At 31.3% G+C, this 72,089-nt stretch overlaps 1 protein-coding gene across 1 annotated transcript; it reads left to right on the forward strand.

Annotated features, from left to right (window-relative positions):
• Nucleotides 1–123: 123 nt before the first annotated feature.
• On the forward strand, nucleotides 124–1,437 carry LOC129231564 (uncharacterized). The gene has a single exon (XM_054865920.1). The coding sequence runs from the start codon at nucleotides 124–126 to the stop codon at nucleotides 1,435–1,437; it is 1,314 nt and encodes a 437-aa protein (XP_054721895.1).
• The last annotated feature ends 70,652 nt before the right edge of the window (nucleotides 1,438–72,089 follow it).

A 72,089-nucleotide genomic window follows, 5' to 3' on the forward strand; every position in this document is an offset into this window, starting at 1 on the left:
CGGAACGAATGCTCGAAGTCGGAGGACCGAGATGGGATACTTCATCTCTAGAGGCTGAAAGTTGGATCGTCCAGGTACAACATTGACGATTTTCTAAGTCGCCCGATTTTTTATTAAACAAGCATGAATAGCGCGGCTGTTATAGGCAGGCAACTGCGCCAGCAAAACACAGGTAGGGGAGGTCCGCCCCCTAAAGGAGGCCGACAAAGAGCTTTATCTCATCAACCTTTGACCTCGAACCAACTCCAACAGCTCCAGAAGAAAGAAGATGAAAAGAAAAAAGTGGGGACAATACAAAGTATCAGAAACAAGGTTACCGTCCAGTGTTTATGGCTAACTTGCAAAGCTTTGAGTGGTGGTATGATTCTTTTAATCATCGGAACCACTATGTCTGTAGTCGGTTTCTATGCAGACAGTTTATCCACCGAAGTCATAGAGTCCGGAAACAGGACCATCGAAGTGACCGATACAGACAGACATTACCATCTTCATAATTTGACGTACGTCGGACCAGTCATTATGGGCCTCGGTGGTTTTGTGATCGTGGCAGCTTTCGTTATGACTTTCGAGGGGCACGATTCTGGATCCAAAGTCGTCCCTATGACAGATGACCACACAACCACAGACGGTTCTTTATTGACTAGTTTACTCATAGAAGAGAAAAGTAAAGACAAACAAAACGGCCCTTCTTCGAGTGGTCCTTACCTTTGCGTTCCGCAAACTTTTGATATACCTGATAAAATGAGAAGACCTTCTGTAACCCTTTCTAACAGTAAACCAGTCAAGACTCCAATCGCGAGGGAAGAAATTAAATCATCTCTGAAAACAAAAGCGAATGAAAGCACTTCAAGTCGAAAAAAAGAATCTCCGAAGGTGCAAATCAGTGTCCCTAACGATCCGAGCAAAAGCGCTAAACCACCCCCGAGTTTACCTCTGATGAATAAAGACAACTGCATAGGTCCGAATGGTCGCATGAGGAACCGCGAACTAATGATGATGCAACTGTGCCTCGATGAGTTTGTCCCATCGCCACAGGATATAGAAATCATAGACCCCGACGGCTGCGATACCCCGCGCCGGGACAATTCGTCAATGGATATGGAAGTTTATGTCTCGAACTGTCCCATTACCGTTCGTGTGCAGGTCGAACCTCGGCATTTGGCATCGATGGAAAGTGATGGTCTCTCGGACAGTGATATCTCGGATCCAGGAGAAATTGCTCGCATCTCGAGACGAGATATGGATTTCCCCGAGCAGCAAATGCCGTTACTAGGCCGTTGCAGTCCCGCTTTCTCATCTCCCGAGTTCCGAGGAGTCGCTTGCTCGATGCCGTTACTGAAGCGGGACTCGTCTCGGAGGTTCCCTCTCCTGAGGCAGGGGGCTTTAGACAGTGGCAGAGCAGCTCTCGACGTGCAAACTGAAACTTCTTTAGCGTAATGTCTGTGCTCAGCGTCTTTTTATTTTGGATGCTGTTGTTTGATGTTTCGTGCTACACTTCGTGGCTCAGACACTCATTTCTGCTCACGAAGCAGTGCTTGCAGCATGTGTGTGTCCGTCGTTGTCTTCAAGTCGTACGTTTGTCCCCCTCCGCATGTGTGCGAATACTTTCGTCTCTGCGTGGGTAAGTGGCCATTCACATTTTCTTACATACTCATACATGTAGACTCTTTTACTTACCCTGAAAGCGGAACAAATAGGGCAACTAATATAAGTAAACATTAAGTGTGTTTTTATATAAAAATGATACTTTAAAACGCTCCCAATTTATTTCCTCTCTGGTCAACCTCACCAAGTTCTTGTTAATGGTGTATGGTATCATCAAGAACATGTCATTAAGTATTCAGAATTTGAAAAAAAAAAGGAATAAGTTCTCTTTTTATTATAACATTATCATTTGATTATGTTTTAATAACTTAATTAATGACTTATTGTTGTCATTTAAGTATTTATAAGAATCAATATCAAATTCGTCATCTTTCTTTTTTTAAATCAGTTTTGACACATTAAGCCTCTCAAATATTCTGTATATGTATAGAATATGCTCTCATTAGTAAACATATTCCATGTTTATGAATATTTTATCAATCAACATTTAATACTCCAAGCAGTAATAGCATTTAGTACTTTTTATATTTAACGCTTTTGTCAAGTTTCCGTGAGCATTGAATGAAAAACGCAGTTATAATAAAAGTACTTCTTTTGATTTTCTGAATGCATTTAAATTTGAAATGTATTTTTTTTATTAATTTGTTGAATTAGTTATATTCAGCTTTCATAAAATAGATTTAAGAAACATGTTGATGTGCCTTTTGCTATAACTTTCATTTGTTAGATCTAAGAGGATTTTATTTCTAACTTATCAACGAAAGTGAACTTTTTTGTTTCTTTTTCATCATCAATAATCATACAGCGTTTGTGGATAAAATAAAATAAATAAAATACTTTTCCGTTTACTTATACAAGAAATTTACCTGTGAGACATTTATCGTAGGTATACTTAAATGTTCAGTTTGTAATATAAGTATTGAAGGTGTTGCAGTTAGACTCTTTCGGAATTTCATGATGCAACAACTTCTTATTAATTCATACATAAACGTATTACTTCATAAATAAATGATTTATATATACATCGTGGGGTTTTACTCATTTATGGGGATTACTTTATTTGCCTTAAGTTGGCAGAAACAACGTTAATAAAATACAAATAATGCAAATTATTGCACTGACGTATTTCGCGGCTATGAAGAACCTCTTTTTCAACGCAGACGATCTGAGCTTTTAGATGAATCAACATCAGACAAATGTTCTCTTTCGTCAATGAGTTCGCATCTTCTGCGTTGAAAGTACGTTCCTTGTAAACCCAAAACGCGTGTATGTAATATATTTTCAATGTCTTCCAGACATTTTTATTATCTTGTCCTAAGTAAAAAGATGATGTTTTATTTCCTAAAATCAATAAATATATTCAACGATGAATTACGACTCTTTTCTCAAGGTATTTTTTTTTTTATAGGCGGCGCGTGTGTAAGTAAGCAACTTAAATACTAACTCTGAAAAATTTCGCATGTGATTAAAAAAAAAATGTTTAAAGAAGTTTTCTCCAAAAGTGAAATAAACTCTAATTTATCATATGTGGGTCATTCTTCAAAAAGTAACTTTTCTGTTACACGCCTTTCACAGTGAAAACTTAGAGGAACAATTCATTTAACAATGGTTTTTAATTTCATCAAAAATATATCTATTTAAACCTGCCAACAATTTTTTAATAATAATTTTTATTTTAGTATATTTTTGGTTCACAACATGTGTGAGTTCTCACCTCCGTGGCATGTCACACACCTGGTGTGACTGCTTATGTTGCTTAATAACTTGTTTAATTAAAAGATTATACTTATTTATTGATTATTCCTTTCACAAGTGTCTCGAATACTAACTGTTAAGGTATATTTACTTTTTTAATGTTGTGTTTTAGTTCGTTTCATTAGTAGGACAAGAAGTCATGTCACACAAGAAATTCTCACCTCCGTTACTTCAACACAAAATGCCATTCCTCAGTAACACATGGCAGTATTACCATCAATTTTTATTTTCCATGATACAAAGGAGCCCCCTTGTTTATTTTCAGCCATAGCTGAAGTTGTGGGATTTTTGTCTAAAAACAAAATGATAGTATGGTTATTCTGACTTCTCATCACCGTGAACTTGAATTTCAGAGATGTAAATTAATGTAAAAAAAGAAGTGAACATGTTTTCGCATGCTTATTATGTGCAGATTGTAGCAACGAAGAAAAAACATCTTCCCCTAAAAAATGTATCTATTACGCCTATATTAATGGAAAATTCCTCACCACCTTGAAGCTCACATCTGTGACAGATCTTTTTAATGTCATTATTTCTGAGGTGAAAAAAAATGATGGAGGGGAAATACATCAACAATAGGCATTCTACCAAAATTATAAATTGCCAGTCCATCCTCAAATTTACTAAATACTATTTTTAACATACATTTGAAACTACTAACTAAGCCGTACTTTAATTAAGAGAGCTTAATTTTAGATTCCCACTAATCATTAAAATAGCTGATTGTTTGCACAATTAACAAAATTACTACTTTGATATTAAATTGGCCTCGGTATTTAAATACATTAAAAGTTTTTTCTTTTTTTTATTTCCGTAAACAAGGCATTTACACACACACACCCACACACACAATGACCAAACTTTTAAATTTTAAAGGCTTCCAAATTTAAATTTTGAGAGATAATGTTGCGGTTTATTGTTGCTAAAGTTGCTTTAATATATGAATGCATGACTGTATGAACACATGTATGTGATAGTAATACGGTTTTGACTTCATTTCTAGTGTTTGGATTTTGTTACGTTAGCTACTTGAAGATTAAATGATGTAAAAAAAAATATTAAGTTAATTTTAGATATGAAATACAATTTCAGTTTCATGAAGTAACATTACAACGCTCGAAATGCATTTTTATCTAATATATTTTCAATAATAAACCTACAGACATGTGTATTTTCAGGAAAATAACTTTACAGTCATATTAATTCCATTAATTTCATATTTCAACCTAATGGCAAGTTCTACTGGTGCATGCTTTAAGTTTTAATTACCAGACAAATAATGTTGAGAATACAATATCATACAATAAAAAAATGCTAAATAAAAATCAATTATTCAACTATCCGTATTTTGTTTATTACTTTGGTTATTGGGTGGAATAGTAAATAGTGAGATAACATTAATTTTATTATTCCTTAATCGCCGCGTGATACCCGAAGCATACGCAATTCTACGACGACAAATTGAAACTTCTTTGCAAATAACGAATAAAATATTATTAAATTTAATTTAAACTAGAAAACAGCTGTACTAATCTGATGAGAAAACATTCATTTATTTTTTTGCAAATGTGGTGCCTTTTATTTAGTTTTGTACGCCTGCTTCTTTTTATTCTATGGTAAATCAAGTTTTACTACCTTAACAGTCAGTAGTTTCGCAATACTTATTAACATTTTACGATACTTGAATGTCGATATTTCAAGCCCAATATTGCCAAAAATCGTTTTTAACCAGAAACAATATTTAAAGGAACAAAATTTTAAAATGTTTCGAAATCAGGCATCCAAGGATTTAAAATATTTAACGTACAGACATTTTTGCATAGTTTTCGTTATTACGTAGTTTGTTTAAAAGTCTTTGTACTTTACGAAGCTTTTTTAAAAAGGTTTTATTCATTTTTGAAATTAATATTACATTGAAATTTTAGTAATTTATTAGTTCCTTCAGTGACTTAATTTTGGCAACCAAAGAACAATTACAACATGCTGTAGAGTAAGGGAACAGGATCTTTGAAATTTGAGGAAATCATGGTTGATTGTTTTTTAAACTTTTAATGCCTAAGCACAATTATCTTAAAATTTCATTAAATAATACCTTCCAATGAAAACATAAACAATTATTGTAATACATAAAAGACAAATCATACTATAAATGTTGTAGATGATAAATACACTACACACTACTCTTTATATGATAGCTTTTAGTAGTAGAATTTTAAGAGAGATATGGGAATAAAATCAAAATGACGTATTAGTGCTAAATTTTGAAACAAGTGTAGGTATTCAGAAGCAAGCTCTATTCGCTCAAAAACATTTAAAACTTTTTTACTTATTTGTATTATGTACATTATTTTTTTCTTTAAAAACATTCTTAAGTTTATAAACCTTTTAATGATGCCTAATTTGTTATCGTTGCTAAATTAAATATGATAATCAATATGTAAACTGATAAAGTTTGATAAATTTTGATTTTGGGCATCACATTAGTTCTTTAATAAGTTTTAGATTTTAAACAAGTAACTGTAACTAATCAGTAAATGAATAAGCATATCCTTATAATTCAATATGTTTGATAATAAAAGATCATACATAAATAAGGAAATACTTGGTCAATATGCATGTAATATTTCAAGTCGAAACAATAAAAATCTGGCTTGCAACTTAAGTAATTAAATATGTTTGTTTTTGGTTTTACAGTAGTTGTGAAAATAAACAACCCGGACAAAGAGTTTGGGTTGGTTTGGGTATGTGGGACCTTTTTTGAGAATAGTACGTTTTTGAAACCTTATAAAAATGTTTTGAAACAAAAAATTTAAACTTATTGTTTTATTTTATCTTGGACATTATTAATAAACAAAAGTTTATCATTATTTTCTAAAATAATGCTCTAAATATTCTTAACGATTATATTTTTTAAAAAATTGTATGGGTGTCCCACTTATCCCATAGTTAGTGGTAAATGGGTCACCCCCCCCCTTATTTAAATTTAAATGAAGAATATCTAAAAAAGGGATACGAGGTCTTACATGATAAAGTACGCACATTTTTAGTATGAATTACTTTTTTGTAAATGCATCCATTTATGAGATATTTACTGCTTTTTAAATCTGTATCACCGAAAATTTTAAAACGAAAACCAAAATAATTTAATTTGTGACATTTATTGAAAGCCTATAAGTATATATTTTACTTTTACACATAAAGGTGCGCTTACTGAACGCAGTACAGTTGATTAAGATCAATTTGAATACATTTTCCAATACTATAAGTTGAAACAGAAATTGGAAACACTAAATTCCTGTGTCTATGTAAAGTTGGCTAAGGAGGAAACAATTATCGCTTCATCCTCAGTAACTATTCACACATCATCTGCACTATGCAAATAAAAAGTCACTATTTCTATTCGTTCTTGCAAAATCAACAGTATTTTTTAATTTGTATCATCAACTTCCGACATGAGACCTGCTTAAATCTTAATGATTTTCTTTCATGTATGTTTCACAAATAGTATTCACCAGCTTTAGCAGTTTTTGTAGCTGAACTATCAATTCCGACTATGCCATCATAGTTGTCTTGTATTTCACTAATAAAAATATTTAATCAGAGTTGCTTTTGACTTTGAAATCCCCATTATTATAAGGGGACCCATTTACCCCCAAGAGCAGAAATGTACGGGGTAAGTGGGATCCCTCCTCTTAAACACTAATTAATAATATTTTGTGCAAAAATTCTTGTTGCTGTATGAACTTTAGGCTAAGCTATACGTGAAAAATTAACTATCATAAAAAAATAATAAAAATTAACCTGGAAACATTTCTTTGAAAAATGTTGCTTGAACTAGCCGAAAAAAAATCAGATTTTTTTTTCTGTGCAAACAAGTTTGAAACCTATATCCGTATTTCAGTTTGAGGGGTGTGACCCACTTCCCCCAACCAACCCTATACCATCTAATCTATATTCGAAATTCGTTTCATAGCAATGATTTATCATTCTTTCTGGAATTCTGTCAAAACTAGGAAAGACATGTGAGGCAGTGAGAAGCAAAGGGATGTAAGTGGACATTTTCAAGTTTCGAGTAAAACGCGTTTAAAGATCAGATCCTAGGTAGGCATTCATTGAAATTTTTTTTCTACATCAAGCTGTATAGCAGCAACTGCCAGGGCTACTAGTACCATCTCTTGCCCCAAGACAGAGGAGAGGTTCCCCTACCATGTGTACTGGTTATCTCCAATTTTTTAATTTTGCCACTTACACCCCTTTGCTTCTCACTACCTCATGTATACCTAGCGCCATCCTGTTCCCAGGGTCACCTAACATTATTTCAAATGCATTAAGTTCTAAATCTTATTGTTCCGTTGGGTGAGCTAACAGACGAATGGCTATTTTTTTAGTCATTTTAAAACCAAGGAGGAGAAAGCAGTTATATGAAGAAAACGTTAGGAGCCGTCCATAAATGGCGTCACTTTTTTTTTCAACATATTTGATCCCATCACCCTTTTGACACAAAGTGTCACACATTTCCTTATCACCTTAACTCCCTTTTTCTCATGTTGCTATATTACATAAACGTATTGTTACAAAAATGTTTTATTTGAACCAAAATGTGTAAATCACGTTTATTGTTACCTCTCTTCTCTCTTGTTCCGAACTGTCACAACTTTACAAACCCTCTACCCTCTCAAGACGTGATATCATTTATGGGAAACCCATTATAATATTAAGTAAGATTTTTGTAGTTCATCTCTTTTATTTTTGTCTAAAGCCGAGTAAAACCTTTCTTTTAGTTTCAATAAACAGTTTTGTTCCACGCATAAGGTACTAAATAAGATGTTAAATAAGTTTTCTTTCCATGTAAAATTTTCAGTAGAAGACATTTTGCATAAAATCTCATCCAGTGTTGTATCCAGGGTCACATAGTAGACTTGTAACATGGTCCACACCTTTATATTACTATTTTAAAGAAAAAGGTTTGTTAAGTTAATATATAACGACATGTGCACAGATGATTTTTGGAATCCGTTTTAAGAGTTACCTCAAAAGAACATTAAAGAACAAGGAAAAAATCTAAGGAATGAGTATTTACCAATCCAACTGTGATCTGATAAGAAAAAAAAAACCATCAACATCAGGTTCTTAACAAAAAAATCCTTCAAAATCTTAAATGCAAAGAAATTCACTATCGGTGGCTGAGAAGCATTAACCTTATACATCACACTGATAGTGTTCCTGGAATATCGATTACAAACTTGATATTGACAATACAAGACAAATCTGCCCGTTACTGGTTAGGTGCCCGTAACTAGTCGTGTATTATATAAACGTATTTATATGATTTATGGCATTAGACGACGTAAACATATTTTCTCATTTTGATACTAGAATATATAAAGAAATATTTCCGATAAAAATAAAAATATTCGATAATAATTCGACAAAAATTAGCAATATTAACTGTTATTCGCCATTTCTCCTTAAGGTTTCGAGATTACCTAAATTACAATATAAAAGTGTAAAAACTTTTTAAACAAGTATTTTTTCTGAATCGGGAAATTCTCTAAAAATTTATGGGGGGGGGGGGGTCGACATACACACCGCTGAACAGTCTGGTATAAACTAATCCGCAGGGTACACCTTAATATCCTAATTTCGATTTTTTTTTCGACCTTCAATGCATATTTAATTATCAAATTTAATTTAGACTCTTTATTGGTTGAGATATTTTCACGATAATTGAACTTTCTTTCGTTTTCCTTTTACTTATGCTGGAAAGTAAGTAAAAAAAGAAACGGTGTAAGGAAAAGTATTTCATTAAATATTTAATGCCCACAAGAAGTATAATGCAAGAGTAACAGAATTAGGGAAAATGTCAAGAGCTCAAAGAAAATATCCTTCTATAAAAGCAAAACATGATTCTTACGAAAAACGTTTATTAATTCTGTTTTATGTCTTTTACGAAATGTAATTAGTTTTATATGAGGATAGCAAATTAAAATTGTACCTTTTCAATGTATGTAGCCTTTAGGCATTGAATCATTTTCTGTGGCTTTGAATGAAACGGCAACCAATACAATTAATTATTATTATTTTTTTTGTGAAACATCTATTTCCACTTTATTTATTTCCTTATAGAATAACTGACCGTTAAAAAAAGTGATTTTTTTAAACATTTAATTTAATTATGAATGGATTGCACTGACGACTTAATTAAATGGTCTAAACAAAACGCTTTGGTTTTTATCTTTTATCATTTACATATTGTGGTTCTATGGATAGTATGGCCCGAGACCGACAAAAACTATATCCTTAGGAGCCAGGTTAAATATTTTGTCTCCAAACAAATTACTCCTATGAGTTAATAGGAAAATTCAGTGTAACATGACATGTTAAAGATTGTTCTAAAAGAGTTAGCCGCCAAGTTGACTTTTTAGTCACCCGGTATTTGTCGAACACTGTTTATGGCTATGAGTTTTGATTTAAAAGTATACGAAAAATTGACATAAAAGAATATGCAATTCAATATATTAATTCTATTTACAGCAAAATTGTAACACGCTGTAATTTAATGTTGATATAGTCATTAAACAGCTTTTGTTAGGTAATTAATGTGAGCAAACTTTTGAGAAACATGTTTATTTAATGTGTAAGATAGGCATTTGTCAGTTAAAGCACTTTAAAAACATCAGTTGCGTGTTCCAAATTATTTTTATTGTTACAAATGTTTGTTGTTTAAGTTATAAAGGTTTCTGCAATTAAAAACCTTCAGAAATCTGATTTTTTCAAAACATTTTGGTCAAAAAAATACAAGAAAATAATGACGAAAGCTCTGGAAAAGGTACTCTACATTAGGATTCGATATACAATCAAACCTCGTTATTGCGACACCCACATTTTACGACATTTCGGATGTCACGTTACTTTTTCAAAGTTCGAAACTTCTGACACATAATCTCAATGTTAAAGGACTCCTGATTACTCGAAAGCGTTTTATTGTGAAACTCCGGTTATTACGGTACTTTGAGCAGTTTAGTCAGAAATTTTTTTTTCTTACTACTGAAATATTTTCAGCATAATGCTGAAAATACATCAGGAAAAGTTATTTTTTAGAATTTTTGACAAGTGATAAGAGACTTGTGATGAAATAGCTCATGCCACCGCAAAAACGATCTATGAAAGCTACAGGTTTTAGACATGAGGGACAGTAGAAAGAAATTTGAAGCAAATGGATCTGAAAACTACTCTAAGGAAAGAGAAATACCGTAGCTACCCTCAACTGTTGTTGTTTGTTGCAAAATTAAGGAATCCACATCCTAAAAGTATAGGAAAATATTAGAAAACGTTCACCCATGTTCAAAAGGAAGGGATTCGGTGTCAATATGTTATCAAATTGTGATCAAAAGTGGCGAGTTTCTTGATTGACTAAAAATAAAATTAAAGTTGGAATGTTTAAGCTGTTATTCTTTCTGTTTAAGAGGAAATGAAAATGTAAAGCAGTTTTTTTTGGCAAGATAAATATTAGCATGTAGTTTTCAATAGCCGTAAATAGGGTAAATTAGCACTATTTAAAAACTATTTCGACTTTGAGAAGTGTCTCCGGTCATAACGACACTCTGTAGACAGTCCCAAGGGTGACGTGATAACGAGGTGCAACTCTAACTGTTTATTGAACACGTAGTTCTTGAAAGTGCAAATTTTTCTAATTTTGACCAAACGTTTCTTTTGGAGTCAATTAAATCATTATCTGTATCGTAGGTTTCACCTGAAATATCTAGTAACAAAAGATGTTGAATGTCTGTGAAAAAAAAAATCAATCAAAAGTGCTAATGCTATAAATGTTCTCCTCATGATATTCTAAAAATTAAAAAACTTTAGATTATTAAAGTGATAATACTTTCCTCGTCTTTTATTTTGACAAAACTTTTTCTAAGTTTTGCAAAGAAAACATCCCAGATATAATATTGTAACAAAAAGTATCACAAGTTACAAATTGAAGTTTAACAAGTTTTTTTTACGAAAATTGACTGTAATAAAAAGGAAATTAAACTTCAAACTCAGATGCCTAGTAAAAAATCAGATTTTTTAAAAACAGGAAACTCTTTTCTCAGACTTGACTCACCTTCATAATTAGAGACAAAAAAAGAAAAAAAGCTTTATCATTCAAAAACAAAAACTTCTTCATTTTCACGACTAATATTCTCAAATATATTAAACATGGAATTAAGTGACATATACCATTTAGCAAACGCGTTCCATTACATATACTGGGGGAGCTTCGTTACACTGGAAGAACTGGAGATTTTTTTTCCGGGGGTGAGAGGTCAATATTTAAAACCCCTAATTAGCGTCTGCTCCGTTACATTAGCTGTTTATATCGTATTAAAGTATTAATACATTAGTTTATTTTATTATTTAAAGCATAAATACGTCAAGTTTATATCGTATCGCGGTGCGCATACACCAATGGTGTATACGCACCGCTTAGAACTGCTGAATATTAGCAGAAAAAAAATTGCTGAGTTCGAAAAGATATTCAACTATTAAAAATTATTTAGCACCAGCAGGGTCAGTTGGGTAAAATGTAGAAAGGCTATGACCATGATTGCGGTGATTTTTGAAGGAAAATTGTTGGCGAGAGAAAACTAGGTAACATATAGAAGACCGTCTGAGAGTTCCGCGTGCTTCTAAAATTTGTGTATAGGCGTCATCATTGTTTGAATATGATGCAGCGAAAAGGGTTGTTATGTGAGCTAACATTTTCCTCACAATTGGAAGTAACTGGTTTCAAGTCAATTAAATTGTCGTGTGGGAGGTTACTATAAACATTCCTGAATTTAGTCTTCTGAGCCAATTTGATGTCCAGTTTTATGCCTTTCCATTTATGCTATAAAGGATGCATGGTCACAACTAGAGATTTCTCATTCTCCCTCTTTACTTCCTTTTACAAAAAAGGAAGTACTGTATTCGCGAAAAAAATTTCACTCAAAAATCGGTCTTAATTTCCATTTTTCTCACCCCCGAATGAATGTTGATTTTTTTTCCACCCGATCACACGTGGATATATGCCTAGGAACGTACAGATACCCGAAATATCCATTTTGACGACCTCCGAGTTAATTACAACGAATTTTCTCGTGACGTCCGTATGTACGTATGTATGTGAGTATGTGTGTATGTATCTCGCATAACTCAGAAACGGTATGTCCTAGAAAGTTGAAATTTGGTATGTAGATTCTTAGTGGGGTCTAGCTGTGCACCTTCCCTTTTAGCTGCATTCTGATGTTCCTAAGGAGGTCTTTTGCCCCTTTTGGGGGGGGGGAATCATTGTTAATTTCGATGTAAACTCAAGTTTGGTTATAATTTGTCGGACACTTGGCGATATATCGCCAGTATTTTGGTCGCCAATTTTTGTCGCCAACTCGGCGACAAATTTGGCAATTTTTTAAAATTATTATTTTGGTTTCAATTTGGCCACTGTTGGTGATATTTAGGAAGTAAACAATTGAATCGCATTAAAATTGCCAATAATAGGGAAATGACATTAAATTGGAGTAAAAGGAAGTCATGTGATGCTCACATCAGCTTGTTTTAAGACGATTCATTTTATTTAAATGACACTTGTGTGTATTTCACGTAAGTTCAGCGCATAATTTGTATGATTTTTCTTTTTAAATGCTTTTAGAATATATTAGAACAATTCAGTGCAACACGGGCCACTAGATGGATCATAGTTGATGTTGAACGGATTAAACTTCTAAACTGATCCCGTGCATAGTTAAAAAAATCTACCTACATTAGCCTCATGAGGAAATCTATAGGGTGTTTTCCTTAACCTTCTAGTCTCTGGAGTAAAAGGAAACACGATCTCATTCGCTAACAAACAATTACAGAAAGTCTCATTTTTTATTTGACCCAGTTCTCTTTACTTCCACTGTTCCTCTAACAATAGCGTGTATTTTTCAATGGCAGTAAATAGGGTAAATTTTCACTATTTGAGTTCAACAACTTCCGATGCGTCATGATCATATCTAGTCTAAAAGCTATCAGTTAGTCTGATTGGACTATTTGTTTCCATCAACACTTTTTCACTTTTCTTACACTACGTTACTATATTGAACTCAAATCTCTTAAATTTTGTTTGGTAAAATTTTCAAATTTGTCTTTTAAGTTCAACCTTCAAGTTCTACACTCTTTCACTCTCCTTACACTATGCATTACTATATTGAACTCAAATCTCTTACATTTTGTTTGGTAAAATTTTCAATCTTTGTTTTCAAGTTTCAAAATCAATTCTTTGTAAGTGATTTTCCGAAATACCACTGTAGGGTACTTTGGGTTGCATAAAATTTCACTATTTTTTGTTTCTGAGTCTAACTTTTAATATCGTAATTTTGCTCCTCGTTTTTCTTTTTTTTTTTGTAATTGAAATCACAGGTGCAGAACTAACGGTTATAAAAATTAAGTGTGTGCAGGTTGAACGTGAACACGCTGCAGGCACATACACAACAGATTAAACAATATTGTAGCGAAAAGGAGACTCATGTGAACACGGGGCACATGTGAACATGGTATGCTTTACTATGACCGCTTTAAGCAAAAAATCTGGAAATGAAGAAAAAATTGTTCACATGTGTTCCCCCTTTTCCCCTACCTCTTACTTCTTCTAACAAACCTGGCTTCACTGCATAGACGGTATGATTTAAAAATGTTTTGACGCAATATAAATTATCCCAGATACAATCATTTATATTTTGATTCGACTCTTGGTCTGACAAGCAATGTAAATGTTTATTTACCATGTTTTCTTTTTCAGTTATTCTGTGAACTATACTTGCAATGTTTTCACGAATTAACGGTTTCGATCAATTTATTTATAAATCTCCTCAGTTCTGACTTTGTACGATGTAAGGAGTTGGTGTATGTCCGTGTTCAAAAAATGCTAAAAATTTTCATATAGAAATAAAACGAATCACAACTGTAACACCAATTACAACTGTTTGAATGTTCGAGTATGTTAATTCTGCAGATGTTGATGTACTTTCAATTATAAAAAACAAAACAATGACAAGGATATGATTTACACATTACCAACTTATCTCAATCAGTAAAATCAGTGACGATCAAAATGCTCTTTGAAACATATCATAACGGCTATCCCTTTCGACAATTATCAATATATTATTCAATCATCATTAAAAAAAATTTCATTCCTGTATGTAAGTGGATATTTTTTAAATAAGATTTCCAAAACATGGTCTCGTCATTTTTTAATTCCCCTCCCCCCCCCCGTCTACCGCTGTTGTCAGATCATGAAACTGTTCCGTTTCATTTTTGTCAAGCCTAAAAATAGTAGTATAAAAAAGATTTATATTGTCACTTCTTCCTATTCTGGGTACTTTTTTAACCCATTCCCCATTGTTGTTGATCTCCCCTTCATGTTTGGGGCTCATGGTTTAGCATCAAATTACTAATTCGACATTTAGTCTCACTAAACTTATGCAGAAAGGCAAAATGAGTATTTGCAATGCACAGTGGTTCTCTAAAGCTTTAGCTGGAATTTCCAGTTGGCTTTATTTAAGAGCTTCATTTTAACGAATGATGCCCTCCAAGAAATACTATTAGCTGATTTTTTTTAAAAGTATTTCTTTTCAACTCTGAAAGCATTTGTATTGATCAGATACTAACATTCAATTTATATTCAGCTTGCTACATCGTAAAATTGGAATTATTTTATACCAATTCAGCATCTGAATTCAATTCCAAAACCTCGGCCCCCGAGCGAGCCCATCCATATGCAAACACTTATTCTAGATTCGAGGTGTAAACATGGTAGAAAACCGGGAAGGACCGCATTTAACTTGCATTACAAGAAATGCTGCTTTTGAATTGAATCCATTTTAAAGCAAAAGATATAGACTGAGGAAATAAATCGTAAGTTGTTTATCAAAAATATTCACAATAAAAAGGAAAAAACAATATTGGACATGAATCTTACAAAGAAAAACGAAAAGAAGAAAGCTCTTCAACCTTAACAATAAATATCGACTATTTTGCTACAAGATTTCCGAAACAACAAAATTAATGATTTTCTTCCGCAAAATTTTAATTTTCTCAGTTGAATATTTATTTTATTATTTCTCACGATATTATTTAAAAGTCTATCCCAATAAAAAAAAAGGAAGCAAAAACTCGTTTAAAACTACGTGAAACTATAAACTACTCATTTTGGTAACATATCCAATTGAAATCGAGACTTATGGGACATTTCGAAATTACGGTGGTCTCAATAGTTAAATTTCGAAAGAAAAAGAACCGTTTAGAACTTTAATTTCGCTTATTTATAAAACTCAACTGAAGTTTCGTGAAAGAATATTCTAATTAATAAACATATCGATACTATTTCCATAAAGAATTGGTGCGGCATTTTCGCAAAAGGAAGCTACTATTTTTTGACTTTTTTTTGAATATACTCTCACTTTCGCCTTTAATTTGGATTCCAATATCTGGAATAAGATACGTTTCCAAAAACTGAGGAATATTTCATCTTATTACAGAATTTGTTCATTTAAGTACCATCATTATAGTATGCTACTAACGTATCTTGGTTAGGACAGGGTTTTCTTAAGAAAACCACTGGAAATATACTATTGGTGGTCTATGTATGCGCTACGCCACATCCTCAGGAGAGTTATCTTCTAAAAAAGCATGAAAAATAATCCTGAGATACATTAATATGAAGAACAGACTAAATGCGATTTTCCTAAGTCGCTTTTTGGGTCTCATGCTTTGCCAACCATTTTATATGAAGATGTTCTAATGATAATCCATATGTAACAGCAAATGCAGTGACCGACCAAAATCAACTTCCAACAATCAAATAACATCACAGCTACTTTGAACAGCGATCATTTCCTCTCATCCTGGTTACATGGCCACTTATTTTTGTTAATTGATGCTTAAACAGTTGTGTAATGTTCCTTTGGTACCACTGCACTATACTACTAGTTACGGCAAGATAACTTCTTAATTTCAATATTCATAAAAACTCATTTTATGATACAATGTTTTTTAACACTGTAAATACAACTCTAAAGTTTTGGCTTACGTAGAATTGAATCTCGCATCAGGTAAACGAAACCTCCCATTGTCTATGGACGGAATAAGTCGATATTTGACGTTTCTCACGAGCCCTCTAACATACGAGGGGCTTCAAAAAGTACGATAACAAGACCATGCGCAAGAAAATTTATGTAGGAATTTCAAAAATATATACATTGTAAATAGGTAAAGGTGCAGATCAGTTCTTTTCATAGTCAACATACTTATCGAGTCATTTGTTCCTTCGGTACACCAAACCATCAAAACCAGCATGGAAGAAATCGTCAAGTCTGAAGCCATGTTAAGATGGCTTACTGAACCACAGCATCGGTTCTGTAGCATTAACCTCCCACGTGATTCGTACCAGAAAACCTTAGTGTAGAGTCGCTCTCTGCTCTGACAGAATCAAATATCACCCATTTCAAATACATCTCGGGGGGGGGGGGGGAGCAACTCTTTTAATAGGGCAATGGGGCCGTCACCTTTCTGATGAGATTTTCTAAACCTTGTAAAACAAAACTTTCGACATGTACCTACATGGGTGCAAAAACATTCTGGTTCACAAAATTGGTTTTATGGAGTTTAGGAAAAAAGGAAGTTATCTTGTCGTACCCTGAATTTGGTGTCTGTAGTGATAGTTGGATGCACGATAAGTTTTCTTGATGTGCAAGTTTGAGTCCATTGAATAAACCATTGTCGGTTAAGCAATGTTTCGGATTATCGGTTTCAACCATGGTATATCATACCTCAATCGCATGTAAATCTTAAAATTTTATCAAAATAAAAACAATGCCCTATTAACACTTTAATTATAAAATGTATAATAGTGCTATAGTTGAAATAGTGGAAAGCTATGAATTTTTTACAAAGTCCCTAAAAATATATTGTAATGATATTTTGATTCTACTGAGTGTGCTTTCAACTTTACTCTTACTCTTTAACTTACAACTTACACTACAACTCAACTTACTTTAATCAAGAGCTGCAGACAAGAAGCAAAAATGGCCGAACTCGACAACTTTAAAACTTGGATTTCAAAGTCTTTTACTACACAATCGGTCTGACTCTGACTCAGCAATCCTTGTTTAATCCTACAATATTTTGATTAATCCAGCAATACAGAAATGAAACACTTAGCGCTGATCAAGACAATACTTTTTCTTTCGCAATCCGTCTTTAAAAAGCTCATTTAAAGAATTGGATAAAACTTTAGGTAAAGATCATACTGAGAGATTCCTTTCATATGAACGAGCTTTATTAGCACAAAGCTAATATAATTATAATTTTAGAAGAACTGTTAATTGTTAACACAGAGAGCTCATGGGAATTAAGAACATTTGCTGAAAACTGGAACTAATTAGATAAGGTTTATATCGTTTCTTTACCCAGCATGGAAATTCATTTCCAAAGGAATTCCTTGAAATAATTTTTCGACAAAATCCTGCTAAGGAGCAAAACTGAGTAATTGTCTTTAAGAATTTTGACACACATATCCTTTAATTTCATTACTCATTTATTTGCTTATTTTCTTATGATTTTAGATTAATAAATTTTAAAAATATTAAAATTATTCCATCAATGTTCTTAAATATATAGTTCATTCAAGTCAAACAATGATATAGTTCGTGGTTTGTTCAAAACAACATTGCGTTATAGTAAAATAGTTCAGATTTTTAGTTGAAATTTTATATATAAATTGAGATCTACTGTTTTCCCAGTGCGATTTCTAACTTTTGTAAATGTTTCCCCCATTTTTATTTTAAATGTTTAATACTATGTCAGGTACATGTGGAATAAAGTGACTGGGGCACAGAGAAATAGTGAATTTCGTAAACGTTTTCATTTATTTTAAATCACTTATGTATTCATTCATTGCTTAATTCATTTTCCTTTCTAAATTTTTTAAATCACTTACACACACACACACAATTCATTCACTTATTTTCTTATTTATTCGCTCTTTTATTAATTCATCTATTTTTTCTCATTCATTAATTTATTTATTCGTTTAGTGTCTCATTATTTGTTCCTTTTTTCATTCAGTTCTTTATTTACTTTTTCATTTTATCAAAAATATTTTTAATAAGTCAAAAAAAGAAATGTCACTAGCAAAATGTTTTGTTTTTCACCTTGCACCGTGAAAAAAAATAGTTAAAAATGTTCTGTACGTACAAATGTACTGGCAAAAATAAAAAAAGATGTTTCAATGCAAGTTTTATAAGAAAGTGCATGATTCTTTTTTAATGGACCGTAATTTTCAAAGCAAATTTACAACTTGTAGATTTTGAAAAACGAAGTTTATCTTAACCATTTCAGTTTGGCTCACATTCGCCAAAAAACATTTTTACAAGAATGAATGCAAGTAAGAATGGATAACTAATTTTAAAAGTTACCATCTCTGTATATAAAGAGAAGAGAAATTTATTTATTAAAGATATGATATGTGTTTTTCATATATATGAAGAAATAATGACTAATTTTAATAGAAAAATTATTTAGAATTAAAATTCAGTTTGTTTATTTAACTCACATTTGATTTTTATTGCATACTGCCTGCGTTGTCTGGCATGGAACGGTCTATCACGTAAAGAATATTCGTATCACGTGATGCATATATTCAAAAATTATTCCTTAATAAAAGAACAAAAATAGTGTAAAATTTCGAGTCAACGTGATGAAAAGAGTAATATTTTTACTCAAAATTTAAAATTAAACCCCTTCGTACATTTTTTAAAAACTCTACACTGGTTAAATGTGGAAACTTTAGTTGATATTATGTAATCATGAAGATGTAGCATAAAAGAGAGTTCTTTTAAAGTAAAAATTCAAAGATTTGTTTCAGAAGAGGTTGTTGCTTTAACGTCCTGGAAGCATGCGTTCAAAATGAACTCAAATTTTGCTTATACATATGAGGCAGTGAGAAGCAAAGGAATTTAAGTGGACATTTCCAAGTTTTGAGTAAAACACGTATAAAGATTACTTCTAGGTAGGCTTTCATTCATTTTTTTTCTAAATCATGCTGTACACCTATCAGGGCTTCTAGTACTATCTCTTGCCCCAAGACAGAGGAGGGGTTCATCTACCATTTGTACTGATTATCTCTATTTTTTTAATTTTTCGACTTGCAGCCCTTTGTTTCTCAATGCTATATACATACATATATATATATATATATATATATATATATATATATATATATATATATATATATATATATATATATATATATACTATCAAAGTATCATAAAACTTGCGGGTGTCGCTAGTCGCCTTCCAAAAATGTATAACACACCCAATTTGAACATTCCTAAATGATATAATAAGCGTAAAGACCTAGAAAAGGATTGACTACAAAAACATTGGTTAAAATAAAGGTGTTTGAGGTAATAATGTTTAATTATGTATGCCTAGTCAGTCCTGATCATCATGTATGCCAGTGTCCTGGTGCACCTAGGACGGAGTTGCTTCCGCTAGGGATGCAACAGCAAGAGAGCGGCAATTTGCCAAAAGGTCATTTCAAAAGAAAATTATATTAAGCAAGTAAAATACTTTAATGATTTTTTGTAGAAAAATTGTTGAGAGTCGAGTTAGAAGTGAAAAGGGAACATTCCCAAATCCTCGAAATAAAGAAACGTTTTGCATCTAGCGTATTCCCTGGATCAACGTAATCGTAATACACACCAGTAGCGTATCTATGAGGGATGCTGAAGGGGTTCCTGCCCCGGGAAGACCCATTTTTCTAGAAGGAGGCAGTATTTTAACCCTAGGCTGAAAAAGAAGTATTTCAAAACATTTTTGAAGTAAAATACATGTATAAAACATGATGAGTGATGGTAGTTGTTTTTTTGGATCCTTTCTCCTTTTTTTATGCTATCTAAATTTACTCACAAAAGTTTAAAAAAAAAGCAAGCCATCACCAACATTAGAAGTTGATTTACACCACAATTACTACACAGTACTAAACTTTCGATAAAGATTTATTTTGCTGTCCAGTACAGTGTGAAAATCGATGAAATATGTAACTGCTTAAAATTTTTTCGGGGCAGCCAATTAATCGATACTCAGTTTGAGCCCTTCACATATCACAAAAAGAAACGTTCTTCTGAATTCGGATTTTGTCTTAATTCGGATTTTGTCTTGAAGGGTGGGTGACAGGCAAAAAGAAAATACAACATTCAGATCCGCGAAGCTTCTTTTGTATGTGTTTTCTAGAAAACACATTCTACTTTTTACTTCCTTTTACAAAAAGGAAAATATTGTATTCGCGAAAAAAAATTTCACTCAAAAATCGACCTTAATTTCCCCCGATGGATGTTAAGTTTATTTTCGACCCGACCACACGTGCATATATACCTCAGAACGTATAGACGCCCGAAATATCCATTTTGACGATTAACGAGACAATTACAACGAGTTTATCGTGACGTCTGTATGTATGTATGTATGTGCGTATGCATGTCGCATAACTCAAGAGCAATATGTCCTAGAAAATTTGAATTTGGTACGTAGACTACTAGTGGGGTCTAGTTGTGCACCTCCAATTTTGGTTGCATTCGGGTGTTTCTAAAGGGGTCTTTTGCACCTTTTTTGGGGGGGGGGGGGAAATCATTGTTAATTTCGATGTAAACTTAAGTGGTGTTATAATTTGGCGGACACTTGGCGATCTATCGCCAGTCTTTTGGTCGCCAAGTTTTGTCGCCAACTTGGCGACAAATTTGGCTATTTTTTTAAAATCCGTTTCAATTTGACAACTGTTGGTGATATTTAGAGAGTAAACTATTGAATCCCATTAAAATTGCCAGTAATGGGGAAATGACATTAAATTGGAGTAAAAGGAAGTCATGTGATGCACACATCAGCTCGTTTTATTTACAGTGCTCTTCTACTTTCACAAGATTAAAATTGTTAGTTTATTAAATATATATTAGGTAAATTATGACGATATTAATAGTGTTTATGTTAAACGTTTTTTATTTTCATTACCGACTCCTGTCTTTTGGACACTTTTACAATTCGAAAAATGCTGAAGTTCAAATTTAATAGCATTAAGAAGTATTGTGATTTTACACATCGTATTTTTTTTCTAAAATGGGATGCTTTACTGAAGACTTCCTTGAAACTTGTTTATCTCCTTACCATCTCTTAAGGATTAGTTCTGAAAAGTATCCCTGCATGGCATTCAGCTTTTACAAAATTATTACTCGCATGTATAAATGACTTTTAAGCAAATATATACACTATTGTTCATTTCAAGAGTTTGAATTTACCAGTAAGAGAAATTTGAACTCGAGCTTTGGCTACATTTTTTTTAAAGTCTCCTCTTCTTTCCCTTTCCATCTTTCCCTTACCCCTTCAAAAAATCCTAAAGTAAATTTAAATTCATTTAGCTTTAGTAAAATCTTTTGCTCATTTCCTTCCTTAGTTAAAATATCATTGTATCATCGATTCGTGCCGACAAAAATCAAAATTTTCAACTTGATAAACAATGATTAACAGAATCTGAGTATTTTAAAATCTATTAAAAAACAGCTTTTGGTTACTAAACGGTTTTGGTGGCATGAATCTGTTATACGTTAAATTGTGAATTAAGAATATATTTAAAAAAAAATATATATATTTGTTGAAAGTGCGGTTCCTGCGTTTTCGGATAACGTTAGCAGGAAATAGATACAGTAAAATAATAATATACTGTTTTGAAACTGGAATACAGGTTTTGTACGTGTTCTACGTCAGAAAAATTTTCTCCTAAAACGTGTTACAAGCATATCCACGTTTTTGATCAAGATTTGATTATTTTTCGGATGCGATAACGTCATTTTCCTACAGCGTTGAAAACTGAACGAACAATTTTTCACTTTAACGTACTTCCTGTAGGGGAGACCGGGGATAGTTGGCGAACTTTTTAAACTTTATTTTTTTAAAGGTCGTAAATAAAGTAGTTCTTTCTTTTCTTTTCCTTTTTTTTAAAAAATATTTATTAAAGAATTTAATTTACTTTTGAAATAGTTTTTAGTGGTATTTTTAAACTTTGACGATTCATTAAACCTTATTTGAGCTTTTTAAAGTTTGCTCTTTATAGGGCAAAAGCGTTTACATTTTAAAAACACATTGTGTAAAACGCTTAAAAGTCAAAATAGAGTGCAAGATTTAAATTTATTATCCCTTGAGGCGTGATTCAATTTCACACACACAAAAAACCAAATATACTGAAACAGGTAATTCTGATATTTTTAAATGCTTTAAATGCTCATATGGGGGGGGGAGGGGATTGCCTATATAACGAAAAAGCAATTTTCTAAAAATGACACGATAAAGCTTTAAACCAAATATGAAATGTTTCATAAATATTAAATGAACTTATGATTACTTAAACATTAAACTACGAATAAAGGCATAAAGTTTTGACTTAAAAATGTTTTCCTAGTGAAATATTCAAATGCGTTCTTCATTTTGCTTAAAACATCTTTATCTTTCTCTTGAGACTGCTGAATGAAATTTAAAAAAAATAAGAAAATACTTTAAGCATTTTTCACATAAATATGAAACCTTATGAATGAAAAGGAATAAAATTACAAATTTAAGCAATGTAGTATGCATTTTCCGGTGAATAATTCATTCGCAGGCAAATTCACTCACAATGGTAGTAAATTTTCTTATCTAGTTATTATTAAAAGGTCTGTGGCATAAATTTAAAGTGAGAAGATATACTGAAACAAAACTTTTTTCAAGACAGACAATTCATTTATATTAATGAATTTTGAGTCTTTGATTATTCCATTACTACAGAAATTGCAAACTTTAGAACGAAGCAGAAATAGTTTTCAAGAAAGAGAATTTTTTAAAGCAACATTAGCTATCCAAAACCAGACTAATACAAACGCTTGAGGATACTTAAAGTGTATAAAATATTGATGTTTGATTTAGCTTTAAGGTCAAGCTAAGCACGTGAGTTATTTGGTTTAAATAGTAATTATTAATGTGTACATTATGGAATTTTATAAACCATTCAACAAGGTTTCACACTGTAAAATGAAACTATATTTAACATTTTGAAAACATGACTAACCTTTTGAAGGAGTCAATGAATGCTTAAACAGTTTGCATCTCTAAACTCTGACTCAATAATTAATGATCATAAAAGTTGAATAGTTGGAAAATTCTTACAAATTGAAAAATAAATCACCTTTTAAGTGTATATAATATTTATAATTTACTTAATGTTAATCTCTTACCATCTACTGTTCCTAGAGAAGCTAAAATGCAAAAAAAAAAAAAAAAAAAAAAACAATGTTATACATTAAAAAAAATAACGTAATGAAAAAGAAATATCTCTTTGCTATAAATTAAAAATTTTCAACATATATATATATGACAGTAACTAAATTTTCATTTTATCATTAAAAATGCTTGCTTATTTAAACGAAATAAGCTAAAACGAAACTTATAAAATGAAATAACTTTAAAACCAAGAAATAGATGTGAAATGTTTTTACGTATGTTTATTTCCTGAAACTCATTTCTGTAATTTAAAACGGTAAAACTTATTTTTAGTGTCGCTGATTAGTTTACATTATGGGAGTAAATATAAAGGTAAATTACAGTTTAAGAATTAACAATAATCTCAAAAATTAAATGACAGTAGTTCTAGTCGGAGTAGATACATAGAGGGAGATATTAAGATTTGCATGTACAAACGAGGTGTAACCTGAAATTTAGGAGAAGTGTGTACAGAAAAACTTCATTTTACATTAACGTATAGGTATTTTGTTTAAGTAAAAAAAGAGCTATGGAAATCATATACATCCTGATGTAGTTCGCAAGGTGACCCACAATACCTCGATCACGTGCCAAAGACCTTTTAGCTTAGACCAGTGGCATAAAAAAAGATGTTGGGGCGCTTCTCTGTTTGTCAGATAGCTCTTAGAGCAAAGATTGGATCTTCAGATCATGTTCACATAAACTTTGTGTTTCATCGTATTCTTTCATAAATCTTAAAGATTCGCATCGAAAATCGAAACCAGCGCAGCAAATTTCATACTGTTAGATCCGTGTCTCGGTGGAACCGCAAAAGGTGCACATCCCCCCCCCCGTTCACGGTGTCGTATCTGTCTTTCTTCATTCTCAGATGCAGAAAAAAGAAATATCACGACATATTTCTGAAGTTTTTCACGAATTTTAACGAGTATTGCGCATTTTGTGCATTTGGAAAAGAGTAATGACAAATATAAGCGCTTGAGATTTCAGAAGTCTTAGGTATCTCGTGTAGTCTGCACTCCTTAGAAAACTTTAATACCGATCAATGTCTAGCAAAATGTGCCACAAAGTACTTAAGTCTGCATAACCGAACTCGCACTACTGTTCGTACCTTATTTTCTGAGCATGCAGTGCATATTACAGCTAAGTCATTTGAAATTACACATTCTAACCGTTGAAAGTTATGAAATAACTTTAAGTCAGCAAACTTGCATTTATGAGTGATGAAATCAGTGAGATTCATACTTAATTTCTACGCCAGACATTTCTACTGTTTATTGTTGTTTTGTATGGATTGCCGTGATTTTAAGAAATAATTACTGTAAAACTTTTTAATAAGCAAATGATGTGTAGAAACAAAACGAAAGTATTTTTCTTTTAGCTGATCAGTATGGTCACCTGTGTACATTTATTAAATATGTAAAAGCATGATATATACATACTTACGTATCGATTTACACCCGTATGTATCTAACATGCGTACGATTCATATTATTATCTATGCCAAGAAATAAAAGTATGGTTGTTAGATCTTAAGCACTTAGGAACTGAGGTAATACAGGAGCCAAAAATGTATGCCTTTGTTTTTATTCACATTAACTCTTTTAATTGAAATTTAAACACTTATTTTTCAATCAAACCTATCTTAAAAAATGTGTTACACACGTAAACATTTTTCAGGAATCAATCTCTTTAAAAGTTATACAAAGGTAAAACTAATGACGTCAATGTTTATTATTTTGTACACCGTTTCATTTCTTACCTGTCATTGTCGTGCAAACAACGTGTCACATAAAAAAAGAGGAAAATCATAATATTTCCATTATGTTTTTCAAAATGTGTTTATTTCTGAAAATCCTGTGTAATTTAACTTCACTAAAGTTACTCTTGGTTTTGAAATGATTAAGAGAGTTTTTGATACGTAATATATTTTTATAAGAACTATTTAGGCGAGAATTTCAAATTAAAAAAAAGAATAATTTCAAAGTCGCTTCTGAAGGTAAGAGAAACGCACCATTTTCAAAAAGTACTTTTTGCATTTCTGTTAAATGTTTTCATCAAAACTTGAAACGCTGGAAGTAACAATAAAATCAAAGCGAGTGTGAATCGCAAACACTTACGGTCATTTTTCAATCGTGTTCATCCTGTTTTGTGTGTGTTTTTCAAATTCTTTGACACTCTGTTACAAAACTTGAATTTAAGGAAATGACTTCTAATTAGCATTTTTTTATGTATGTAAACAAATATTGGAAAAATTGAACTACATAATTTGTAATATTTTTGGCTTAAACTTCCATGATTTTTATTTTGGAAAAAATGAAAAAAGCATGAAAGAATGCTTAATGAATTGTAAAAATAATGTTGAAAGTCAAAAGTAACCGAATAAAATATTTATTGAAGAAAAGAAAAAAAAAATGAATGTATGTGCATTCATAAAGATCAAGGTAAGCGATTGCCACAAAATAAAAAAAGTTGCGACTAAAAAGGCTAGTATCATTCGCCAAGAGGTCATCACCCTCTGAACCCTACCTGCGCTATTAATTAACTTGAAGGCCGTTAATTAGTCAAATTATCCTTTATTCAAACTGATATATATATTTTTTTAATTTTAGTAACAAGTTAAACCGAAAAAAAAATTTTAGTTACTTTTTTCGGTTTTCACAAAAAAAGTGGCAACTAAAAAATAGGAGTAGTGACTTTTGCTTATTGGTTTTGCTTCGATTCGCCAAAAAATTTCCCATATTTTTATCTTTATCTGTCGATTTGTCTGTTTGTTTTCCCCCTGTTTTTAGGGAAAATTTTCCTTTGAACAAAATGTTTTTTTTGTTTAAAAACTTCGGCCGAAACAGTTCATTGATATTTCCTTAATGTGAATTACTCTTCGTTCAATTTTGAACCATGTAAAGTCAACTTTGAACAATGCAAAATTTCTGCCTCAATAAATTAATCGCCAAAAAAAAATAAATAAATAAAAAAAGGCGGATTGCCTGATAAACTAAAAAAAAAAAAACATCTTGAGATAGAACATGGTTATAAAAAATTTTATTGATTTGGATGTACTTTAATTTTTTTTTAACAGTTCAAAATTTGTTAACATTAACCTCTTCGAGCCACATTTATCCATTTAAATCTGAAAAAGCAACAGCACAAAAAAAAAGTTACAGCATTTTTTTTTTAACATGCAGATATTCTTAAAAGGCTCTTAACGTGCTTTTACAATGCACAAAAATCAAGCTGCAGTCCCTCTTAGACGTAACATTGGCCAAAAATGGAGATTAATTAAAACAAAGAGAACTAAACGCGAAGTGTTCAAAACTTTGCAAAGGATTTGATTTTTCACTGAAATGATCATTAATACGGGAAATATTTATTTATTTATTTTCATAATAAACTTTATAGTTACTAGCACTCATTACATTTTTCGGCAAGTAAAATAAACTAAAAAGTAAAATTTAACATTATTTTGGAATGAAGTTTTCTAAGTCCAATATTTATTATCTTGCTACAACTATTATTATTATTATTTTGTCTGTGGCAAGGGATAAAAAACTTGCCGTAGTAAAAAGATAATTTTATCTGATTAAAACAAGATACCGTTGTCGATATATATATATATATATATATATATTTGCAGGGAAATAGATACGTATTTCTTTATTTTTTCCATTTATTGATATTGAGATTATTTATTTATTCACTTATTCAGAGGATTTTTCCCTGTAATCCCTTTATATAACATTTTTCTCTTGTTTATGCCCACTTACAAACTATGAATAATAATTGAATTTAAAATGTCACTATTTAAAACAATATTTCAAATATATCCATGACGTCTAATTGTGAGAGACGAAATCTGATATTGTTTTTGCAGTTGATTGTTTACTTTGCACAAGTAATATTCCCCCTTTAAAAATTTCCTGTTATTTAAAAAGGTATATCCTGCGGAACAGTACATTTAAGAGATGAGAGGTTTGCAATTAGTTAGAAAATGGATCTTGACATACGGAAAAAGTATGCTCGCCTAGTTCAGAACGACAATACAAATTTCTATAACCCATGTAACCACTTCTATGCCCATCTCTTAGAAAAATCCGTCATTGCAACCAAAAACATATATTACTCCTAAATTCAGAGCACTGAATGTAAAACAGCTAATGTATTGCACGAATTACATTCAACGCCACATCATTTAAACTGCTCTCTATTTTTTTTAACCTATCGATTTTTTATCGCAACATATTTTCACTCTATTTCTAGTTTTTATTTATTCATTTCTTCTTTTTTTAAGTGGAATGATTTTTTTTTCTAAAAACTGTTTTCAACAGAATTTGAGTAGAAAGAAATTTTCTGAAGAACACGTTTCATTAAACTTTAAAGTTGCACTTGGCATAGCATTTCACCAATTGTCCGAAGGAAATAATCGTCAAATCTGTTGCAAAATGAATTTGTCAATTGTTATCTGATTACTGTCACCAAAGGTTAATCACAGAGTAGAACGAATGTGTCACACACAAATAGAAACCATCTTCATAACTATCGATTCATTTAGAACTCATTTTGGAAATATATTAGAGTTGAACTTACAGCATACGTTACACATTAGTAAATGGTCAGTTTATGGTATGCAACTAGATTTTAATGAATTGATTAGGAATGATGTGCGGCAATAAAACATTTTCTGCCGGATATTTCGTGAAAAGAAAAGCTTTTATTTTCCTTGCTATTCCTTAATCGATTTCCACACAATTTGTATTTTTAAGCGTTTGAAAACCAATAGGACTTTTTAGACTTGGTTATGGTTGCTCCCTTGTGTTTGTCTGTTCATCATTGTAATATTAGACAACTGTGCTTTATGCTGCAAAAAGATGGAAATTATAATATTTCTCAAGCTTTATTTTTTAAACGCAAATAAACTTAATGTGTTTTATAAAAACATTTAACATTCCTTAACAAGAACAAACAGGAAGAATAGGAACAGACAAAAAAAAAAAAGAGGATAAGACATTGTAAAGAGCATGTAGCAAAATCTCGAGAATTATTGTTGAAAAACAGTTATTATAGCTCGTCAATCTGCGCCGATCTCCAGCTAACACAACACAATAAACAGCGCAGACAAACTAGGGGAATATGGGGCAAAGTGAAAAGGTTAAATATTTACTCTGAGTTTAGCACTACCTATCTGCAACATTTTAACAATGTAGTTGCATATGTAGTCTATTCCAGTCAGGAAAAAAAATACCGCAGAATATTAAAACATATGATAGTACGGGCAATTTTCAAAAATTGATACTCTTATTGTAATAATTGTTTAAAGCCAAAAATTATTTTTCATGTCTTAAAATGATAAAGTTCTTGTTATTAACATTTTAAGGGGTTACAATACCTCAAAAATGATGAAACGATCAAAAAAATTTTTTTATTGCTTATTTCAAAACAAAAAACTATTCTGAACACAGGGGAAAAGTTTCAATGTTTTAGTTCAAATATTTAAAAAGTTATGCGTGGTTTAAGGCCATGCTCCCTATGTGTTCTTATGCAAAAGAAAAACTTCAAATTGCTTTTTCTCGATGATGGTTTTTTTGTGCTTTCATGTCATTAGAATCCCTAAGGATTTTTTTCTATTAAAGATACAGCTTTAAAGTAATACGTTTTGCAATTGGGATAACATATTTGACAAAACTGTGCATTGGATAAGCATTTTATAAATGACTCTAATGTTTAGAGCATGTTAAACCTTTAAAAACCAATTTAAAAAAAAAAAAAAACATAATTAATCGCAGAAAATTTTCGAAAGAACTAATAAGCAAATGAATGCACAGATTTTTAGAGATGATTATGGTGATCGTTTTGCAAAAAACGTTTTTTAAATGAGTGCAAAAATAAAAAAGCCTTAGGGATTTTAAAAAGTTGAAATTCTTTACAATTTTTTGAATTTTTAAAAAAAGTAGGCAATATTTTTAAATTTTGAAAATAAATTATTGATTACGAAATAAGTATGCATGTTATGGTTTCAAAGAAATATAAAATTTATATAAATTAAAAGAAATTTCTTGAAAGGTACTGTGACCCCTTAAGCATTAATTGAGACTTTCTAATATGCAGTGCAACATTTATTTAGTTAATATTAAGCTTATTTATGTTTTAAACATTTCGATCAATTAGTCAAGTACATGCGGGGCAAAGCGGATGGGACAAAGTGAAATAGCTTATCTCGTTTACTCAGTCATTTACTAAAACACTTATGTATTCAGGTATTACTTCATTCATTTATTCTTTCCTTTAGTAATTAACTTATTCATTCATTCTCTTATTTTCCTATTCATTCATTCTTTTACTTACTCATTTATTTTTCTTCATACATTAATCAATAAATTAATTTAATTATTCGTTTATTGCTCCCTTTTCTTTTCATTTAGTCATGCAAAATTTTCTTTAATGATTCATTTGGTCAAAAATACTTTTTACAATCAAATAAAAACTATTTCATATGAAAAATATTTCATTTTTCACTTTGCCCCATAGAAAAAAGTGAAAATCTTCCAGGATTTTTTTAATTCTCAAAATTACTACCAAAAATAAAAAAGAATGTTTCAATGAAAGTGTTACTATAAAATACAATGTTCTTTCTTTTTGTAATGTGATTTTCAAAACACATTTCCAATTTGTTCATTTTGAAAAAGCTTCGTCATCTTAGTCATTTCACTTTGCCCCACATTCCCCTACTTATTATATATTCCTTTATTCAGTTAAACAAAAAAAAAAAAAAAAATCAAAAATTGGAAATTAATCCATTTAAATAGTAATCAATATTTTCATAAACGCGCATGTTAGTATTAGATAAGCTTTCTAATTTTATCCTGTTTAACGTTTCTTATTGATAATTCTAAAAACAAGAAGGCTCACCAACTATAGGTGCATTTATTTCATCTTTTAAAATTATTAATTTTCATTCGATTAATTAAGAGTGTTCAGTCTTATCATGCAGATTTTATTGCATTAATATTTCATTTCATTATAACTGTCGATCTCGCATACTAGCCGATTCATTCTGAATTACTCAGAAGTTTATTTTAACTTGGCGAAAAAATCGACGCTTTTATTTGAAATGTGATTAGAAATTAATCACTAAGAACTTTCCTTTAATAACATGTCTCCTCAAATAATTATTCTCCTTTTTAAAGTAATAAATATTGATTATTGCAGAAATGAATGATTCATAAGGCAATGTTTTGGAATGAAGTTCTTATTTTCAGTTGGTTATATATACAGGGTGTCCCAAAACGACCGCATAAACTCTGCACAGTGTGATTCCTCGTTGGGAGTACATAAAAACCGCACAAAGAAGCGTTCCTGTACGATGCACAGTTTTTTCGAGAAAAATACGAAAAATATAGTGTGACGTCACTGTCGGTGAAAGAAAAAACACTTTATCGAACATTAGCAATATTCGAACACATATATATCGAACATTAGCATTTATTTAAAGCAGTATTCGTACATTACACATAACAACAAATACGTGTAATGGCGTTTTAAACATTATTGTCTGGAAAGATATGCAAATAATGTTGTTGATATGCCCAATAAAGTGTTTTTTACTTGCACTGGCAGTGACTTTGTTTTTCGTATTTTTCTCGTAAACTATGGATCGTGCAGGAACGCTTCTTGGGAAGTTTTATGTACTTCCAACGAGGAAACTAGCTGTGCCGAGTTTATGCGATCGTTTTGGAACACCCTATATATATATATACACCGAGTAATCATAAAATTAGTATAGATCTGAAAAATGAATAACACACGGAAAAATGTCTGTAGATAGGTAAAAATAGACACATGCTAGAAACGACATGGGGTTTCAATGTAACCACAAGAAAAAAAATCATGCGCAGGATTTTTATGCAGGAATTAGTTTCACTCCTTATTCCTAGACGTGTGAAAGATCTCTTGCGCTCGTCGTCTAGTGAGGATCGGGTATGACCGCCACTTTTGGCATACTTGGCTTTCCAGGTCCCGAAATTCCACTTCGTGTTTAACTATTGTCTCTGAGGATATATATATCTTACAGTCTACCGTGATCGCGACCGACACCAAAAGAGATACAAAAAAAATAAAATTCAACGCCAATGTCTCAACATAATTTTTTTTTCGTGGTTACGATAAAACATGTCATTTCATTCTGTCAACGTACTTTTTCCGTGTACAGTAAAACCTGTAAAGTTGACCACCCTTGTAAGTTGATCACCTGTCTAATTTGTCCGCTATTTTCAGGCACAGAAGTAGATCTTATCATACAATTCAACCTCTATAAGTTGGCCATCTGATAAAGTTGACCACTAAAGTAGTGCATAGCAAGTGATCAACTTACACAGGGTTCACTGTATTATTAATTTTTAAAATGTATACTCATTTTCGGATCACCCATATACTAGTTGCGCCCTCCGAGGTACCTGGTCTTCCTATTTCCTCGAAAATAAAAGTTACGCCAGGTGACGCATGTTTAAAAATTCTGCTTAAAAAAAAGAAAATTCAATCACAGTAAATTTGTAATCATAGTCCTTTTGTAAAGTAGTGAATACTTAACTGCATCTAAAAAACTAAAACAGAAGGAGGGAAAAATAAAAAACAGCAGCAGTCAAGATAAGAAGTAATTTGATTGGCTAAATGTTTTTCGTTTCGTGACATTGATAATAACGGTCCGACTAGTTAAGTTTCTTTTGATATATTCTGTGTATCGAGCATGACTACGAGGGGAAGATGATGACGCCAATTATTTTTTTTAAAGAATTATTTTTAAGACGTTTCTGATTTGAATTTGGAGCTCTCTCGTTTGGGGGGGGGGGATGAGCACCCGTGTATTCTTCACATTTGCGCATTTTTAATGTCTGATGCAGTAAAACTACAGACTTACATAAAGTTCCCAATATAAAATACTTCCAAATTTAAAAAGGCTCCGTATTCAAACGTAAGAAATTTAACACCACAAAAATTGAAACCTGTAACATCAGACAGGAAAATAGCAAGGGAATATCGCACCACCTTTCGGGAGTATAAAGCAAAATATTTAGCAAAGCAACAGTTTTTACGAAAGTCATGTTCTGAAACTACCAGTATAGTTTGGAAGACCGCCAGACTTTCTTGAAAATCAGACGTAAACACATTATTATGTTTGTCTACTCCTAGTTTACCGGCGGAAATTAAAGCAATTTATCACAAACATGATTTGAAAGTGCATTAAATGATTTTAGCAATTTTTTTTTACGCATTATTCACTGATTCTTTAATGGTTTTTCTCCAACAGAACTGGCCGTTGGATTTTCTAGACTTGTTCGACTTACAATAATTTAACGAGATATTTACTTCTCAGTTCCCATTCATAATTTGCTTCGCAAATGGACTTCAGTGTCCATTATCAGAGTAATAAATTATTGCGACTTTCACGTTTAAAACTTCAATGATTTTCAAGATTTTATATACTTTCAAAAAATAATATAGTTCAAATGATGAACGTTTTTAAGTTTAGATGTTGCTCCTAAAAAGTGTCGCATGCATGAGCTTTTATTTTAATCAAACATTATAAGTATAACATTCCCACTTTGTTTCAAAAACTGACAAATAATTGGAGTACTAGAAATATTCATCATAAATATCATTTTAAATGGCTTATAGTATGTTAGATGCATAGCGACATAACAGTTCACAATAACAAGATCTAATGAACACTTTACTTAAATCAATTTGAAAGTAGTTAAAATAATGTTATGATGAAATCACGCGAAATGTTATTTACTAACTAATTTTTTTGAGTTGCTCGTTTAAAGATAAACTAGTGTCATATTTGTGTTCTTTAGAACGGATGGAAGGTGTGGCAACATAATATTATTTCATGCACTTCTACTATTAGTATTAAATAATCATAAGTTGCAATCAATAAAAAATTGGTTACATAATAAATTGAACTTTCTTTCGAAGCAAATTTTCACATTGAATATATTTGGCTTCCGATAATTTTATTTTTCAATAAGTTAATATTAATTAAACATTTACATGTGAGTTAGAGGTCATATATTTGATTTATGTGTCTCTTTCACAGTGCAAGCGAACGCAGTACACTTTGGTTAAAAAATATTTTACAACTGAGCCTGTGTTTTTTTATATGTTCAGGATAGTTTCGTCTCTAAAAAAACAGTGATGAATTATTGTTGCTATTTCTTCGGAAAGGTAACAAGAAAATTAAACTCCTGTTTAGAAATACGCATGCGCTTCTTTGTCTTTGACAAAAATAAGATCAATACAAAACGCCATTCGTGTCTAAAAATTTGAATAGAAATAAATAAAAACTAGTATCTGGGTACCTATCTGGATTACTAATGAAATTAACTTGTATTTTCACGAGTTCACTGAAACTCCAACTTAAATTTCACGTTCTAAAAAAATTCGACATTTGTTTCCGAGTTTAAATACAAAGAACAATTAATGATGTTCTTCTAAAAGGTGAAACTATTAGGTTGTGTATACTTTTGCTGAGCTCAGTTGGAAAAAAAATACATGTTCATGGTTCAGTTTCTATTATTACTTTTCTATTTTAAATATTCTAAAGAATACTTGCTTGACTCTACTTCGGTAGTTTATTACATCATTCCAGGAGGAATTAATGTTATTTCCCTCATCATTGTCTCTAAACTTCAATAGATCATTCAATTCGCAAAATATTTTTCTTATATGCTTAAAATAAATTACAACTATCCTTTTCTTTTAAAAATGCCCACTCATAAATTTACAGAAACTAAAAAAACTAAAATAATAACTAATAAAATGACACCTAAAACAGACTACGTATGAACCGTAGTGAAAAATGATAAATCTTAAAGACGATAATCTATTTTGTTATTCAGCTTATCTTAGGCAATTGGAGGAGAAAATTAAGTAATTATCAAGGAGAAAAATTAGTATTTTTAACGACAGAAAATAACTTATTAAGCGTCTTCAAGTTTCGGCTTCAAATGGCTGTTTAGTTATTTATTGCAGAGTTGCATTCGTTTAAATTAACAGTTTCATGTGTGAGCATATATATTGTTTCTCTCTAACGAATTTCTTCTAGCAAAGCGATTGAAATTAACATTATGCAATTAGAAACAAAATTTATTAAGGGGTCTGACGTTTGGAATACATTTTCATATTTTCAAAAATAAAAAGAGGTATTTCAAAACAAGAAGATCTGCATCCTGTGCAGATGTATGTATTGTTGTTGAAACGAGTGATGACCTATTATTATGTAACTTTAAGTGGCTTATTAACCGCTATTGAATGCAACTTAAAACTATATTTGAAATTTCAATTTAGTGATATAGACAATGTTCCACAGCAAGCGGTGGGACTTTAATTATCTTTCTTGGGGAAATGTAATTATGGCGCCAATAATTACATTTTCGCAGAATGTAATTACGTCAAGGAGCTGTTGTCACTGAATTATGCGGTGCACACGGTGACTTAATAGCAAAGATACTTTTCGCAAGTATGAATTCAGTAAGTTAGTTAGGCACTGAATAGTTGTTAAAGTGATAGTAAAAAAAATAATTTTCGAGTTTCCGCATTAAAGCTAAGCCATTACTTATACATTTATTGTTTTCTGTTTTAATAAATGTTCTACGTCACATTTTTCTGTTAAATGGTGATACAAATATTACCATATCCTTTTAATAAAAAATTTTTCAGTATTTAAAAGCAGTGAGAAGGTAGGCATTTAATGTAGAAAAAATAATATATAGGAAAAAGGGTGCTGTTAATATAAAGCAGAAATATCGTTTAATAAAAATATGCAATTATTGCATTGCTGCCCCTTCAGTCATTTTAGTAACGAATTTAAAATATTTTGACATGCTAAAATCCTTTTTACAATGATTATGAGTTCATCAAAATATTTTTCGCTAGTTCTTTGACAAACAAAATAGGCTTTTCTTCCCACTGTTTATTTTAATTAAAAATAATTATTACTTTCACAACAGAAACCAAGATGATAGGTAAAAAGTTTTTCGAACTTCAAACAGGACTATAATTGAAGCTTTATGATACATACTTTGTAAGAAATTTCTTCCAGAAGTAATGCAAAGATCATTTAAATGTCACACTTAGTGGATCTTTATGGTCGAAGAAATCCATCAACAGTTATCGGTGATTTTCTTTTGGCTAATCTCAGGGAATGATTTAGGGAGATGAATCTTTGAAAAAAAAAAAAAAAAAGGTGCCCAACGTGGGAGACTTGTAATCAAGCTGCACAAACATTTAGAAATTTCTTAGATATTTACAACATATGCTGTCAGGCTGCAATCCATACTGTTTCATCCTACAATATGCTTCCTACTGCGAATTAGAATGCAAGAACATTATCAATGCTCTCCTAACTTCTGGTAAGGATATAATTTTACAATGAATTCCAAACCATTGTGGCTTATGGGGTAATGAAAAGACAGACACTCTTGAAAAAGTCAAAGAGGCTTCTCTCGACTCCTCCTGTGTCCCCTGCAAATCTGCGAAACATCAAACTTTTGCTCAAGCAAAAATTCATGAACACCACGCAGGTTACAGCAGGGAGAAATTGTCGGCAAATCGTAGGATAGTCTTTTGTCATCTTGCAATCCCAGGAACCTACCTAGAGTTATAGGGGTCTCTTCTTTCCGCCTGCTGACAGGACATGACCTTCTTCAGACTCATCTACATCGTTTTAGACTGTTGAACTCTCCAAACTGCATTTTGAGTGACGAAAGAGTTGATATGAATGGCGGGCACCTCTTCAACTGCTCTGCACTTCAGAAGGATCGCAGTCACTCTTTTTTTAAGACGCTCCCCCTCCTGGAATTTTTTCATTTTTATACTGGACTGCAAGACTTCGTGTCCTCGAAAGAGCAAATAGTTAAATGTTTTACCCTCTTAACTATTTGAAGGACGTAATTAAAAAAATTAATTATATATTTTTTGAGTTCCTCCTCAATTCTCAAATTACGCATTCAGTTTGTTCCAAAATCCTTCAAAAAGCATACATGGTGGATATTGATGGTCCAAAAGTTAATTGAATTTATACCGGTGATTTTATTCCGGCCAACCCCTGGGGACTGATTAAACGAAGGTAAATTCGACCGCTATGCATGATCTTTTTTAAGGGCCCCCAACTTGGACAATTCGTCATTTTACAAACATTTTGAATTTTCTAATTTATGTTCAATATTTTGTTGTTTCCCCCTCAATTCTTCGATCACGCATTTAGTATGCTCCAAAAGTTTTTCTGTAATAAAATGAACTTAAACATAGAATCTTTTGTATGAATGGGGGAAAAAAATCAGCATTTTGATTCCGTTCATTAGAAACTACTAAACAATGTCTAAGCATGTTTTCATATTAAATATGTTTGTATCCAATCCTTTTTACCATATAATTAACGCAATCAATGTAACTATTTGTTTATGTTCATCAAAAGATCATTTTGAAATGGAATGTGTCGTTATAGTTGGAAAGTACACTATTAACATTATTGTTCGCCAACGAATAATATTTTAGAAGACACCATTCGTTGCAGCAAACATTTCAGCTGTTGTCTCTTTTTGTTTTGTTTTGTTTTGTTATTAAAGGTTAGAGTGGTAATTATCTTTTTTCGGATTCTGTACTGCGCTTTGGAAAACTAAAAACATAGCTTTCCATTCATGGTTTATTTTCCAGCGACGTTTTAAAGCAAACACTAGTTTTAATGCTGCAGACGATACTTTAAACACTACCTCAGTTTGATGCTAGTCACGATTTTGTTTCAAAATTTAAATTCACGGAGAAAGATGAAAACAATACAAACATGCAAAAACAGTCGCAGTATTTTGAGTAATAGAAAGTACGAGATTTTTTTGATAGGAGAAAAACTGCGAAGCATTTAAAGGTTGTGTAACTAATGAATTAGCATTCAATGTGCAAAACTATTTTACTATTAGGTAGAGAGAATCACGATGCAGTTTAAAATTTTAAATAAAAATTGTTTTTTCGCTTTAGACATTAACAGCCTTAAACTTACAGCAGAAAGATAACTTTAATCTAAATAAGTAGCTTTGCCAAATGAAATGTTCTTTTGAGTTTTGTTTAGTTTTCAAAAAAGAAAACAAGAAGCTAACATTTATTTTAAGGAATTAAATTAATACCTTTATGCTAAAAACTTAAATATAATACATTATTAACAAGATCATTATAAGGAAATTAAAAAGGTGTGTCTTGTAGACTCCCTTTCCCTGAAAACCTTTGTACAATAACGTTGCATTATTTTTCTTTAACACTAGTAGTATTTCCGCTTACTTAGAAATGACGTCACTGCAGAAGAGACGTTTAAGCAATCGAGTTCCAAATCCTTTTACAGTTTTTTCCTTTCGTTAAAATCTTAAACACTGTTTTATCACAAATAATCTTGAATCAGAGGTATATCTAGACATTTTCAAGGCGTGAAAACACTCCTTGAAACTTTGTTAAAGGGGTAAAATATTCGAAAACAATGAACATCATAGTAGCGATCAATTTTATACAGCGGACGCCGGTTAATTGAATAAGTGGTAGCTGAATCAACCGCTTTAGTGAATCAAATTGCCAAAAACAGAGCAAAATCCAGCTTTAATGAATTAGTCACTTTATTGAATCAGCTGCTTTATGAAATCAAAACTGTTTAAAACAAACTTGATTCATATAAGCGGCGGCTGCTGTATAACGATTTCTTTCTAAAGATGAAATGGAGGGTAGCGGGGGAAAAATATGTATTTCTTTTTACTCGTAACATTTATGATGATTGACATTTTGTGTATAAAAAATAATCCTAAATGTGATATTTTTAAAAAATTGAGGATAGTAGTGCAATTTTTTAACTACTATCCTCAATGTTATTTCTATCTTTTTTTTTTAATACAAAGCGTGAATATACACTTGACTAAATGCTTGAGGCGTTACTGAGGTTCTGCCCGAAAGGAATAACTCTCCTTGCTCATCGTTCCATGATGGCTCTCAAATGATTCGTTGATTACATTTTACGCATGTGACACTTGATTATATTTGACGATTACTTTACATCATTTTCCTTTGTGGTTTTTACTTTAAAATAATGCATTCATTTTTTCATCATTAATGACACAATAAAGTTAATATTATACTTGCACTGATTGTGACTTGTTAAATATTAAACCATATTAAAAGATATTATACAAATGTTTAAGAAAATAATATCTTTAATTGTAATTGCCGATGAGAAATCTTTTCTCGTTTGATTTAGAAAAATACGTTGAGTTACAGACTTGAGACTTTAAACTACGTTGAGATAAAAGACATAGTATGAGCTACTTGCGATAGAACTTTTACAATAAGTGAACTAGTTCTGAGATGGAACCATGTTTGAAAACTGATCCCCCCCCCCCTTGAGAAAGAGCCACCATGTGTTTTGTAACATTTTATTAGAATTTTATCGTATAATAAAATTTTCTAAATAAATATTCGTCAAGTTTATTTAAAAATCCATTTATTACAATAAAAATAGTAAATAACACGTAAGCTGACACGCACTTTTGTAAGGAAATGCACTAAAACCACACGGATAGTATGAAGTTATTAAGGACAACATTTTTCTTTTGTTTCAACCAATTCAACAAAATTCATCAAAGTATTGGGTCAGTAACACTTTAGTACATAAAATTCTTATCATAGAAAACTTGAGGTATACATTTTTGAGAAATGATTTTCGTTCATGTTTTTGTCATTTCTGGAGCTGTTTAATAAAAAAGCAAGAGTCGAATGTTTCAAAAGAAATGTTCAGATACTTAAACGCTGTTTTTTCGGTCATTTAGCTATTAGGTCCTCTTGCAAAGCTTGAGCTCAAAGCTGAAGTGTTTTGATTTCACTTCAGTGTTTTACTGTATTTGGAGTTAGATACGTGTCTATCGTTCATTAGATTTGTTTCATTTGGACATAATGTAGAAAATATAAACACATTTTAAACCTGGCTGTGCTTTTTGAAGACCGAGTTATTCTTTTAGGAATAGCAAAAAAAGGTAAACTCTTAACAATCTATAGGGTAGTCTGTCCAGAAAATGCACATTAAAGTTAAATTTCATTTTCAGATATTTATAAGATCGTAAACACCGAAACATTTGGCACTTGACCTTAAAAACATTTTTATTGAGTATGAAAAAGAAAAAAATCTGGGGGAGCCATTATAGTTTGAAGCTTTTTAGGAGGTTTGAATGCAAAAAAGAGCAGGAACCCAGTGAACGAACAAATGTTACATAGGGAAAATATAACACTTTCGGGTATTTTCCTTTTTTCGGATTACAAAGCAGGAGGTTGTTGCTCTCCATTTCTCTAGGAAAAACTTTTGAAACTTAAGTTAAGGGAAAAAAATGAGCTGTTTATTAACAGGGGTGTATTCATACACCGGGCCGACAACAGAAATTATACAAGAACACCACATTACTCTTTGTTACTTTTACATGTAATGAACTGAGTTCCATAAACTGTCCAGTAGCTTATGACTCATGAAGTACATGCTATTTGATTAGTACTGTTTCCTATTTTATTTCATCATCACATCCAAGTATAGTTACGGTTTCCACTGTCTCAATTTGTTTTGTCGTTACCGCTGCAATTTTTATATTAGACAGGAAAAATACGACCCCTAAAAACATAGCCTAATAAATTTATTACTTCTCAGAGAAATGATGAAAAGTTTCATGTTCAAACACTTTTAGCATATTTATGGCAATGTTTAGAGATTTTGAACTGCATATTTTGTTTTGCAAACGGAAGATATCGTGACTCAAAACGAAGCATTATTGATCAAGCAAAATAATTTTGTGTCGCACTTAGCAGTGTAATTTCCTTTGTAGCTTATATAATATTCATAAGTTATTATATTCAATTCAAGAGTGATTAATGTAATGTACAAAAATGAAAAACGCTAAAGGTTAGGATCGGAAAATTTTACTGTACGATGAAATAGTCTCGAACTTATATAAGCACGATATTCTTTCTCTCCCTAAAAGAAGTTTTACCCATTACTCACAATTACTTGGCACTCGACATATTATACGTTTCTATTGACAGCCCACGTTTTTGTTAATAAAGATTTTATTACATTCGATAGCCTACATTTATCATGCGGCTGGCTGTATATATTTAAAACTTTTTTTTTTCATTCTTTCTGCACAGAGCTTTGCATTTTTTCCTTAAATTATCTTGTTCTTCAGACAAAAAGCTGCCGCATATAGGGTGTTGTCACAAAAAGAAATCTCACTCTTCTTCAGGGGGTACAATTTTCAAATACTTAGCGTTTTGATAGAAATTTAGAACAAATAGCAAATAAAAAAAAAGAAAAGAAAATTAAATTGAATTCTGAAATTTTGAATTTAAATTATGTTTTCTGCAATCACGAACTGCGACATGAACGTACTCATTGGAGTTATTGTTTCTAGAAACGGCTCCTGTCCCCCCAAGCCTGCCCCTACTCCTGGGCGGTTACGTGTGCATAGATGTGTGTGTGTAGGCTTGTGTGCATGCGTAGACCTGTATGTATGCACTTAGGCGTGTGTGAGTGTATGTGTGTGTGAAGTCTTGTGTGTGTGTAGGACATGGACGCCTCCGACCAGGAGAAGCGGATAGCTTCGGGACCGTAGCAGCCGCGCCTGCGGAGAACGGTGGGCGGCGGTGCTGTAGAGGCCCCTGGTCCAAGCTGAAAAAGGAACCGGACGCCAAAGACGGTCAAGTGAGGACAATAAGCAATCGTGATTGCTCAAAAAAAGATTTATACCTCAAAAAATGTTCATTCAAATATACGGTGTTGAAAACCAATTGAGTGTCAGGCAGACACTGAATGAATACTCCTCACAGACCGAACAGTTCGTAATTTGTTTTAAAAAACATGGTTTCAAAAGTTTTTTTCTGGATAAATTGGCAAAAATCACTTCTTTCTATACAACTCCACACTAGAAAATTGTATTTTCGTCCCTAAGTATGCATAGTGTGCTCGTCCATTAAGTTTGCCCACAGTTATTTATTGAGTAGCTTGTATTTTAAAAAATGTAAACTTCCCAAAACGCAAAAAAACTGGAACAAAGCCATAAAAGTACTCCCAGTGTTTTACTAATTATTACGTGTGTCAAAAAACAAATTAAATTTCATTTTTAAATTACTAGTTTCTAATGATTTCTTGGGTATCTAAATATGAAATTAGGCTTAAGTTTTCATTTTTCTAACAAGAATAGCCTAAATTTCCTTTTCTTCGAGATCTATGAAAGGCATGTAAAAGGTGTTTTTATTATCAGTTTTTAAAGATATTTTTAAAGTACACGTAGTGAAGGGATATGTAGACAATTAATGATTTCCATGGTGTTCTTAGCTATGATTCAATAAAATGCAAGTTATTTTTTGTGTTAATAGATATTGGTTCATGTTACTACAATAAGTGATTCAATCCTATTAACAAATGGATTTTTTGAAAATTTTTCTTGCGTTAGTTTTTCTTTTCTCTCAGATCAGTGAACGAGTCAATATATTAAATATTCACACGCTGGATGATAATTATATGCAATTGACACTCTCTTACAACAAAAGTTATGGAAACAATTTTCATTACTGTAAAATGCTTTTGACAAAAAAGTAGTTCGCTTAGAACTGGATGTAACACCTGAAAAGCATTTCATATGCACATAACCACAATCAGCTATGGTAGATGATTACAATCTAACGTTCAAACTATTTACATAAACTACATCAATTTATCATGAGAAATAAATAAAGTATTAAGGCATCTTAAAAGATGACATTTTCACAAACACATGAAATGAAGATGATGCTTTTCTCAATTTGATTCTGAGTCGTTAAAATAACTCCAAGAGAATGACGTCATGGTAAATACAACAATTCATTTATGGGTCATTCTTCAAAAAGTGTAACTTTCCTGTCACACGCTTTTTACAGTAAAAACATTAAGTAACAATTCATCTAACAATGATTTTTAATTTCATCAAAAACGTATTTAAACCTGCCAACAATATTTTAACACTGATTTTTATTTTAGAGTATATTTTTGGTTCACAACATGTGAATTCTCACTTCCGTGGCATGACACACACCTTGTGCGACTGTTTATGCTTCTTAATAACTTGTTAAATTAAAAGTATATACTTATTCATTCATTATTCCTTTCCCATGTGGCTCAAAAACTAATTGTTTAAGTTTATTAATTTTTTAATATTGTGTTTTGGTTTGTTTTAGTAGGATAGGGAGCCTTGTCACACAATAAATTCTCACCTCCGTTACCTGAACACAAAATGCCATTCCTCATTAACATGTGGCAGTAATGACATAAAATTTAATTGTACATGATACAAGGGAGTTCTCTTGTTTATTTTCAGCCATAGTTGAGATTGTGAGATTTTTGTCGAAAAGCAAGAAGATAGATTTTGCTTTAAAAACCTAATGTGGTTATTCTGATTTCTCCGTGAACTTGAACTTCATGGATGTAAATAAATGTAAAAAAATAAATCAACATGTTCTCATATGCTTAATATGTGCAGATTGTAGCAACGAAAAAAAATCCCTTAAAAATTTATCTATTAGGCCTTTATTAATTTAAAATTTCTCACCTCCTTGACAGACCCCTTATCAATGTCATTATTTCTGAGGTGAAAATAAATAATGGAGGGGAATACATTAATATATTAGGCATTCTGCCAATATTATTAATTGCCAGTACATCCTCAAATTTACTAAATACTATTTTTTAACATATATTTGAAACTACTAATTAAACCGCACTTTAATTAAGAGAGCTTTATAATATATTTCCACTAATCATTCAAATAGCTGATTGCTTGCACAATTGACAAAATTACTACTTGGATATTAAGTTGGCCTCGATTTTTAAATATTAAAAGTTTTTTTCTTTTTTTATTTCCGTGAACCAGGCATTTTTTTTATAGTTTTTATTTATAAGTAAAATAATTGGAAATTAGCTGGGCCATTGTTTATGGTTACTTCTAGTAGGTAACAGCTTCATGTAAGAATTTAAAATAAAAAAAAAGAAAATAAAAGGTTTCGAAATTGAAAAATAGTTGCGTTTAAAAGCTACGTTTTCTGGAGAATGACCCTTATATGATGTGATGCGTCGTAAATGTCATTTTCTATTTTTACTGATATTGAATAATTCAATTATGTTAGAATAATCCTGTAAAAGCTCCACAGGGAAAAAAAGGCGTACATTTTATATCTTTTGAAACAAAATCATTAATATTATATCTGGGAAGTGTGCCACATCAAGTTTTACTAACGTAAAGGAACTTGACTTCAAATCGCAACTAGAGACCTAATCATTTACACCATTCTAGTGAAACCCACACTATAAATGTGCAACAGATGACGTAAAAATGATTTTTTTTTAGATTCTTACTGGAAGAATCATCATGAAATCACACTTAAAAAATGCACTATACGGCAGAAAAAATGAAAGCCACATGAAATTAACTTCTATTTAATATCTTTCATCGAATAGCAAATTTACATCCACAAAATTAGCTGTTGTAAATTGACAATAATAGTTAATTTCTTTATATAACATGTTTCTGGAAAAGAAATCTGTCAGAGCAAGCATTTAGCTTATTAAAAAGTAAATCTGCCAGAGCAAGCGTTTAGCTTATGAAAAAAAAAATACAAAACGCGAAAGAGAGTTCAGAAGTGAATTAAGTTGGTGCATTTTACTGCAGACATTCCTCAAGATTATACACGTTAACACTTAAGCATACTTCATCTGTGTCTATTCCGAGACAGCTGTTTGAATATTACTTGTAGACACGCAATCCTCGGTTTGCAGGTCATTTTACTTGGAGAAATTCCATTCGCTGTGAAAACCTTATTTTATTTAGAAATTACTCTGGTCTAGCTTTCGCTAAACCAGAGTTATTTCTAAATAAGATGTTAAACTTTTATAAAGAAAAAAAGTCTTTATTTTTTTTTAAAGGAACTCGTTTGCTACATCATCATGCAATTTTGGATGGATTGAATAAAAATACGCTCTATATTCATTAAAGCAAATTAATGCAAAATTAATACGTATTTGATTCGTTGCAAGGATTTTTTTTTAAAGCGAGCTGTGGTTGAGGAAAGCAGAAATTCATGAGCAATTTTTAACTTTATCGTTTTTAGTAGAAAGTTTGATATAATAACGGCAATTAGTCGACTTCTTTCACTTGAAATTTTCAGTAAATGTACAGTTTTATTTTAAAAGTTGAAATCATTGACCTTTTTACATTTAAATTCAAAAATTGCATTTTTATTCAATTTTATTACTGGGCTATTCTGAAATTAATAGAATTTCCCTGTAACTTTACGGGTTCAATGTTTATTCTTTCAAGCGATAAAGTTTGAATTCAGTTGCAAAACATTGTATTTAACGTGTGTTGTTTAATTTTACATTTTACTTTGCAATCTCTGCTTTTTTGACAGTCGGTTGTGATCACTGAAAAAGAAACAAGTATCACAAGCATAAATCTTAGTTTTTTTTGGGGGGAACTCATTGAACTTCATAAGCAAGGAGTTATTTTAATTTTTTTGAGCACTTTTTGCTAAAACTCAGCAAACAATTAACATGGCTGTTTTTTCGATAAACTAGATTTTTTTTTTCTTTTAAACTAGGCATTGCTTTAATGCATAGCATCCGGCAAGGAAGATCATATTAGCTCAGTTGGTTATAGCTTCAAATTTTCTTTACTTACCATTGGAGAAAAATAAACAGTTCACATTTTGAACGTTATTCAAAAAATTAAAAAAAAAAAATAGTCTTGGGAAAAAAATACGGCTTTTGAATTGCCGCTATCTAGTGATTAATTATTTATCATTTGTGTATTTGTATTGTGTATTTTGGGGGAAACATAGTTTAAAGACATTATTAAATAAATAGGTTTATTCAACGAAATAAATTTTTATTTGCTTAAAAATTCACAAAAGTTGTCTGCGGAATGGTAAGGTGACCTTCACGAAATAACTAACTTGGTTCAAAATCCACTAGATCAACGCTATTCCACTGCTTTTGGGTCCGCGATCTTTTTTTTTTTTTTTTTTCTGGAAAACTGTAAGAAAAGTAGGATTGACGTTTTGTATCATTGCAGACATGTACTGTCATTCAGGGTAACACTGTAACACATTTTTCGATTTTTACCTGTTTTAATAGGGTTGTAGCATCTATTTGCATAGAAAGAAAGAAACTCTTAAAGTATTGTTCAGTTATCAAAAATAAAGAAATAATTTATTAATAAAACCATATAAAATATGAGTTATTAACATCGCACAAATTTAGCCTTCAGACCTTGAGCAACGTGAGAAGTGTGTTGGAAAATACGTTATTAATAAAAAGTATTGTAAATGCAGAACTTAAAATCAGAAATGTATGATTCATAAATATTTAAAAACTGCAAATTTTTGTCACACAGCATCGCAAGCTTTATATAATTTATCGTATTTCGTTTAAACTAAAAAATACCCCCATTGTTACAGAACTATAATGGTAAGACTGATTAAGAAGAAGGAATGACATAAAAATTTAACATATTCAACGTTAAATTTATATCCTCAAAAATCTACGATCTATTTATAGAATAACATTTATCCCTTGCATTCTTATTGCTACGGTTGAAATTTTTGTGCGAATTTGAGTTTGTAATTCCAGAAATGTTTTGGTTGTGTTCTTTAGTTGTAAAGTGAAATAAAGAAAGCAAATTTTGGTCACAAAATTCAAAGTCCGAGACACAAATTTTCATAAAATGAATGTTTTAGTTTTGTATTTAAAATGTACCTTTTCCTGGTAAGCATACAGCTAGGCTTAACGTGGAGTTTGCTCAATGCTTCTCCTAAAACTCGTCAAAAACTTACTTATTTTTTTTTTTAATTTTACTGAATATTACTAAATAAACTGGTATGGATACTGAGAAATTCACTGTACCTCGAAAAAAAAAATCTGATAAATGAGCACAATTTTTCGTATATTAAAAGATTAAGAGGATTTTATTAACTTCAAATCGGCATTCTAAATTAGCTTCCAAACAGTAACTTTAGATTTGTTGAATTTTGCAAATTGATGAGTAACGTTTTGCGAACTCATTTTCTTAAAATAAAACGAAGAAAACTGAGTTAATAACCTTGCCAGCTGAATGCAGCACTGGGTGATCTGGAACGAAATGTTAAATACATACAAACATGGTAGGAGCATTTACGAACTAAATTAATTTTAAGATGTTATAATATGTTTATATTTTAGTCACGTCTTCTTTATTTTACGTTTAATCACCATATCAAATAATTGAAGCATATCATTGATGAAATATTTTATTGTTCTGAATATTACACAAAACATAATTCTGATTATTCACTGAGAATTCCAATCGTTTCCAAACAAAATTTTCGATAAACTCTAGCCAACTATGTTAACACCTTTAACCCTATATCGTAAACTTAACTTAATAGTGGTTATACTAAACACTTCGACTAAAAACCTTTTTAACTACATTTAACTTTTTAACTACACCTGTAAAGGTTTAACAGCTAATTGAAAATACTTAGGAAACAGCTTAATTTAAACAAGCCAAAATTTAACGTCATTAAAGCTTTTTACTTTACGGTGTTACACACATTTTATGCTTCACGTTTTTACTTTCTTTCTTAGTTTTATTTTTTACCGTGAAAAAATATTTAGACACTTTTTTTTGAACTACTATTTAGAATTACAATTCCGAAAAAAAAAAACATTCCTCGAGAAATCAAATGTTTTTTGTATCTAGCTCGAATGCATCAATGCTAAGAAATTTCAAACTTTATAGATGTGACGAAATACATGATAAATAATGTTTTTTTTTACGCTCATGATTGCTAAAAACATAATTTGAATTCAAATTAATATATATATATATATATATATATATATATATATATATATATATATATATATATATATATATATATATATTAGGGTGGTCCTTATTTTTGAAGTTGTAGATATTTTACACGACGCCCCCTCAATTTGTTCCATTATACAAATAAATGATCCATGCAAAATTTTAAGTCAATCCATGAATATTAACACGTGCCCCTAGGGCTCCCTTTTTTGAGTTTTGAAGAAAAAATTGCGGATTTTCTCATTTTTATGCAAAAATATTCCTAGGTTTCATATTTAAAGTAATTTTGAACCTCAATAGATGTGGCTACTTCCAAACCAACCATTCTCTCACTTTCATTCTGTAAAATTTTACATATTACATAGGGTACAAGTACACTAATGGCCTTGGGACAGGCATACCGCTATTCGCGCTCGTTTCAAACCAAGCGGCAGGGGAATATTTCCTTCTACCAAGATGGACACAAGGGATTCTAAAGGCCATTAATGAATTATTTTTGACAACAACAAATTGCCTCCTCCAGGCTTTGGGGGTGGTGATTTAGAAAATTTTCTGTGTATGTAATAGGTGTGGCAAATAGGGTCACTAGGTTTCCATGCTATAAATATAAGTAATGACAATTATATTTTAATTTGCTGTTCTTTAGTTATATACTTAAATGTTTATGCATTATTATAATTTGAATTTTGAAAAATCCCCTCGATTACCCTACCATAAAAATAAACTCTATTTTTCATATCTAAAATATAAATTTTAAAAAATTCCAGATTGGAATAATGTAAAAATCTATACTTTAAACTGTCTTCTATTTCATACCTTTATTATCATTAAATTCCTCTTGCAATTCACAAGATTTAGAAACCGAAAAAAGTATCTATCCTAACCTGTTGAACCTTTTTTCTATATCTGGTCTACCACAACGCAAAAATTCTTGACTACTATTGAGATTTGCTCGCCTTTCATCAATGTTGGACAAATGCCATATTAGGGACAAAGATGCTGCTCATTTATTAACAGCCTATGCAGATGCAGTAAATTTAAATCCAAATAACCTTATGATGAATCGTACATACCTTAAGAGAGCAAGAGAAAATCTTCGAGAGGTAAAATCAGATTTCATACATTTAAATTAAGATTATTAAGTTATTCCCTGGGATACAAAGCTACATCCAGATGTAACTGGAAAAAAAACGCCGATAGGCTTACCAGGATAGCTTCAGGTTCCAATGTTGAACAGCTACTCAGAATTTCTGAGATATTTCTTCAGTTGTATATATGATACATTAGATGGTTGCTCTTTATTGCTAACTGTTCAAGCTGTAGTGTTTTATACAGCGGCTTACAATACCGACCGTATAAATTGTGCATGTAATTTTTTAGAGCAAAAGCTGAACGGTGATATATAGCATTTGTATTGCTATCATCATGCACTTGAAATCGTACTGCAGAATGTCTTTAAAGAAGTTCTTGCCTTTCTTAGTTCTAGATTTGATGTTCCATTGTTTAAGCGCTTCAAAATTCAAAAATTACACATACCACTTAAATTCTAAAAGAAGAATTTGATGACATATTATTGTTCATAGAAAGCGGAATTAAGAAATATTACAGAGTATTCTCATAACGTGTAATAATATTTCTTGGCGAAGTCCTCCCTCCTACAGGGATATGTTTTCGGCAACATGGAGCTTATCTGTGAGCCAGATGGGCGGCAAAAGAAATTTATTGTTTGAATATTTATATATTGAGAAACAATTCAAATTGATCTTACATGAAGAGATTGCCCGTAAATGCTGTTTTACAGTTAAATGTTGTATGAAGATATAGTTTTTCGCAGCAACCCATTTTAGGCCTTTTAAATTAATATAAAGTCTTGTGTCTAAAAAACCTGCAGCGTACAAAATGATGACAAACATGCAGCAGAAACAGTGATTGAAAAATTCATAAATCACTTATGGTACTAAGGGGATGAACTAGTAATTTTGTCCGTATTGGATGAAGGAATTAACTTTGAAGATAGGAAAAGACTACTTCAAAAAAATGCTTGCTGAATAGGAAGACGTGTCTGATGACTATAAATAATTTCAAATAACAGTAGATGATTTGGAATACTTTCTTAGTAAAGATCTTCCTCTTTATAGAATCAGTTACAAGTCAGTAAAACTGTTTGATAAGTTACAAACACCAAAAGATGTTTTCCTATTTGATCCTGATTCATGGCAAAATGAAGGAAGCTATTTAAAGGGAAGAGATATCGTTAAAATGCTGAAAGTTGTGAATGATACAACTGAAAGAGGAGCACAATTAATCGAAGAATTGCACAATCAATTTACCAAATATGAGTCACAAAAGCAATTTAGTATTTTATAGACACTCAAAGACTATCGGGAAAAAATGCACACGATTGGGATACATTGAGAAAAGCGTACGATTAAGGTAAGTTTCTAAAGCAATATTTCATTCTTATTCAATGTAAAATCTTTAGACGATATGAAGTAATTAAAAAGATTAATTTTAGTGCTACCTCGCTGTAAAAACGTTTTGCAAACATAGGAGAAACGTTGGACGGGGTCTGAAGTAAAAACTCGAAGATTTGTGGTAAAATTATCAAAAGTGTTAAAGTTCAACGTCCTAGGGGCACCGATTACTTTTGCACCGATTACTTTTTATTAAAGTGTTACAAAACTAGGGGGCGTCACTTGTTGAATTCCGAAAAAAAAATTTTCCCATATAAATAAGGACCACCCTAATATATATATATATATATATATATATATATATATATATATATATATATATATATATATATATATATATATATATATATATATAAATTTCTTAGCAGCTTTAATCAATTATCCCCAAAATGAATTTCAGATTTAAAAAATAAATCTAAGTAGCTAAGATCTACTTAGGCTCAGATCAAATCTACGACAGGCTCTTTACCATACAATTGTAGTTAAGCTCTACTATGATATTTTTTGATAAAAAGATACTATGAATTTAATATTCAATGAACTGAATAAGCAATAAAATACTTAATGTAAATATTTTCAAAGCTTTCGTGATTTTCAAAATATAATTTAAATACACTTAACAGAAAATAAACGAGTGAAAAAATATTCATGTAGCTTAAAGGCGAAACATGACATTTAATGATTGTCTTTAAACCGTTAAGTAATAAACGATGCTTTTTAAAACAAATTTGAGGACGTCAATAGCCCAAACAACTTGAACCTTAAAAGTGTGGAAAAAGATAAGATGGATTTGTTTAACTTTACTCGAAAGTTTCCTTCTGGCAATTACTTCATATTCATTACCAAGTCAAATCACCCTAAAGCACGTTTCAGGAAATCACTTAAGATTCTGTCAAACTAGTTCGTGCTGAAAGGAGAGATATTAATAAATATCGGGGACGTTGCAACTGACACTTCATCAACAAGCATTGACAGATGATATTTTAAATGAATTTAAAATGTTAAGTTGTATCTAGCTGTTCAATAATGTTTCACATTAAAAATTAACTGCTAAATGAAATGATTAAAAATACACTTCAAGATTCATGTGTGAGAACTGGACTTAAAGAGTTTCGAGCCATCAATAATTTTGCACATTTCTTCCGAAGCATTAATATACAATGGAGTAAGGTGACAATATAAAACTGAGAGATAATTTTTAAAAATGCTACGAGAAAACTCATCCTGCTTTGTGGAAATAGGATGTTGGTGTATCCTCGACAGGTAACTGCTATCTCGCGTTAATTAAAATATATAAATATATATATCAATTTTTCAATGCTTTCTACCTGATTAATGAATTCTATTCTAACTTTGCGGTTATTTTACTCAAAATCTTCCTTTTATCACTTGTACAGTCTGTAAAAGTTGATCTTTTGTGGTGCAGTACTTGAGAGGTTAACCTGAAGAGAGTGGTGAAAAAATGTATTTTTTTGTACCTGACAAAGCTAACTTACATGCAATATACCGACAGTCCGATTATGATATCTAGAGCTCAATAATCGAGCGGAGGGTAGAAGTCATCTCATTGACGCTGAGATTGCCAACAAACTGGTAGCTAAAACAAATGTAGTACACCAGCAATCGCCCTCAGCAGTTATGCGGTTCAACTTTTCAATTTAAGGCAACGCTTGAGAGTTGACTAGTTGCGCACCGTACCATTGCTACGGGTCGTCGCAAATGTGCTACATTAATTTTAGCTACCAATTTGTTGGCACTCTGTTTCATTAAAAGGACGTATACCTCCAGCTCCGTTATGGACAATTCCAGACTAAAGAGCCCATAGCAAGTACGACACTGCAATCTATCTAATTCGGTCTAATCTCTCTAATTTGGTCTTAGTGCTACCTTGAGGGCTGTACTAAGACAGAATTAGACAGCCGATTATAGAGTCGGTCTACTTAGATGGATGGTCAAAATTACAGGTTTCGTTGCATTCATTCCTGTTTTTCTAGCTACATGTTTTTTGTCTCTATTACTGGTAAAGTACTCTCTCTCTCAAAAAAAGTTTATATATATATATATATATATATATATATATATATATATATATATATATATATATATATATATATATATATATATATATATATATATATATATATATATATATATATATATTATATTCATAGACTCAAAGTTCTGAATAAAATGAGGTTGCAATAAATCAATCACATATGCAATCAAAATGCCACAATTAGTTAAAAAATTTCATGGGCTTTTATTGGACATCTATATAAATAAAACAAAGAATATATATGTGTGTATATTTATATGTATGTATGTATGTGTATATGTTGCCTATACAAATCCACAGTTTACGTCGGATCTGGACCAAATTTGGCAGGGAGGTACTTGAGCACCCGAGAAGGAACGTAGGGGGAGGGGTTCGAACGTCATAAAAGATTGGAACTTTTCGAATTTTAAGGTCCGAAAATGACATTAAATGGCTCTTTCTACCCGAAGTAATTATCCGATTTCTTCGATTCAGGTCCCATTTGAAAGCCACGCGAAAAACACCTATAGTGTGCATTTACTTCCTTCCGATTAAAAAAAAAATAGGCTGTAAAATCTCTGGGAAAAAAATTAAAAGCGTTATTAAGTCTAATGGACAAGAAATGGTATATCGTGAAAATTATCGTTTGTGCGACCACATTTTAAATTAGCGTGAATAAAGTTTCAGAAGGTTGCCACTTTTTTTTCTCTACTGCGACGAGATAAAATTTTGTTTTTGTATGAGGTAAGAATTTCTCCTTTTGATTACTATTTGGCGATTTATCTTTTTTTTTTTTTGTACCGCCAGCAGAAGATAATCAGGAAAGTTTCACTTAATTTGTTCAGAAATTCTTTATTTGACGTTTTCTTTCTTTCAGAATGTTTGTTTGAACGGGAAATTTAGTTTTTTTTTTCTCTAATGGAAGCCTGATTGTTAAACATACGTCACTTGACATAACTTTCATTTTCGAGGTAGACCGTGCAAAGCCGGGCAATGCAACCAGTAATAAAAGACTTGTTACAATACAAACCGCAATGACTGAGTAGCATGAGAAAGAGCGAGACGCAGCTCCCTGCTAATCTTAGGCTTATTCGGAATACCGAGAAACATATCTGACGCAAACATCACGCACTTCCGTTTGATATAATACAATGTTAGAACTGAAGATAAAAGTCACTCCGTAATACTATATTTAAGGATTATTAAGGCTCGTTCCGTTATTTCATTTTCAAAAAAAAAAAAAACATTTCCAAGACATCTGAAGCAAACAAGTGCTTTTCACGTCCATTATGCATTTGAAAGAAAATTCTCGAAAACTGTTTGCTTTCGCATTAGCCTTGAGGGAAAAAGTTTCAAACTTAAGATCCTTTTACCCTAAATCGGGTTACATTCGGCTAGAATTTTTCTGCTATATGGAAATGTATTTAAGGTCGATCTTGCAGATCATATAACAGATAAAATGCGAGAAGAGGATTGCTTTGCTTGTTAGGTTATTATCGAAACTATTTGAAGAATCATATGATAAATCATGCATTTGAAGATATCGTTATTCTTACTAAAATATCCAGATTTATGAAATTTCATAATTAAATCTCCTAGTGTTTTCTGCAAACCATCAACATCATTCTGATTTGCTCTTTGGATTACATTTAAAATATTTTAATATGATTTTGCAGATTCAATAATTACGGAAAGAGAATATCCAAGGAAATGGCAAATTAGGTGAGCGGTCATATTCTCGAATCACCGAATGAAGTCATCTTATTGGTTGAAAAAGAGGGAAGTTGGAGGGTCTGACGGAGGCACGATACAGGTGGTGAATGAGGCCGTGTGGCTAATCTGGTAGATGTAAAACTCTTGTTCGATTGCATTGAAAACTCACAGTTGAAAAATTCTACCATGATTTTAACTTTTAAATCCCTTACACCGTAAATGATTCATTTTTATTTAAAAAAAAAAAAAAAAAAACAATGAGGTTAAGGAATATGTTTACTACATCTCACTTTGATGTTTACAAAATAAATTAGCTTTTTATAAGTTAGCTGTCTAGATGACCGTTAAATACCCCAGAAGTTATTAAGCTATGCTTCGATCTAGATGTAATTTCGGATCACTTAAAGCTAGAAGTAATTTAAATTCGAAATTAATTTTTAGGGAAAAGATTCCACAGGACTCGCCTCCCCCCTTTCAAAACAACATTTTAAATGCTGCTGTGAACCGTTTTTTCACTACAAGAGTTTTATGACCAAGAATAATTCCGGATCACTCGACCTAAAAAGCTTGTTGTTTCAATAACTAGCTCTTTCAAATTCACTTTATTCTCGTTCACTGAAAATATGCTACATCACTTTATTTTATGCCTTTTTAGAACGAAAAATACCAATGGACAATCAAGAAATACTTATAGAATGAAATGTTTTAAATATTAATGTCGCAACATTTTAATAAATCATAAAACATGTTGAAATGTCACAACATGTTTTATGATTTATTAAAATGTTGCGACAATTAAAAAAAGAGATTAAATATAAAAATACTTGGAAACGTTTCAGTTCATAAACACCAGTGTGCGCTTTAATATCCACTTAATTTTCAATCATTAAAGTAATGTTAGAACTAAACAACGTACAAAATGACTTTACCTTAGCTTCTAAGTGCTCAAATTATGACGAAATTATGCGACTTAATAGCAGTAAAATAACTCCTTTCGTTGTAAATGACGGTGATTATTACTTTCGATATTCCTTACATATGCTTGAAATTCCAGACTGCATCACTCGGATAATGAATGCACATAGAGGAACATTAAACGAATTCAAATTAGCCAGTTTTTCAAAAACTATCAAAACCAAAGCTTTATGCAAATGAAGGAAATGCATTTTAATGGATAAAATTTGCTTTAGCTGTAACTGAGACACTTCCGAAGTGTTCTTTTAACAGATGCAAAGAACTGAGAAACGTTAAGAATATAGCAGCTGTGTTTACTGAACATCTGCTTTCTCACATCCTATTTTACTAAACACTTATATTTTCAAAATTTAAGCATCATGTTTCAGTTAGTCATGTTTTTTCTCGTATTTCTATTTTTAATTAGAAGCGTTATTTATTCATCTTCAAACTTCATATTTTACCTTATCATATTTTGTTTTATTGTTTAGTTCCCTTTCAACACCAAAAATCCTTGCACTTAATTCAATGGTATTGCATATTAAGCCCAGTTAAATGTTATTTCTTTCACTTTTGATCTGATTTTTAAATTTTAATTATAAACATTTCATTTTGAGTGACTCAGAGGGAGTTGCTGCGTTCGGAGTAAATGGCGCACATCTTGCTTTTTTTTTGTAGTTAATTATAGAAAAGCAGTTACAGGCGCACGGTACAGGTGGAAAATGAAATTTTCTTTACCTATTTATAGCGTGAGTTCCAATTCAATGATTACGTTATGCTGTAGAATAGTTATTTTAAATTAAGTGCATAATTTTCCCACCGAAAGTTTTGAACACCTTATGCTCATCTACTTTTTGTTATCTAAATATACAGGGTGTCCTGAAAAAGACTGTCTGTTTTCAAAAAATTATAACAGGAGAACGGTTAATGATAAAAAAACAAGTTCCTCGCAGAAAGTTAATGTGGCGGGCGTTCAATTTTTTCCCCCAGAGTTCCAAATTTTAGTTAAAAATGTTTCAGTAGATGGCGCTGTATATAAGCCGGTAAGTCAAAAAAAAAAAAAAAGAGAATTTAAATTCACCGATTGTTCCTCCGATTGCGACATGGGATTACAGCCGACGATTGCTTGAAAATATTGTTTTGTTCTTTTGCTCATTATTTTCAAAAAAATATGATGTAATTTTCTATTTTTTACGGGTTTACTATCTGCAGCGCCATCTATTGGAAAAATTTTCTACTAAAATTTCGAACGGGGGGGGGATTACGGCCCACTACATGAATTTTCTGCAAGAATTATTCCTTCATCATTTACCGTTTTCCTGTTATAAATTTTTGAAAACAGTCAGTCTTTTGAAGTCAAAAGTGAAAACTAATTGGGAGATCTGAATACAGTACCTTGAGTATGAATACGCCATTTCCTTTACAAGAGCAGACAACTTATGGTGTGCTTATTCTGAACATTACAATATGGAACACATGCCGCACCGCGTTGCGATACACACGGCTCAGTTTTTCATTACGGGAGAACTTTACTCCTAAAATTAAGCTGCATCTAACCATGTCTTATTTCACTAAGTTTCTGACTTTTATAATACTAGAACAGATTTTGTGGGTTTAATTAATGCTATGAACTTTTTCTTATTTTTTTCAGCAATAACAATCTTTGAGGTCATTTGAATCAGACATTGGCGGATAGTTAAGTGCTAGTACCTAAAATACAACACAAGAGGTGGCAAATTTATCAAGTAAAGTACTAATCAGCAAATCTCAACTCAGTTTACAGCCTACAGAAACTGAAATTAGCAGTGTAAAACCGTCATCACACTTCGAAAAAAAATGTATAACCTTACGCCGTATAAGCGGTGGCATTTTGCTGCTTCCATAGCAATGGAGTAACTTAACGTATAAAACTGGTGCAACGTTACGCATCGCTTATACCGTTACACCAGTTTTATCAGTTAAGTTACTCCATTGCTATGGAGGAAGAGAGCCGCCGGAATAAGGTTATACAAAATGCAGAAGACTGCCACCGTCTTTACGGAGTAAAATTGCACATTTTTTTTTACAGTACACATACTAAGAGCCTAGATAAAATATCTTATCACTATACTTTGCCAGGTGATAGCATATCGTATAATTAAAAAAACAGCAGTACTCTTAGCCGCTATTAAATCTCGAGTAAAATGGAATAAAGTAAGATCCCACGACGGATTATCAGATACTCATGAATGTACAAACATTATCAAGTTCACTACACTACAATCATTGGGTTTCTTTTGGTGTCTAATTAGTAAAAAATATTTTAGGTATTTATTGTTTATGTCTGTTCGTACGCCAGGCACAGAATTAGTCCCGCACGTGTGCAGTTTACATTAAACATACGGTATACACACCACAGCGTAAGGGTTTAGGAAAAAAAATCTTTAAAAATATTTTTCATATTTATGTTTCAGCTTACATGTTGTATGATAACAATTAAATGGCACAGCATGATTTGGTTTTTGCCCACCATGAGATTTTTTAAAGCGCTTAAAAAAAAAGGATTAATTTTCGGATTTAACCTAATTGTATTATTCCAAACCTCACTATCACCTTTTTTTTGTAGTTCAGTAACTTTCTGTCGTTTTTAATGATCCAGAGTTAAAAAGGAAAAAAATTGCTAAGATATGCATTGAAACATAAATATCATTCTAGTGTGTATGTTCGGTCGCTTCATAAAATTATTGATCAAATTATTTTTGCAAAACTCTAGAAATTCATTGAAACCTTTTATCGAATGTATTTTTCGTTACGTAGTTTTGATATTAAAATAAATGCAGCACTAGAGAGAAGCTAAAAAAATGTAATAAAAATAGCGTAAACGACTTTAGTTTAGAGATACCGATATTCCAATCACAAAATATTATAAACACTGCTCTTTTACAAAAACCAATTAGTGCAGCTGCTTTGTGATGCCTGTACGTACTCAAAATTATGGAACTCGACCACAATGTTGGGATGTTTTGTCTAGTGCGTAGAGTTTTACTGTCATCCCTTTCGAAACTGTCAGAATATTTGACAGCATACAAGAGAAACATAAAACTAAAATTTGAAGCTGAAGTACTGAACATTTTATGATACATGAAAGTTTAAAGCAATTAAATTTTCACTGCACATGCCCGAAAGGTAGCAATTTATAACCTTCATATTTAGAGCCGAAGTAAATCAATCAACTTACAGTAAAATTCCACTTCCATATCTTAGAAATTTAAAAAGAAAAAAATAAGCAATGATTTAAAAGCTAAGACATTTAAAGCGATAACTTAAAGCTGTGAAATACAGCATATGTGTTCTGCCTAAATCGCAGTTTTTAAATGTGTTTTTAGTAATTTCTTTTAAATTCAGAATTTTAAGAATCCTACCTTTTTTTTCTTCTGTAAATCTTTTTGTAGTCAAAACAACCAACAAAAAATATCCTCTTTAACAGCTGTATTGAGGCAAGCATTATAAAGAATAGTATAAAGAATCATTTTCAGAAAAAAATGTGCGCTTAGAGAAATTAGATTTTAAGATATCGTGCTTCAAAAAGCATGTTAATGAGATCATTAAAGCTGAATTCAATACTTGTTAATTACTTTCTGACACGCTAAAAGGATATTAACATACACCAGTGACATAAGGCAAAAATACGAATTTTTTAAAGGGAAATTGAAAGAAAAAAATATCCTTAGTGAAAATGTTGGGTGAGGTAAGGTAGAGTGTTGCACTAGTCACATTGATACGCCAGTAATATTTCAAAAACCGTAATCTATATTACAACACTAAAATTTTGTAAAACATACGAAGTGAATAGATATCTTTGATCAAATTGTTTACGCATAACCGCCAAGAGCACGTCATATATCTGCCTGTCAGCAATTGGCTGGCGTTGAGAGAACGTCGAGATATGTTATCCGTGGGGATGTATAAAAAAATATTGATTTTACGTATAAGTGTTTGTACCCCGTGTTACAGTGGCAATTGGATGTTCAAAACTCCTCTCATCTGCTTACTAAATATTTATATCATTATGAAGTGCAGAACAAAAAACATGTAAACTTTTTTTTAGAGCACACAAATACAGTTGTCATCACAATTTTGTCCGTATCACATGTCTGTCTAAACCCAAAATGCATTGTATAAATATAAATTCCCAAATATTTCCAGAAAAATCGATTAATAATTACTCCATTTACCATTGGTTTCGAATTATAAAATTTACATGATTTCCCGCCAACTGTTGTCCAGATTTTACCTTTGACCACCACTGTACATCGGAATACAGAGTCCAGGAAAAAATGTAAAAGGGATAAGGGAATTAAAAGACTAATCTTACGATATTTTAGGATTTGAGAATTAATGTTGAAACAAAAAATCAATCCTTTATGTCAATCATTTTGTCTCAGTTTCAAAATACCCCACTAGCTGCATCAATGGGCCCTGTAGGTAAAGCAAACTGACACAAAACCAATTTTAAAATGAAATATTAGTTTTCTTCTGAATCATAATTTTATTATACGTTTTATATTATTAGATAGTTATGCCATGATTAAGTCAATAATTTTAAAATTGAAGCAGAATTTACAATTAAAAACAACTAAAAGAATTTTTTTTCAAATCAATCTAATCCACTTCTCCCTACACCTTAAATTCAGCCACTGTGTTTTCTATTTTTCACTGCTTTTGTTTTAATGGGAAAAACTAATCATGTTTATTTGGGTAGAAACGGGTTTAAAGCTGCGGAGAATATATTGGGAGGAAGTGTTAGGAATTCCGGACCACTGTGTCCTTCCTTCAAATGAAATCATCGATCGTAAGCGGCAAGTTAAGCCTGCACAGTAACATCTTGGATTCAGATAAACAGGTTCAGCATACGAAGCGAAAATTGCCCTCCGCCTATTCCAATAATGCGTTGCAATATTGCAGACCGCTTTTGCAAATATCAGAGGTGACACCATTTGCGGTTGGAAGTTATTGGATAAAATGTTATTTGTTTACGAGGAGAAAAATGAAAAAGGTGTCTCTACAAATGCATGATAAAAAAAAAAAGATGGTAATCTACGGAGAGAATGGCAGGGGAGATTTTTACAAAAAGATGATTTTTCTAATTGCAAAGGATTCTACTTTGAAAGAGAAAATACAGAAATTTGGGGGATTTTCGTTTGAAATGTAAGCAAATTATTCTTCCATATCAAAAATATACCTAAATAAACAGTCTACTGCATCGCATTGCTTTTTTAAAAGAGAGCTAATATTTTGTGAGTCAAAATATTTGTGATAAACAGTTCAACTGATTTGGTGGCGTTTCTTCTTTTTCGAACAACGTATTAATTTATTTAATTTTTATTTAAAACATTTTATAACCATCCAAAAAAAAAAAATAAGGAACAAGAAACAACATAAATACTTTAACAAAAAATTGTAATTTGAGTAAAAATTCCTACTATCTGTGAAATAGTTTTTACCGTTTTTTTGGAATGACCCTTGAAGTCTAGCAAAATAGTGCCTTCATATCTGAGCATTTCATAACATTTTTAACGTTTTATTTTTCTGTTTTTTTTTTAATAACGTGCGTTACATACCTCAGTTTTTAAAAACATTTTGAAATTTAAATAAAGCTACTACATTTCTCGATTGCAGTTTTGTTTTAATTAATACAATTGCAATCGTTAAAACTATCACTGAAAATGATTCTTCCGGTACGAATATCACTCATCTGTCTACTACTAATTGGGATACGGAACTGTATGTCTCTTTCTCTATTCTTCAAATTACTGATAACACAGGGGAACAATGAACAATTTTGTTTTTCTTTTAGTGCCAAGAGTTTGAGATTGAATTTTAGACATGATTGGGAGCTCTGAATTGAAATATGAAATTAGTCTTTCGCTAGCAGCTCCCGATTTTCAAATAAGTAGTGCAGTTTTACTCAAAATATGCAAATGTATCTCCATTATGCGCACTTCTAAATCAAATATAGGCTTCTGAAACAAGAAATGCTTCCAGTATATTTGCCCTACTGCCAGTATGCAGTCCAGCACGTTCAGGAAAATTCACCACATAGAGTAAAAGTTTCGTAACAGCGCTTCAACAAATTATGGTGAACTTGTAAGTTCTTGCTTTGAATATATTCGATTCGCGTGATGTGTGACGAGTTGGTTTTTGTATATAATATTTTCAAGCCAGATTAATATAGTGGATGATTCTAAACAAACATTTTCTGGAGGTCTTCTGCTTTCAAACCTTATAAGCACAAGCATTAATGTTGAACCAGGCCTACTACAATTTTAGTCTTTTACTACAATTACTACTACAATATTAGTCTTTTTGGGGCCCTTTAAAATCAGGGACTCATAGCCAGCCTAATTGGTAATTGAGCTCTGATAAATTTGTATAATAAAAAACAAATAAATATTCCATGTCCCTTTTTTTATTTGATCTATGGATGTAATTTAAACCCTATATCACATTTGCGTTCCCCCCCCCCTTTATTGCGCATTAAGACCACGAAAGTAGTAAGGAAACATATTTTTAGCATTGCCGTTTTCCATTGTCGTTGTTTTTATGCATAAATGGCTACTTCTGTGTGTATGTATGTACAGTGGCTCCAAAAAGTGTTCGTACATCTACGACTTTCGATGAAATAGGCCTACACCCATTGGTTAAAATTAATATTTCGGAATACGTATTTAATTATTAGATCTATGATCGATTTTTAACAAAAGTGCATGAATTTTTAAAAAAATATATAAAAACTTAATTTTTTAAAAATAAAAAAACAAAATGTGCCAGAAATTCTATCTCACAAAAGTCTTTGTACACTTGAAAAAATGTCTATTAATGAATAATCTAACTTTTTATTAAGTTATTATTTAGTAGAATATCATGCAGTATCAATAACACCTTTTAAACGCCTGGGAATAAATTTCATTCTTTTTTCTTTCTTTTTTTTGAGTAATTTCTGAGTAAGTATTCAACTACACTTCGAGTCTTACTGTTTTAGCTCTATTTTCGTTTCAAAGCCGCATTTTCGTAATCTAGCCTTCAGATATCTCTCTCTCTCTCTAAATATGTTGCATTAAAATCAAATCTGGACATTGAGGGGGTATTTTCTAACCTTTCGGACAATTTTCGAGACACTAGACGCAAACGTTGAAAACCGTATGCTTCTTATCATTATCTTGATGAAAAAAAAATTGTTTCCAATAACGAAATTTTTGGCTAAGAGTTTAAAATTGGTTTTTTAAAATATTTAAATAAACAGCACGATTCAATTATTTCATCAAAAAATTCCAAACTACTAAGTCCTGATGCTGATATGCACCCTCACACAAGAACACTTTCACCGTCCTGATTAATTCATCCAACTAAGTTCTTAAGATTAAGTTCCTCCTTTTTTCTTTTATTTACAATTATACAAAAATTTAACCTAAAATGTTGAATTTATTTTCATCTATAAGTAAGACGTTGTTCCAAAGCGTTTTAAGCTTATTTATCATTGAATTTACGACGGAAAGCGTAAGCTTTCTGTTTTTCGAACGACCAAGAAAATTTCTGCGGGAAGAGGTCCCATTTAATCTAACTAATCAGAGAACTTGGCGAACAATTTTAGGTGAAAATTAAATGCAAAATGTTTCATTTAATTCTGCAAAAACTTTTACAGCACTCAAATGTGTATTTTTCATAAATTTTTTAAGTTGAAATCTCCGATCACGCTTTGTCAACTTTGCCGGTTGACCTTTTATTACCTTGCTTTCGGTCCGATTCTACCGCTACTGTAAGAAAAAATTCAAATTTCGAATGCTGTTGGTTATTTTTTACGAATACCAGCCATTTAAAAGCAATAAGCACAAAATTAAGGAATAAATAAACAAAAAAGTAAAGCCAAATGACTTGAAGGGTCAACACAATGCAAAAATAATAAAAAAACTTCGTATGATAATTTTAATCATGAATTTATTCGAAAATATTTGAGTGTATGATGACTTTTGTGTCGTGTTATTTCTATGTCTCTTCATTTTTTGATCCATTTCAGAAAGAAGATCTGTCAATATTTTGAAAAATCTACTGTGTTGTATTTAGAATGACGTAGGAATGATGTGAAAAAATATTGGAATTCATTCAGTTTTCCGTTATTTTGGTTTTACTAAAAAATTTCAAAGTGTACGAACACTTTTGGGAGCCACTGTATGTCCGGGGTAATCTTCAAAACTACTGGACCGATTTCAGCCATTTTTACACCATAGGTAGATGCATTACAGGGAGGATTTATTACTAAAAACCTTAGTTTAAAAACGTTATGATGGAAAACAATAAAAGTCATGTAATTTCCCCATTAAATGATTAAATATAAAACCTATTGTTACGAAAATTCATTGCCTTACATCAGCAATATTGAAAGTAATCATAATGAAAATTTTGAATCAAGGATTCTCTGGAGCAAGCATGAAATTTATTGCTTACTTAGGAATTGTATCCTCATCTATATACATAAATGGCTACTTCTGTAAGTATGTCCGGGGTAAACTTCAAAACTACTGGACGGATTTTAACCATTTTATCACCATAGATACCTACATTATCAGGAAACAACTTAGGCTATGATTTATTTCTAAAAAACTTAGTTTAAGAAGTTATTAGGAAAACAGTAAATTTAATGTAATTTCCACATTAAATATATAACCTATTGTTACAGAAATTCGTTGCCTTACAACAGCAATATTAATAGTAATCATAATGAAAATCTGGAATCAAGGCTTCTCTGGAGCAAGCATGAAATTCATTGCTTTCTTAGGATTTTATCCTCATCTATGCCAATAATCGATATCGGGACTAAGCAAAAAGACAATTTTATTTTGGCAACAGTTAGAAAATAGATAGTGTTTGTTGTCTAAAATTTTACAGGCCTGCAAAATTCGGGTCATGAAAAAGTGATTGTAAGGTAATGAGTGACTTTTATTCTATTGGGTGCGCCGATTTCAAACATGACTACCATTTTTCTCAATAACATAAGAGATTTTCACCAATTGGGCTTTAACGTATGGGCCGAAAAGCCTTTTTTTTCCCTATTCTGAGAGAAAGTCTTTTTAAAATTTCTGTAAATTTATTACTTACAAACGAGTTTATGCATCAAATATACAATTGGAAATCAGTTACTAAATATATCTATTAATTTTATAAAAATAAGAACATATCAATAATTAATTATAACGATTCAGTTATAAAAGTAAGACCATTTTTTCAATTGGCGCTGTTTTTCCAATCAAAGGCTACCTAGTAATGTTTCTTGGCTTTCACCATGTAACCAAAATATTTCCATTAAAAGAATCTTTAAAACTTTTGTTAAATTGTGTAATAATCCGCTAATTAAATTAGGAAAATCTATTAAGAGCATAAAAGCTTCCATTAATTTGTCTTTGTGCACAAATTGAAACACTTTACAAGTAATACTACTTATTTCGGAAACATTTCGGATGAAAATGTTTAGCATCATTTTATGGTCAGCGAAAATATCTCAATATTTGGCGACAATATCTAATTGACGAAAATTAGTAACAGACACATTTTACAAAGTAGGGAGGGGGAGCATTATCCAAGATATATCAAAACGATTACTACAAACTTGGTAACATTTTAAATCGCACCAAGAATCCACAATATTTAAAATTTCCTAAAACCACTAAGGCAAGTATAGTGGGATTGCGGGCGACTACATTTTTTTAAAACCGTTTGAATTTCAAAAGCTATATAGAAAAAGTTTTAGAGTATGTTCAAAAAAAAAAAAAGCAAAAAAAAAAAAAAAAAAAAAAAAAAACTGATAAATCTTTTTAAACAAGTAAAATTTCATGTTTTGAAAATTCTTTAAATTTTCATACGCCTAAATGTTGTTCTTCATACTTATTGCTATTTTAATTTTATGGGTAAGGAAGACGTTCGATTTTAAATCACACCAAAGCGGGGTATTTTGAGTTTTTCGGTTGAAACAGAAAACGAATGAAAGTAGCGATTGTTTCTCACAGTTATTACTGACCCAGGCAACGCCAGGTATTTTTACTAGTATATACATATAAGTTCACTATAATACATAAGTCATTGAAACAAGACTATCAACCTCAACTTTTTGACACTTTAATATTAAAATTTTACTTATACTTTCAATGCATATAATCATTTAAGATTTTCTTATAAGTTATTCCCAGGAACTACTCTTCAAAAAAATTTTATATCTGAGTAGAGTACATACTAAAAGCTTTCCAAGAGCCATTTCACTTCAGCCTAATTGCGCTAATTAGCACAGTAAAAATGTGTCTAGACTTTGAAAAGACGCTAGAAAAATTCAGCAACTCCCTGCTGTACAATGAAGGAGATAAAGCCAACAGTTGAAAAGTATAATATGGTACAGAAGCTTTCAAGCCGGATGTTTGATCAGGTCAATACTTGCGACATTTTTAAATTAACTCACAGGATGTTGTTTCAGAGCAGAAACGTAACAAAATAGGCATTTTTTTTTCAATAACGCGGGTAGGGGGAAGAGAAATACTACAGTAGAACTCTAATTATCTGCACTCCTATATCCGAATGGCTGATTATCTGAATCGCTTTCAGAAATTCAAAAAAATAATAATAAAATGGAAATATACTGCGATTCGCAAAATAATGATTCTGTCTACGCGCTATGCCCACAGTAAAGCTAGTCAAATAGTTTACTTTAACCTAGATATTCAGCAACTAACTTTTTTTCTGAGGTATAGAGTACGTACATACTGTACAAATGTGCAGAACTTGTACGTACGCTTAACACGTAATAGTGTTGCCTTTTCATTTGATAAACTAAAACTTCTTCTTCTCTCTCTATATATATATAAAAAAATAGTTTACTTTCTCCCATTTTCAACATACATTAATTAAAATAATCCCCTTTTACGGAAGTAAAATCAATTAACAGAGTTTTTGGTTATACGAATGGGTTCGGTCCGAATTAATCCCGAAGTAATAGGAGTTCTACTGTACCAGAAAATTCAATAATTAAGTATATGTTTACAACCTTCTATATAGACATTACTTGAGGGTCTCAAATACGAAGACAATTACAATGTTATGCTTTAGTGTAGCTAATTTCTTCAAGAAAAATGAGGACAAAGTTCCACACTGTGGCAATTATGTTTTTAAGATTTTATAATTTGAATGAGTGGCTGAAAATCTCACGACTGTTTAACGAATGAAATTCAACTTCAATTGAATATAACATTGTCGTCGTTATTTTAACGCACATTGCATCAAGAAGGTATTGTTCCTCTACAAATATATACAGAATAACGTACCACAAAGGTAGGTTACTTTTGAACCGATAAAGAGTATTCGCATATAAGTGTCTCATATATACGCATAAACAAAATTTCAATTTGAAACATTTTTTTCTGTACCCTTAATACTACTAGAATAGTAGCATGAATATACGAGGTGTGATCAAAAAGTACGGTGAATGAATTTTTATAACAGCAACTGCTGAAGCTACATCCATATGGTGCGTCTTGTCCAGTAGAATGATCATTTGAGACAAGTAGGGACAATTTGTAACACGTTCGAACTTGTCAGTCTGCTGCCAGAGCCGCTAGAGTGACTAGACGTTAATAGACCGGTTATCACAAATTTGCCGTTTCAACTGCGCTTGCGCGCGGACTTAGCTTTTTGGGCTTTCTGTATTAAGATTTCGTGTTGCTTGTTTATATTTAGGCTGAGCGAGAGTCCCACCAAATTAATGAATGCGATTAGAATATTTTCACAGCAATTTCGTGATAGATTATATGGAGCTACGGATATGAATAACTGATAATATTAAGAGAAAAATGACACTTCAATATTTATTGGTTTGGAAACATTTATTTAACATAAATTTAAAACACGATGTGTACTTCAAAAATTATTGGAATATTAGTACAGAAATCCGTCTTTTGCGGATATTTTACGTTAGGCGTAAACAACTTAGTATTACACATTTTTATTTGGTTGAGGTTCGGCTTTATATTAAAAGTGATGCTGCAATTCTAGTACGCTCTTCTGAGGTGAAAAATTTGGTCCTGAAAAAGGACAGACAAATCAGACACCGAATCCATTAATAATTAAGACGCAAAATTCAATCTTTACCGAGGCCTAAAAACTAAATCAGAGAAAACTTTGTGATATCTAATTTTTATCTGTTGCCATCTCATATTTATTACCAAATTAAAAATGTTTGTAATTAATTTTAGCAATATTTTTGAAACCAGCTAAGTCCGCGCGCAAGCGTAGTTGAAATGGCAAATTTGTGATAACCGGGATTTAACGTCGAGTGCTAGAGTGAGGTTGAGTCATGTCTGTCGCGCAACATGGATTTGGAACAACGCATTAACATTAAGTTTTGTTTAAGGTTGCAAAAGAGCTCACAAAATGTGAAAATTGGTGTACGGCGTTGATGTGGTAACTCTAAAGACGATATGACCGATTTAAAAATGGAAATGATATTGTTGAAGACGAGCAGCGTGTTAGACAACCAGCAACCTGAAAAACAAGAAAATGTGCAAAAAGTGGAAAAAATGATTCGCTCAAACAGACGAATGACTATTAAAAAGCTATCGGAAGACCTTAACATCTCGTACGGTTCCGTTCAAAGCATTTTAACTGATGAATTGCAAATGAGACGAGCTAGGGCACATTTTTTTCCCCCGACTTTTGAGTGACGAACCGAAGGAAGATAGTGTTTACGAGTTTTTGGAGAAGAAAAAGTATTCCTGTCTGTCCACATCAGCCATACTCCCCGTATATAGCACCATGCGACTTCTGGCTCTTCTCAAAATTCAAATCTGTGCTTAAAGAAAAACGTTTTGCAACATTGTTGTCATTGAAAAGACCACGACAGAGCAGCTAAAAGCCCATCCGAAAGATGCCTTCCAGAAAGGCTTCCAGTCATGGAGTCAACGTTTGGATAAGTGCATCCCACCAAGAACACTATTTTGAAGAAGATTAAATCAAATTCTATGTAACATTGTTTTTTTAATTAAAAATTATACACCGTATTTTTTGATCTCACCTTGTAGTATGACAGTAAAACAAGTTATGTTTTTATAATATTTTTTGGAATATGTTATTGGAATACGTATATTGGAATTATTTTAAAAATACACAAGTACTGAATGTGTACTTTTGGTCACATATTGCAATCACGTATGGTATTAAATTCAGGTTGTAGTGCCACCTGAAATATAAAAAATCCCAACTCCCGTCCTAGCTCAAAAATAATTTTCTTTGTAAACATGCTAAATGCGTTGAATAACTAGCTCAAGTTAGCAATCATCTGTAACCCTGTTCGTTTTTGTTAAGTCACAAAGTAATTTCTTTTGCTTATTAAATGCTATCTCTCTCTCTCTTTTTTTTTTTTTTTTTTTTGGAGAAAATGAGCGCAAATAGACAAAATGCATTACTGAAAGAAATAATGCACATGTAAGAAATGATCAAGACATTGAATGTTGTTAATAAAACGGTAGGGGAGACAGGAGATATTTGATCCTTACTTTAGTTTTTATTTTTTTTCTCTGCTGCAAATTCTATTTTTTTTAAATAAATTACGTGAACAAAAGTAATTTTTTCCTTTATCTGACGATATTTTTTAGTTGAAATTAAACAGATAGTTTTGGCAATTTTTTTTGGAATAATTTCATAAAGGGATCATGTATCTCCACATCAAGGGATACATTATCCCTTCATGGGGGATACTTGATCATACTGAGAAAATACATAGACTTTTCATTAGATCAGTAATGTTTTATGAATTTTAGTTTTCTACATAATGTTTGTAAAAAAAAAAAAAAAACACTATTTCGGATTTTCTTCATTAGATTATAATAATGACAACACAAAATATTGTTTTAAATTCCACTAGGACATCTGTAAAAAAATGTATACACATTTAATGAACTTATGACGCTTTAGATGAGTTACTTATTCTCCAATACAGTTGTGAACAATATATTTTATAAATAAAACTAACCATTTTTTAAAAAGTAGCGTAATGAAGCTAAAAGAACAACAAATAAAAAATAGGATGACAAGCACAACAATCAACTTATTTGCGTCTTGTCTTGCTTTAATAAAATTAGCAGTTTTATTAATTGAATTCATTTTTAAAAAGAGGGAAGAAAAATGTAAGTACAGGTGTAATTACAAAAAAGAAAAGAAAGCTTAGCATATGTTTTCAAAACGTGAAAAGTCAAATGCAAACAATTCGTTTGTTGTAGTTTTTAAAGTTTCGCTCAAACCAACTGGATGTGTGCAGCTTAACACATTTTATGTACTAGGCGAACAAGTATACTATATAACTATAGAAAAACTATAGAAAAATCATGTTTTTAATTCAAACAAGGATTTGACATATATTTCAACTTGTTTAAGCTCATTTGGCTGATCAGAGCATAATTCATCACTAGAGTTTATGTTCAGATGTTTGAGGTGTTATGTGAGTTACAAGTGCGATCTAATATATTAATTGTTGAGCATATTTACTGCAGTGATTGTTTAAATGTATCACACATACTATGATAAATTTTATTATAACATGGTTTTGAATGTTTAAAGTTGATATCAGTTAAGTAAACAACAGTTATATTGTTTTCATTGTGTTTATATTGTCATATGGATACTTGATCCCTGGGATCATGTATCCCTCTAAACGAAGGTATCAAGTATCCCAAATATGTGATTTTTACAAACATACTTGTTCAATTATTAACAATCAGTGGCATTTACTAAAAATGTCTGAATTATTAAAGACTGTCTATACTTTAACATTACACTTCGGTATTTTTTTAAGTTGTATATAACGGATAATATAAACTTCAGAATGCGTTTCTAAAAAAAGTTTCCCTTGACACATTCAGACAATCACTTCTTAAGCTAAAACAAAAAGGCTGAAAAAAAAAGTGTTGTCAATTTTTATGTACAAGTATAACTTTAACATAATTGTCAAGTTTCAAATCTCTAATTAATGATTTTGGTACAGTTTTGGCTATGAGATCATGTATCCCAGGGATCAAGTATCCCCAGTCTCCCCTACGTGAATAAATTATGAAAGAAATGTCTATTCTATTACAGATAAAAAGGAATGCCGTAAGTACCCCTAAAGTTACATTTAAAAGAACAAACAGAATTTAAAAAAAACTAGACGTAGTATTTTTGATTGTTTGTTAAAAGTTTCATTCGTTTGGTTATCAATTAGTCACATTTGTATGGATTTTCGAAAGTTGAAACTTTGAGATAATTAAATTTTAAAAAATAATCTGCCGAAAGTGTATCATTTAGTATTTAGAAACTTCCGGACAAAATCCCTTATAGAATATTAAAATTTAATTATTTTTTTTTTACATTTTTTAATCCTTTCCTACACAAAAAAAGACAGCACAATAAGAAAAAAATCGTTGCAATTAGTATCACATCCACAACCATGATAAATAATTTGCGTAGTTGAATTTTCCGTATAAGGAAAACATATATGAAAAAACTTTTAGACAAATTTAAATAACACGGACGCAACGTACGATGCTACCAAAATTTTTTAACAAATTTGTTTACAAAGTGTACTTTGGTTTATATATGGGGCATATAGAAGTGACTTTGCTTTTACTTTGAAAAATGAAAATGAAAATTTAAAAAAAAGTTTGTTTTTCACGATTGTTTAATTATTTAGAAGGAATATTCCCCTTACTTTAGCAAGTCTCCCTTCTTGCTACTAATATCTATGATTATGAACTTTTCACCTCTCTAACCCTTATGAAGAACGTTTAAAGGTTAATATAACGCTCCCTAGATAGATTTTATTAATATTCAATAAACTTAAGTGTTATCCTCACTGTCATTTAACAAATTATTTCTGAAAATTATGCGCGTATTTTAAATTTCAAATACACATCCCACCCCCTTTTTTTTTATGTAAATGAGGGATGGGATATTTTTATTGCTATAATTTCAATGCTTTTTTGGAGCAATTCTGTAATAATTTTAATTATTTATTTTTCAAACTCTTAATTTGTGGTTTCGAACTGAACAATGTTGCAGCAGAGGAAAAATTTGGTAAGATATAGTTAAAATTATGCCATCTCTCTTCACTCTCACCTATATTTGTAGCATAAGCTAACTGAGGGAAAGTCTTAGCAGATGTTTGCAGCTTCAAAGGTGGAAACGGGAGAGTAGGGCTCGTTCAGTTCTCGATGAAGCTTCTATTTCATTTAAATCAACCAACTAAAAACCTTTCATGCTTCCTTTGAATATAGCGAATGAAATTTTGAGGTGTATTACCTTCTTATCACCTCGTAATCGTTAATAAGTTCTTGTCAGACATTTGCCATGACTAACGCAATTACGAAACTTGTAAACACGTAACTTGTCTTCAGCGAGCATTAAGGAGTGCTCCTTCTGAAACTGAAAAAAAAAGGAGCTTGGGTGTTGGCTTGATAATGTGCTCATTTCTTCGGAAAAAGCTCCCATTACCGAAGAGTAAAACAGAAAGAATTCCTTTTTGCTTTTATAAAGAAGCATTTTATATGAAGCGAACTTGTTTTCGTAATAAAAGGAAGTACTTACCGGACGCAATTAGGAATTCTAATTAATCTGGAAGAACTTTTTTTTTAAATATCTGATGAGAGAGATTTAGTAAAATATTCATTGGTTAGAATGTTTGAAGCTTCTTCGAAGAATGCTTTTCTGCTTTCTTCAGACGTTTCTAAATTTTTAAAATTTGACGAAAATATTACTGTTTTTTCTTATATCAAGCTAGAAATATTCACATAGCTGTAGAATTTATTATAAGTGTTTGAATTTTTTTTGAAAATGAAATTGCATTGCATTTACGTTGATTTTTTTTTTATTAAAAGCAAGCTTCTTTAAACGTTTTACTTATAAAACAATTCAACAAAAGACGGAAAAAAAAAGTTCCTTGGGCCGAAATAAATAAGAAAAGGCAAAGTTACCCAAAGCATCAAATTAATACACATCACACGTTAAAAAAAGCACAAATTTGCCAATTACAGCAGACATGTGTTTCGGCATTACAGGGAACGCCTTTTTCAATGCAAAAAGTAATGAGCTTATGGATGAAAAGACATCCGACAAAAGGCGTTCCCTGAAAACTTTTTCATTGAAAAAGGCGTTCCTTATAACGCCGGAACACATGTCTGCTGTAATTTGCAAATTTGTGCTTTTTTAACGTTATTTTTCTTACTTTACTGT

This window comes from Uloborus diversus, chromosome 10, assembly GCF_026930045.1.
Source record: "Uloborus diversus isolate 005 chromosome 10, Udiv.v.3.1, whole genome shotgun sequence".
Classification (NCBI taxonomy): domain Eukaryota; kingdom Metazoa; phylum Arthropoda; class Arachnida; order Araneae; family Uloboridae; genus Uloborus; species Uloborus diversus.

Bases quoted from the DNA above. Each gene is read 5' to 3' on its own strand.
- LOC129231564 (XM_054865920.1), top strand. From the start codon at position 124: ATGAATAGCGCGGCTGTTATAGGCAGGCAACTGCGCCAGCAAAACACA.